The sequence below is a fragment of the Scyliorhinus torazame genome, chromosome 30 (assembly GCF_047496885.1).
Source record: "Scyliorhinus torazame isolate Kashiwa2021f chromosome 30, sScyTor2.1, whole genome shotgun sequence".
Taxonomy (NCBI): domain Eukaryota; kingdom Metazoa; phylum Chordata; class Chondrichthyes; order Carcharhiniformes; family Scyliorhinidae; genus Scyliorhinus; species Scyliorhinus torazame.
The window spans coordinates 24,115,948-24,188,036 of record NC_092736.1 but is presented as its reverse complement, the minus strand read 5'-3'; the positions used below and the strand labels follow the sequence as shown (position 1 = coordinate 24,188,036).

Here is a 72,089-nt window from a genome sequence, read left to right as displayed (position 1 = left end):
CTCCTGTTAAAGTCAAATTACATCTACGTGCAATTAAAATCTCAATTACTCACCATTATGTTCTCAGTTTAGATCAAAAGTCTGGGAACAGAAAAAGGAAATCAGTTAACGTGTGTGATACTCTGCTGAAACAAGACTGACCCAATATGTTCTTAATGTTGAGAACAGAGGAAACCTTTTTTGAAGCATTCAGACAAATAGCTCGGGACCAGGAGGTGAATGCCGATGATGGTGGCCATTTGGCCCATGTATTTGCTCATATCCATAAACGTAGAGCCAAGTATCAGAGTTCAAAGTAGAACCAGCATCAACATGTCCATCTCACTCAATGTGACCTTTAACTCAAAGCTGCTGGACTATTGCGAAACAATGAACCAACATTTTGATGCACGCTTATTTTTTTAAACTTTTAACTCATTCCTTTATCAGCCAAAATACAGTCACACACACACTGAAACATTGCTAATTTACAACTACCACACAAAGCCTCACCACGGCTCGCCAACTAAAACCCAGTCACGCTGTCAACTGACTGCCTAGGAAAGAAAATGGAAGCGTTTCCCCAACAATTATTTATCTATGCGGAGATAGAATTGACACACAGAATTTCTACAGGGCAGGAGGCCATTCGGCCCATCGGGTCTGCACCAGCCTACCTAGTACCACTTCCTTACCCTATCCCCGTAACCCCACTTAACCTGCACACCTGGGCAGCACGGTAGCACAAGTGATTAGCACTGTGGCTTCACAGCGCAAGGGTCCCAGGTTCGTGTCCCTGCTGGGTCACTGTCTGTGCAGAGTCTGCAAGCTCTCCCCGTGTCTGCATGTGTTTCCTCCGGGTGCTCCGGTTTCTTCCCACAGTCCAAAGACGTGCAGGTTAGGTGGATTGGCCATGATAAAAGTGCCCTTAGTGACCAAAAAAGGTTAGGAGGGGTTATTGGGTTACGGGGATAGGGGGGAAGTGGGTCGGTGCAGACTCAATGGGCCGAATGGCCTCCTTCTGTACTGTATGTTCTATGCACCTTTGGACTGTGGGAGGAAACCGGATCACCCGGAGGAAACCCACACAGGCACAGCGAGAAATGCAAACCCCACATAGACAGACACCCAAGACCGGAATTGAAACCGGGTCCCTGAGGCAGCAGTGCTAACCACTGTGCCATCCGTGCTGCCCAGCAATTAAATTTCTCCAAAATGAAGACAGATGTAATTGCCCAACTTTAACCCGTTCAAAACTACTCACTTAAGAAATAAAATTGGGCCCCATAAATTGGACGTGTTTTTCATCAACTGATCTGTCACTGATATGGAGAAAGGATATCTTGTTCCATGAGTTTATCAAATTTAAAAATACGTGAAAATATTCAAATGTATCTTTATATTCCAATGCAAGAGGTTGCTGCCAACATATATAGTCTAAAAGAAAAATTTTCACAGAAAATCTAAAACTCGACAAAAAGATGTTGATTAATCGTAATTGGAATGAAGTTTCAAATAATGACAGATCTGTTTCGCTTGAGGCACAAGTTTCACTTCATTGAGCAAAAAGGTCCGCTTTTTGTGTCCTCACAGAATAGTTTTAACGCAGGCTCTTGTGGCTGGAGGGTTACGTCTGGGTATGCAGATTGTATGGAGGGCCATAGAATTCCCAACACATTTTAACCACAAAGCCTGAAAACCACAAAATCTATTCATCAAGAATATCAATGGCAGGGGAAAATCAACAAATGTAAACTGTATGAGAAGAGAATGCTGATTGGTTGGCACGTGGACTCTGGTTGGTAGAGACGTCCCCATGAAGAATGCACCAGTTGATGGTGCTCGTCAGTTAACTGCCAAGAATAGTTTTGAAATTTAAACCAGGCAGCTTGACTCCGATTGATCAAGGCATTTCGCTGAGGAATGTCACTTAGTTTGTCCTATCTGACTGCAAAGAAAAGGCCCTGTGTATTAATACATGTAACTTCCAATACACAAAAATGCACCACAGTGCAGACCCAACTAACAATCTTAAATTGGTTGTTAGCTAAGGATTATTTAGCAAATGTTGTCCAATCACGGAATCACATCTAATGTTCGACGCACTATTTTCAGTATTGCAAACGGGTTGGTTGAGTAGTCTGTACCTTGCCAGTGGCAAACAGTGGAAGGGACGTACTATTGGATACCATCCACCAGTCTCTGAGCTGTGAGGATTTACTGGAGATTCTGAACAAAGATAGGGTCTTACACTCGAGGAATGCCGCCTACTTCTGGTGGCAATTCAACCTCCTGGAGTGACTGCAAGCGGTTTACAAGTTCTGCCCGGCTATATTTTGCCCAATCCAGTCCTAAAAAAATTCTACGATGGAGACAGAGTTAACATTGAGTCCAGTATGACTGCTTTAGAACCAGACCTGAAGAGTCGGGTTAGACTCGAAACGTTAACTGTTTGCCTTTACATAGATTTGTGTTTTTATTTCAAGTCTCCAGCAGCATCTGTAGTATTTTGCTTTTATTAAAGACTTATGATGCCACTGAACCCCTCTGTAAAGACCACAATGAATTGTAGGACAGCAGTGGATAGTCTCGCCTCCTCATCCTTACTAACTGTGGTACACATCCTGGATAGAATGATTTGATGACATTCCACACAGCTTCCCCATGAGAGCTAGTTGCCTGGTTTCAGAAGTGCCATACAAACTGTTGAAAGATAATGCAAGCATCAGACAAGCTCCTTCCAGTCTCGCTGAACTGTCCTACACATTCCTCACAATGTTTATCTATCTTGGACCATTTTGATTGCACTAATGGATCTAATGTTCACAATGCAACGACCAGAAGAACTACTACCATCAGTGAGATAAATCAGGCTTGTTTTGAGTGAATTGAGACCACAGCTGCACTGTCTCAAAGCCAGATTCTTATTCCCACAACGCGGAAGCACTCTCTCGAAACATTCGTCACTGCTCTCTCGAGCTTTTATTGATCAACCACCATTTCCTTCTCCCCATACCTGCTGGGAAATCTTTTTTTTAATTTATTAACGGGCTGTGGATGTCACTGGCTGGGCCAGCATTTACTACCCATCCCTAATCGCCCTCGAGAAGGTGGTGGTGAGCCGCGGCCTTGAACCGCTGCAGTCCATGTGGTGTAGGTGCACCCACAGTGCTACTAGGGAGGGAGTTCCAGGATGTTGCCCCAGCGACAGTGAAGGAACAGCCGATGTATTTCCAAGTCAGGGTGGTGTGTAGCTTGGAGGGGAACCTCCAGGTGGTGATGTTCTCCGGTGTCTGCTGCCCATACCTTCGAGATAGTGGCGGCTGTGGGTTTTTAAGTTGCTGCCTAACGGGCCTCGGCGAGTTTCTGCAGTGTATCTTGTAGATGAAACACACGGCTGCTACTGTGCGTAAGTGATGTAGGGAGTGAATGTTTGTGAAAGGGCGGCACGGTAGCATAGTGGTTAGCACTATGGCTTCACAGCACCAGGGTCCCAGGTTCAATTCCCGGCTTGGGTTACTGTCTGTGCGGATTTCCTCCCACAAGTCCCGAAAGACGTGTTATCAGGTGAATTGGACATTCTGAACTCTCCCTCAGTGTACCCAAACAGGTGCTGGAATGTGGCAACTAAGGGATTTTCACAGTAACTTCATTGCAGTGTTAATGGAAGCCTACTTGTGACAATAAAGATTACTATTACTAATCAAGCCGGCTACTTTGTCCTGATAGTGTCGAGCTTCTTGAGTGTTGTTGGAGCTGCACTCATCCAGGCAGGTGGAGCTTTGGGGAGTCAGGAGGAGAGTTACTTGCTGCAGGATTCTTTGGCTTTAATCTGTTCTTGTAACCACATATTTAAATAGCTCATCCAACTCAATTTGTGGTCAATGGTAAATCCGAGGATGTTAATAGTAGGAGTTTCAACAATGGTAATGCCATTGTGTGTCTGCAGAAATGATTAGGTCCTCTTGTTGGAGATGGTCATTGTTTGGCACTTGTGTGGCACGAATGTCACTTGCAATACCATGTAGGTAATACAGGTGTGGTATCCACTTCCTCCTGAGCTAGTTCCGAAGTACCAAGTTGGCATAACACCCTCTCAACACCAAAAGGATATAATCACTGATTTGTTGGAGGCGACTGGATTTAGCATCCCGTGGGACAAGTCTAGGCAAACCCACCTCCCGGTGAATGGCTTTACCCTCTGGGAAAATTTAAGATCATGTGTGTGCTAACTATGAGACACTGGTCAGCTCTGATCTAACTGAGCCTATTATGAAAATCGTTTATTGTCACAAGTAGGCTTCAAATGAAGTTACTGTGAAAAGCCCCTAGTCGCCACATTCCGGCGCCTGTTCGGAGAGGCTGTTACGGGAATTGAACCGTGCTGCTGGCCTGCCTTGGTCTGCTTTCAAAGCCAGCGATTTAGCCCTGTGCTAAACAGACCCTCATAATATTAGCCTCAATGTTGCATCAATGACACGATGGAGACAGAAACTGAGCTCAAGCAGGTTAGGCGATGCTCAAAATTGCCCTTAGTGTCCAAAAAGGTGAAGTGGGATGACTGGGATAGGTGCGGGCTTCAGTAGGGTGCTCTTTCCACGGGCTGGTGTAGACTCTATGGGCCGAATGGCCTCCTTCTGCACTGTCATTCTGATTGGAAGAGACACCCAGGCGCTGGGCCTCCCCCCCGGGCTCTGGAGCCGAGGCCGCGCCGGCACAAACCGAAAGCGAAACCGCCCGGCAGACTCACGGTGACTCGGGGATTTCCTCCCTCCCCCAGGCCGGGAGGCCGGCTCAGACCCCCGGGGAGCCCGGCTCTCACAGACACCCCCACCCCCCCGGGGTGGGGATCCTGCTGGTCTCGGGCTGCCCGGGGAGGGGGGAGACACTCACCTCCCGCCCGAGGCTGAAGCAGCAACTTTGAGGCGGCCGGGGCCCCAGGCCCGGCTCCCGGGTGAATGGGGTCCCTCCCGGGGCTCTGCCGCCCCGCTTCCCCCGGCCCCGCTTCACCCCCCCACCCTCCTCGCGGTCTCTCACCTCCCGCTCCGCCGCTGCCGACCGACCCCAACCAGCCGATGAGACGCTGACTGAGGCCAAGAGCGGCGATTCTCCGGGAACCTGTGCGCCAGCGACAGCGCCACCCGGCGCCTGGGAGGACGCAGCACTTCCAGCGCACAAAACCCCAGAGGATGTGAGAAATCAGAAATAAACACAAACATTCTGAAATAAAATCAAAAATCAGTAATGAAATAAAAATATCTGAAATAAAACAGAAAACTCAGAAATAAAAATTTTGAAATACACACAAAAATCTGAAATAAAAATTCTGAAATCAATCAAAAATTCTGAAATCAACCCACAATGAAACCCCATTGCCCGGCCGGGGTAACGGAGAATCCCGCCGGCGGGTTGAGGCTGAAAAGTGGCGAGGCGGGGCAGAGAATCCAGCCCAGGGACTCTAGGGCTGTGACAGCGGGACGGAGGAGTGTGAGCATACACTGGTGACCAGAACACGAGGGGGAAGATGTGATTTGAAGGAGCAGAAAAATCCGATTTAGAATAATTTAAAATCACTTCATAAGGTTTGTGATTTAATGTGACACAGAACTTTTTGTGAGGGCCACGAAGAATCCAGCACGAGTTTTAAGGATACAAAGTAATAACATTTATTTACAATAACATATATATATATAATATATATATATATATATATATATGGCCAGCTTTATTTATACTAGGAGTTTACTAATTGGGAAAGCTCATACTCCCACAGGATTGTGGGATTGTCATTAGGCCCCAGCCAATGGTAAGCAGGCAGGTTATAACATCCCTCCCCCCCAAAGTCCAAGGAATCCACTGAAGACCCTGGCGAAGGAGGGCGTCGGACTCGTTTTGCCGCAGGCCGGACACCATTTGCACGCGGCGCTGGATCAGGCGGCGTGTAACGAGACGGAGACCAGCGCTTCCGTGATGAACGGCGCAACGGTAGTACATCCACCGCCCATGGACCCGAGGATTCCCCCTCTGATGCATCCTGTGTCTCCATCTCGGAGTCAGAGTCTGCTGCCTCCGTCATGTCAGCGTCTCTATCTCCATTCGGTTCTGTAACGACCTGCGCAGGCTTCGAGTGAGGCACCAGTGGAAGATTGTGAGGACTACCTTCCCTTGTCTCTGGTCTCTACGGCTGTAGAAATGAGCTCCGGGGGCGGGGTATCTTTTGAGGGGATAGTCTTCTCGACCGAACGTGGTCTACATGTTTGCGCTGGAGATGACCCTGGGCTTGCACCTGGTAAGATATAGGGCCCGTTTGGCGAAAGATTACACCAGGAACCCACTGGGCACCACCAGCAAAATTCCGAACGAACACTGGGTCACCGGGCGCAAACTGCCGAATCGGCCGATGCCGAGAAAATCCCTTTCCCTGCCGTTCTTGTGTGCGGCGTACTTTTGCGCCAATGTCCGGGAAAACCATACTAAGGCGGGTGCGAAGTCTCCGGCCCATTAGGAGTTCTGCGGGAGCTACCCCAGTCACCGCATGGGGGGTGGTCCTATACGTAAACAAAAAGCGAGCCAGTCTCGTGTCCATTGATCCGGAAGACTGCTTCTTTAGTCCTCTTTTGAATGTCTGCACTGCGCGCTCTGCCAATCCATTTGAAGCCGGGTGGTAAGGGGCAGTGCGGATATGGCGTATGCCGTTCATCTTCGTGAACCTCGCAAACTCCTCACTCGTGAATGGAGTACCGTCATTCGTGACTAGCACCTCGGGGAGGCCATGCACACTAAACGACAAACGCATCTTTTCAATTGTTGCGCAGGATGTTGTCCCCTGCATCTTATGCACCTCTAGCCATTTAGACTGGGCGTCAATTAATAGAAGGAACATGGATCCTTGAAAAGGGCCTGCGAAATCTGCATGCAAGCGTGCCCAAGGCCGCCCTGGCCATTCCCAGTGATGTAGGGGCGCGGCCGGCGGAAGCTTCTGATGCTCCTGGCAAATGGAGCAGTTTTGGGCCATCTTCTCAATGTCGGTGTCGAGGCCTGGCCACCAGACATAACTCCGGGCCAACATTTTCATTTTGGTCACGCCTGGATGCCCATTGTGCAAGTCTGTTAGTATCAGCTCCTGGCCTTTTTCCAGGACAATCACACGCGTCCCCCACAAGAGGATGCCGTCTTCCACGCTGAATTCTGACAGCTTGGAGGAAAATGCCCGCAACTCGCCTGGGAGCTGTCTATGCTGCCCACCATACAGGACTATGTGCCGAACCTTTGACAGGACTGGCTCCGTCTGGGTCCACTCACGGATCTGTGATGCCGTGACAGGCAAGGTGTCCATAAAATTTAGAGTTGCAACCACCTCACCGGTCGTGGGGGTTGACATGGGGCCGGTCAATAAAGGCAATCGGCTCAGTGCGTCGGCATTTGCTATCTGCGTACCTGGTTTGTGCTCCAGAGAATACTCGTATGCAGAGAGCAACAATGCCCAGCGCTGGATCCGTGCGGAAGCAATGGGCAGTATTGGCTTATCCTCTCTGAAAAGTCCCAGCAGAGGCTTATGATCAGTCACGATAGTGAAATGGCGGCCATACACGTACTGGTGGAAGCGTTTCACCGCAAAAACCACTGCAAGGCCCTCCTTCTCGATCTGCGCGTACTTTTTCTCCGCTGCAGTCAATGTGCGGGAGGCGAAAGCTATCGGTCGCTCGGCCCCGTTCTCCATCTTGTGGGACAGGACGGCCCCAATACCATACGGGGATGCATCACATGCGACGAGCAAAGGCTTTCCAGGATCATAGTGGGTTAGTAACCCAGACGACGACAATTGTTGCTTTACCCGCCGGAAAGCGGTTTCTTGCGGCTGACCCCAAACCCAGGTGTGATTTTCTTTAGCAGAAGGTGCAAAGGGGCCAGCGTAGTTGCCAGATTGGGGAGGAACTTCCCGTAATAGTTTACGAGACCGAGAAAAGAACGAAGATGCGAAGTGTCAGTCGGGGTGGGGGCCTGTTGAATTGCACGTACCTTCTCTGCGACGGGGTGCAAACCTTCGCGGCCCACCCGATAACCTAGGTAGACTACTTCCTTTGCCTGAAATATGCACTTTGTGCGACGTAAACGGACTCCAGCCTCCGAAAGGCGTCTAAGGACAGCCTCCAGATTTTCCAAATGTTCCTGCTCCGACGTCCCTGTAATCAAAACGTCATCTAAGTAGACAGCGACACGTGGTAAACCTCTCAAAATGCCCTCCATAACACGTTGAAAAATTGCGCAGGCAGAGGATACTCCAAAGGGCAACCGTGTATGTTCATACAGGCCCCGGTGTGTATTAATCGTTACATATGGTCGGGAGGCAGGGTCCAGCTCCAACTGCAGGTAGGCGTGACTCATATCTAATTTTGTGAACGAGAGTCCACCTGCAAGCTTCGCGTAGAGATCCTCTATGCGAGGCATTGGATATCGGTCGAGTCGGGAAACCGTATTCACTGTAAGTTTATAGTCGCCACACAAGCGAACTGTGGCATCTGGCTTCATTACAGGTACAATTGGTGCTGCCCAGTCAGCAAAAAGGGCGGGCCTGATAATACCCAAAATCTCCAAACGAGTGAGCTCCCCTTCTACCTTCTCGAGCAAGGCGTAAGGCACCGGGCGCGCCCGGAAATAGCGCGGCGTGGCTCCTGGTTCAACTTGGATACGGGCTACGGCCCCTTTTATTTTCCCCAAACCAGGCTGGAATACATCTGGGTATCGTCCCAGCACCTCAGTCAACACTTCAGAAACTGTTTGGAGGATGTGCTGCTATTGCAACCGCAAATGGCGCAACCAGTCCCGACCCAACAGGCTGGGCCCATGGCCGCGCACCATGATAAGTGGGAAACGCCCCTACTAGCGTCCGTAAACAACAGGGGTCATTGTAGTTCCTGCAATGTCCAGTGGTTCCCCCATGTAGGTGGCCAACCTGGCCTGTGAGTCGGTTAATGTAAGGGTCTGTATACCCTGCTTGATGCGGTCGAATGTCCTCTGGGCGATCACGGAGACCGCTGCGCCAGTGTCCAACTCCATCTCAAGCGGGTGGCCATTGACCCGTACTGCCACCTTAATGGGGGCCACACGGGGAGCTGCCACACAATGCAGCTACAGGCAGTCGTCCTCCGTCTCCTCGTCCTCAGGAGTAGTCGCCGCAGGTTCATCCACATGGAAGGTACGGCCCCTGGGCTTGTCCCAGTTTCAGTTGGAACGACGGCGCCTCTGGCACCCCCAGGACCGCCGTCCGCGACGGGGTCGGCGCCTACAAGTCTGACACGGACATGGCTACTCATCCATTGGTTCTGGAGAAGGCTCCCTTCGGGGAGGAATGTCCGACGGCCACTGGCGTCGGTCCGGACATTGCCTCGCTCAAGGTACCGCAGGAGTGCGGGGGGACGTTTTTGGATGGAAGGGGTTGCGCCCCAAGGCATGCACTTCCATTCCCTGTAGCTCATGCACTCGCCGTTCTGCGCTCTCTCGGGACAATACTATTTGAATGGCCTGTTGAAAAGTCAACGTTGGCTCAGCTAACAACTTTCTCTGGGTGGCCGCATTGTTAATACTGCAAACCAAACGGTCGCGTAACATTTCTGACAAGGTCTCACCATAGTCACAGTACTCCGCATCCTGCGTAGCCTGGATAGAAAATCGGCAAGGGATTCTCCAGGGGTCCTCTCAGCGGTATTAAACCGGTAACGCTGGACTATCGTGGACGGGGTTGGGTTAAAAATGTTGCCCCACTATATTCACAAGTTCATCAAACGTTTTGGTGTCCGGCGCAGCTGGGTATGTAAGGCTCCTAATCACCCCAAACGTATGCGGGCTGCAGGCGGTGAGCAATATGACCACCTGGCGCTCGTTTTCGGTGATATTGTTTACCCGGAAATAGTAACGCATCCGTTGTGTGTACTGGTTCCAGCTTTCCAGCGCAGCATCAAAAACATCCAAACGTCCGTACAGAGGCATGGTATAATAGAAAACAACTTCCAATCTGTATCCAACAAAAATCCAGGGAGGTGGCTTCAGCAGTGTAGACAGCTATTCACTTTAACCTTCGTCACCAGTTTTGTGAGGGCCACGAAGAATCCAGCACGAGTTTTAAGGATACAAAGTAATAACATTTATTTACAATAACATATATATATATAACACCAGCAGCAACTTCCCTTGCTGCACACTCCTTCCTGCCGGTTCCTAAACTGACCAGCTTTATTTATACTAGGAGTTTACTAATGGTTTCTCCGCCCCCCCTCATTGGGGAAGCTCATACTCCCACAGGATTGGGGGATTGTCATTAGCCCCAGCCAATGGTAAGTAGGCAGGTTATAACAGAACTGTAGTCGAAAGGACTGGTAGCTAAAGGGTTAATATGAGACTGAATACTGTACCGCCCACACAGTGGTGTAAAGAAGGCACATGACCCATGATGCTCGATCAATAACTCCAGAAGCGAGATTGGAAGGCAATTGAAGGCTTTATTGTACTAGATGTTTCCCCCAGCAGCGCAGGTACAGAATGCAACTGCTGGGAAGACACAGGCTCTTATACTCCGCCGAACCAGCAGGCAGGCTCCACCAATGATATAGAAGTCTCAGGTACCTCCCACACCAATGGTCTTACAACATTATCCAGGGTACCGTAATACCCTGATACCGACTACCACATTCACCCCCTGTTAAAAAAAAGAGTCCGGCGGGGGTGGTGGTCTCGCGTTATACAGTGGTAGAGGTTGAGGTTATGGTGGTATCCGGTATACATTAACACAGTGTTTTGCCTCGTTACATGTCGCAACTGTTACAGTAATTATTTGCAGTCAGAATGAAGCAATTAGTCGATCGGGGGCCCTGGTCGTCCTCTGCGATCGTCGTAGCTTCGGCGGTGATGCAGGCGCTGGCTCGGGCACCCGTGGCTCCGGGAGCGTGGCTTCGGCTTCTTCAGCAGCTTCATCACCCCTAGATGGGACCAGTGGAAGGACCGATCCACCTGGGAAGGGGGCGGCTGTGGGGTGCGCCGGTGGGAGGGAGGGTGGGGGTGTGGGTGGGGATCCCGTAGGGAGACCGTATCTTGTCAGCCGTTGTGGTATGCCACGTAGGCGTACTGAGGGTTAGCGTGAAGGAGGTGGACCCTCTCGACCAATGGGACCGATTTGTGCGCCCGCACGTGTTTGCGGAGCAGGATGGATCCAGGAGTTGCCAGTCAGGTTGGGAGCGAGGTCCCGGAGGAGGACTTCCTAGGGAAGACCAGGAGACGTTCATGGGGTGTTTGGTTGGTCGTGGTTCATAGCAGTGACCGGATGGAGTGGAGAGCATCCGGGAGGACCTCCTGCCAGCGGGAGACTGGGAGATTCCTGGATCGTAGGGCCAGTAGGACGGTCTTCCAGGCCGTTCCGTTCTCCCTCTCCACCTGCCCGTTTCCCGGGGGTTGTAACTGGTCGTCCTGCTCGAGGCAATGCCCTTGCTGAGCAGGAATTGACGCAGTTCGTCGCTCATGAAGGAGGATCCCCTATCGCTGTGTATGCGGGGAAACCAAACAGCGTGCAGATACTGTGGAGGGCTTTTATGACGGTGGCTACAGTCATGTCGGGGCAGGGGATGGCGAATGGGAGTATGTTGTGTTGGGTGCTCTGGATCCGTGGAATACATACAGGCCACCAACATTTAAAATAGTACAACACTGTTTTATTAAGTTAGAAACTGTTGAACATACTTTCACTGTGGGTTAACACGATGTTAGATTAAACTAAAGACCTATGCCTGTCCTAACCAGTCTATGCACTCAGCACATGGTGAAGATCTGTGCTGTAAGCTGTAAGCTCTGTCCTTCTGAGAGGCTGCATCCCGAATGAATGGGAACTCTGGTGCCCTCCGTCTTTATAGTGCGTGTGCTCTAACTGGTGATTGGCTGCAGTGTTGTGTGTGTTGATTGGTCTTGCTGTGTGTCTATCAGTGTGTGTCTGCACCATGATATACTGGTGTATATTATGACAATGTCGGGGCAGGGGATGGCGAATGGGAACCGGGAGTACTCGTCAGTCACGTTCAGGAAGTACGTGTTGTGGTCGGGGGAGGAGAGGGCCCTTTGAAGTCTATACTGAGGCGTTCAAAGGGATGGGAAGCCTTTATAAGGTGCGCTTTCTCTGGCCTGTAGAAGTGAGGCTTGCACTCCGCGCAGATTTGGCAATTCCTGGTGGCGGTCCTGACCTGCTCGATGAAGTAGGGCAGGTTGCGGGTCTTAATGAAATGGAAGAATCGCGTGACCCCCGGGTGGCAGAGGTCCTCGTGGAGGGCCCGGAGGCGGTCCACTTGTGCATTGGCACATGTGCCGCAGGATAGGGCATCAGGAAGCTCGTTTAGCTTCCCGGGACGATACAAGATCTCATAGTTGTAGGTGGAGAGATCGATCCTCCATCGTAAGATCTTATCGTTCTTTATCTTGCCCCGCTGTGCATTATCGAACATGAAAGCAACGACGGTTGGTCAGTGAGGAGAGTGAATCTCCTGCCAGCCAGGTAATGCCTCCAGTGCCGCACAGCTTCTACTATGGCCTGGGCCTCCTTTTCAACTGAGGAATGGCTGATTTCTGAAGCATGGAGGGTGCGTGAGAAGAAGGCCACGGGTCTGCCCGCTTGGTTGAGGGTGGCCGCCAGAGCTACGTCAGACACGTCGCTCTCGACCTGGAAGGGGAGGAACTCGTCGATGGTGTGCATCGTGGCCGTTGCAATGTCCGCTTTGATGCGGCTGAAGGCCTGGCGAGCCTCTGCCGACAGAGGAAACACTGTGGATTGAATTAGTGGGTGGGCCTTGTCCGCATAGTTGGAGACCCACTGGGCATAATACGAAAAAAATCCTCGGCAACGTTTCAGGGCCTTGGAGCAGTGGGGGAGGGGGAACTCCATGAGGGGGCGCATGGGTTCGGGATCTGGGCCTATAACTCCATCATGCACTACGTAGCCGAGGATGGCTAGACGGTCGGTGCTGAACACACATTTATCCTTGTTATATGTGAGGTTAAGGATTTTTGCGTTTTGGAGGAATTTTCGGAGGTTGGTGTCATGGTCCTGCTGGTCGTGGCCGCAGATGGTGACATTATCGAGGTACAGAAACGTGGCCCGCAAACCGTACCGGTCAACCATTCGGCCCATCTCTCGTTGGAAGACCGAGACTCCATTTGTGACACCAAAGGGAACCCTTAGGAAGTGGTAGAGCCGCCCATCTGCTTCGAATGCAGTGTATTTGCGGTCGCTAGGGCGAATGGGGAGCTGGTGGTAGACGGATTTGAGATCCACTGTGGAAAAGACCTTGTATTGTGCGATCCTGTTGACCAGATCGGATATGTAGGGGAGAGGGTACGCGTTGAGCTGCGTATACCTGTTGATGGTCTGACTATAATCGATGACCATCCTATGCTTCTCCCCGGTCTTTACAACCACTACTTGAGCTCTCCAGGGACTGTTGCTAGCCTCAATGATACCTTCCCTCAGTAATCTCTGGACTTCCGACCTAATGAAGGTCCGGTCCTGGGCACTGTACCGTCTGCTCCTGGTGGCGGCGGGTTTGCAATCCGGGGTGAGGTTCGCAAACAGGGAAGGCGGATCGACCTTGAGGATCGCGAGGCTGCAGACAGTGAGGGGGGGTATAGGGCCTCCGAATTTAAAAGTTAAGCTCTGGAGGTTACATTGGGCGTCTAACCCTAGGAGCCTGGCAGCGCAGATGTGAGGGAGGACGTAGAGTCGAATATTTTTTAATTCCCTTCACTGGACCGTGAGGTTCGCTATGCAGAACCCTTTGATCTCTACCGAGTGAGACCCGGAGGCCAGGGAGATTTTCTGGCTAACTGGGTGGATGGGAAGAGAACAGCGCCTTACCGTATTGGGGTGTATGAAGCTCTCTGTGCTCCCGGAGTCGATCAAGCAGGATGTTTTATGCCCGTTGATGAGCACAATCGTCGTCGCAGTCGAGAATGTTCGGGCCCGAGACTGGTCCGGGGTCACCGAGGCAAGTCGTGGCAAACGTTGGATGATTTCCTCGGGCGGTGTGTGGTCATCCAAGTCGGGGTCCTGATACTCCAGCCAAGGTGGTGGCGCCCACTGGTCGCACATGGCTGGGGGTGTACAAGATGGCGGCGCCCATCCGTCGCACGTGCTTCTGGAGAAGGAGGATGCCGGGTCAGCTGGCCACATATGGCTCGTGGAGAGAGTTGTGGTGGCGATCTCGGTTCGCCCCCGGAGACCGCTGCGACCGCCCGGGCCTGACATACCGCCACAAAATGGCCCTTTTTGCCGCACCCTTTGCAGATGGATGAGTGGGCCGGGCAGCATTGCCGGGGGATCTTGGCTTGCCCGCAAAAATAGCAGCGAGGCCCCCCGGGGTTGCCTAGCAGTCTTGCAGCACAAGCTTGTGGGGGGATGGGGGATGCACCGGAGTCGGCCGTGGGGGGGTTCCACGCTGCCCAAGGGGCTGCCGCGCGGTCGGGGACGTAAGCGTGGGCGTTTTGGGAGGCCACATCCAGGGAGCTGGCAAGGGCCCGTGCCTCCTCGAGGCCTTGTGTTTCTTTCTCCAGCAACCGCTGGTGGATGTGGGAGGACAGCATACCTGCAATGAATGCGTCCCGGGTCAAAAGTTCTGTGTGGTCGGTGGCTGAAACTTGCGGGCAGTTACAGTTCCTACCCAACACCAGGAGCCCACGGTAGAACTCGAGCGATTCCCCAGGGATTTGTCGCCTCGTCGCTAGCAGATGTCGGGCGTAGACCTGGTTTACAGGGCGAATATAGTGTCCTTTCAGCAGGGTCATTGCAGCCTCGAAATCGTCCGCATCGTCGATGAGGGTGTAGATCTCTGGTCTCACCCTCGAGTGAAGAACTTGCATCTTCTGGTCCTCCGTGGATGTCCGTTGTGTCCGGCCTGAGGTACCCGTTGAAGCACACCAGCCAGTGCTTGAAGGTTGCTGCTGAGTTTGCCGTGTGGGGGCTGAGTTGCAGACACTTGATTCGGAGCTCCATTCTTTAAAATCTAGTACAGTAAATTGATGCTCGATCAATAACTCCAGAAGCGAGATTGGAAGACAATTGAAGGCTTTATTGTACTAGATGTTTCCCCCAGCAGCGCAGGTACTGAATGCAGCTGCTGGGGAGACACAGACTCTTATACTCCGCCTTACTGGGCGGAACCAGCAGGCAGGCTCCACCAATGATATCGCAGTCTCAGGTACCTCCCACACCAATGGTCTTACAGCATTATCCAGGATACCATAATACTCCTAATACCGACTACCACAACCCAGAACTAGGGTCAGTCTAGAGGTAGGTTGTTTTCCATTTCAACTCAGTATCTTGCTCTAATGCCCACATGTCCTTCCTGGGCCTGCTGCAATGCTCCAGTGATACCCAACACAAGCTGGAAGAACAACTCATCTTCCAATTCGGCACGTTACAGCCTCCTGGATTCAACGTTGAGTTCAACAACTTGAGACTGTGGACATTCTCCTCCATCTTGACCCCTCCCACCCCCGTTTTAATTTTTTGTTTTTCCCTTGACTAGCCCCAACACAACCGCACCCCACATGGCCACCTGCCCCTTGTTGTTCAGCTTTGCGCCCGCTGAACAAACACCTTTGTTCTCCTAGTCACACTTCATTTTGCCACTATTAGCACTCTTCAGCCCTTAATGGCACCATTAACCCTTTGTCGATCTCTCCTTTGCTCCAACCTATCTATCCCTGTCCTTCCATTCTGCTCCACCTTCTCCACCCACCTCCCCAACTCTATGGACATTTTTACCCCTCTTCGGTTCTGTGGAAGGGTCACATGGATTGGGAATGTTAACTCTGCTTCTCTCCCCACAGCTGCTGCCAGACAGGCTGAGTATTTCCATTTTATTTGACCCCACAGACTGACCGGGAGTAGGCACCGGCCATTCTGCCCATCCGGTTTATTCCAGTGTTTCCTCTGCCTCGTTGAGCCTTTTCATCCCCCATTCCTTCATTTCCCGTAGAGTTTAGACAGTTTCGAAAGGTGCAGAGAAACAAAGGAGAAGCCAGGTCAGTTCTTCGGAGGGGAAGTTCGGGAGATTTGACAGAGGATTTAAAAATCATGCGGAGCCTGGACTCAGTGAAACAGGGAGAAGCTATTCAACATCATGGAAGGGTCAAGAACCAGAGGCCCCCAATTTAAAGTGATTGGCAAATGGAGTAAAGGTGGGGTGAGGAAAATCTTCTACACAGTGAGTGTCTGGGATCGGGAAGTAATGCCTGGTTCTGTGGTGGGAGGGGCAGCATCAATGGTGGCTCTCAAAAGGGTATTGGATGTGTACTTAAGGAAAAACACTTCCCGAAGGCCACTGGGAAAGGGTAGGGCGAGACTTGTTGAAATGGTCGTCCTCAGAGCCAGCACAAAGAACAAAGAACAAAGAAAAGTACAGCACAGGAACAGGCCCTTCGGCCCTCCAAGCCCGTGCCGACCATGCTGCCCGACTAAACTACAATCTTCTACACTTCCTGGGTCCGTATCCCTCTATTCCCATCCTATTCATGTATTTGTCAAGATGCCCCTTAAATGTCACTATCGTCCCTGCTTCCACCACCTCCTCCGGTAGCGAGTTCCAGGCACCCACTACCCTCTGTGTAAAAAAACTTGCCTCGTACATCTACTCTAAACCTTGCCCCTCGCACCTTAAAACCTATGCCCCCTAGTAATTGACCCCTCTACCCTGGGGAAAAGCCTCTGACTATCCACTCTGTCTATGCCCCTCATAATTTTGCAGACCTCTATCAGGTCACCCCTCAACCTCCATCATTCCAGTGAGAACAAACCGAGTTTATTCAACCGCTCCTCATAGCTAATGCCCTCCATACCAGGCAAGATCCTGGTAAATCTCTTCTGCACCCTCTCTAAAGCCTCCACATCCTTCTGGTAGTGTGGCAAACAGAATTGAACACTATACTCCAAGTATGGCCTAACTAAGGTTCTATACAGCTGCAACATGACTTGCCAATTCTTATACTCAATGCCCCGGCCAATGAAGGCAAGCATGCCGTATGCCTTCTTGACTACCTACTCCACCTGTGTTGCCCCTTTCAGTGACCTGTGGACCTGTACACCTAGATCTCTGTGACTTTCAATACTCTTGAGGGTTCTACCATTCACTGTATATTCCCTACTTGCATTAGACCTTCCAAAATGCATTACCTCACATTTGTCCGGATTAAACTCCATCTGCCATCTCTCCGCCCAAGTCTCCAAACAATCTAAATCCTGCTGTATCCTCTGACAGTCCTCATCGCGATCCACAATTTCACCAACCTTTGTGTCGTCTGCAAACTTACTAATCAGACCAGTTACATTTTCCTCCAAATCATTTATATATACTATGAACAACAAAGGTCCCAGCACTGATCCCTGCGGAACACCACTAGTCACAGCCTTCCAATTAGAAAAGCACCCTTCCATTGCTACTCTCTGCCTTCTATGATCTAGCCAGTTCTGTATCCACCTTGCCAGCTCACCCCTGATCCCGTGTAACTTCACCTTTTGTACCAGTCTACCATGAGGGACCTTGTCAAAGGCCTTACTGAAGTCCATATAGACAACATCCACTGCCCTACCTGCATCAATCATCTTTGTGACCTCTTCAAAAAACTCTATCAAGTTAGAGAGACACGACCTCCCCTTCACAAAACCATGCTGCGTCTCACTAATACGTCCATTTGCTTCCAAATGGGAGTAGATCCTGTTTCGAAGAATTCTCTCCGATAATTTCCCTACCACTGACGTAAGGCTCACCGGCCTGTAGTTCCCTGGATTATCCTTGCTACCCTTCTTAAACAAACGGAAATCACCTGAAGACAGTGAGGATCCAAAGATTTCTGTCAAGGCCTCAGCAATTTCCTCTCTAGCCTCCTTCAGTATTCTGGGGTTGATCCCATCAGGCCCTGGGGACTTATCTTCCTTAATATTTTTCAAGACGCCCAACCCCTCGTCTTTTTGGATCTCAATGTGACCCAGGCTATCTACACACACTTCTCCAGACTCAACATCCACCAATTCCTTCTCTTTGGTGAATACTGATGCAAAGTATTCATTTAGTATCTCGCCCATTTCCTCTGGCTCCACACATAGATTCCCTTGACTATCCTTCAGTGGGCCAACCCTTTCCCTGGCTACCCTCTTGCTTTTTATGTACGTGTAAAAAGCCTTGGGATTTTCCTTAACCCTATTTACCAATGACTTTTCGTGACCCCTTCTAGCCCTCCTGACTCCTTGCTTAAGTTCCTTCCTACTTTCCTGATATTCTTCACAGGCTTCGGCTGTTCCCAGAATTCTAGCCCTGACAAATGCCTCCTTTTTCTTTTTGACGAGGCCTACAATATCTCTTGTTATCCAAGGTTCCCAAAATTTGCCGTATTTATCCTTCTTCTTCACAGGAACATGCTGGTCCTGAATTTCTTTCAACTGACACTTGAAAGCCTCCCACATGTCAGATGTTGATTTACCCTCAAACATCCGCCCCCAATCTAGGTTCTTCCGTTCCCGCCTAATATTGTTATAATTAGCCTTCCCCCAATTTAGCACATTCACCTAGGACCACTCTTATCCTTGTCCACCAGCACTTTAAAACTTACTGAATTGTGGTCACTGTTCCCAAAATGCTCCCCTACTGAAACTTCTACCACCTGGCCGGGCTCATTCCCCAATACCAGGTCCAGTACAGCCCCTTCCCTAGTTGGACTGTCTTCATATTGTTTTAAGAAGCCCTCCTGGATGCTCTTTACAAACTCTGCCCCGTCTAAGCCCCTGGCACTAAGTGAGTCCCAGTCAAAACCCTGTTGTTTTTACTCTTTTCCAAAATCTGTCTACCTATCTGCTCCTCTATCTCCCGTTGGCTGTTGGGAGGCCTGTAGTAAACCCCCAACATTGTGACTACACCCTTCTTATTCCTGATCTCTACCCATATAGCCTCACTGCCCGATAATGTGCCCTCCCGTAGTACAGCTGTGATAGTCTCCCTAACCCGTAGCGGAACTCCGCCACCCCTTTTACATCCCCCTCTATCCCACCAGAAACATCTAAATCCTGGAACATTTAGCTGCCAATCCTGTCCTTCCCTCAACCAGGTCTCTGTAATGGCAACAACATCATAGTTCCAAGTACTAATCCAAGCTCTAAATTCATCTGCCTTACCCGTAATACTTCTTGCATTAAAACATATGCACTGCAGGCCACCAGACCCGCTGTGTTTAGCAACTTCTCCCTGTCTGCTCTGCCTCAGAGCCTTACTGGTCCTATTCCCTAGTTCTCCCTCAATGCTTTCACCTTCTGACCTATTGCTCCGGTGCCCACCCCCCTGCCATACTAGTTTAAACCCTCCCATGTGACACTAGCAAACCTCCCGGCCAGGATATTTATGCCTCTCCAGTTTAGATGCAACCCGTCCTTCTTTCCAGGTCCCAGTGGTCCAGTAACGGAAACCCTCCCTCCTACACCAGCTGTTTAGCCACATGTTTAGCTGCTCTATTTTCCTATTTCTAGCCTCACTGGCACGTGGCACAGGAAGTAATCCCGAGATTACAACCCTCGAGGTCCTGTCTTTTAACTTTCTGCCTAGCTCCCTGAACTCCTGCTGCAGGACCTCATGCCCCTTCCTGCCTAAGTCGTTCGTACCAATATGTACAACGACCTCAGCCTGTTTGCCCTCTCCCTTCAGGATGCCCGCTACCCGTTCGGAGACATCCTGGACCCTGGCACCAGGGAGGCAACATACCATCCTGGAGTCTCTTTCATGTCCACAGAAGTGCCTATCTCGGCCCCTGACTATAGAATCCCTATGACTATTGCTCTTCTGCACTTTGATCCTCCCTTCTGAACATCAGAGCCAGCCATGGTGCCACTGCTCTGGCTACTGCTGTTGTCCCCTGATAGGCTATCACCCCCCGACAGTATCCAAAGGGGTATACCTGTTCGAGAGGGGAACAACCACAGGGGATTCCTGCACTGACTGACTGCTCTTTCTGGTGGTCACCCATTTCTCTGCCTGCACCTTGGGTGTGACCACATTTATATAACTGCTATCTATGACGCTTTCCACCACCTGCATGCTCCTAAGTGCATCCAACTGCTGCTCCAACCGAACCATGCGGTCTGTGAGGAGCTCCAGTTGGGTGCACTTTCTGCAGATGAAGCCATTCAGGACGCTGGAAGCCTCCCGGACCTGCCACATCTCACAGTCAGAGCACTGCACCCCTCTAACTGACACTGCGTCAATTAATTAGTAAATTAAATTTAAAAGTAAATAAAAAGTTACTGTTAACTATATGTTTCCTAGCACTAGATTTCTACTATAAATGTGAACGCTAAATACAGTACTCTCCGGTCTCTGGCTTAGATACCCCTCTCAATTATAATTAAGTAATTATGTTTAATTAATTTAACAATGCTTAATTTTTTTAATTTAGTGTTGCTTCCCAACTAGCCAATCAGGCTACGGCTTTACTGTGATGTAACTTCAGTTCCCCCCCCCCCCAACACAATTTGAAAAGGTAATAAAAGTAAAAATGAATAAAAATCACTTACTTACCTTCCGAGGGTCTCAGATGCTCTCTGGTTCTCTCCCTGCAGATTAAAAGTTACAGGCCAGAAGAAAGAGAGAGAACAAAACAGTAGAGGAAAAGCACCTTCTCCCACTCTGCACCGAATTACCTCACCGCACCAAATTACCAAGTTCCAAATTCCCACTCTGGCTGTGTCTCCTTGACTTGCGCAAAGCACACTTCAGTGGGTCAAATGACCTCCCTCGCTATTGTAACCATTCAACAGTTGCAACAGAGAATTAGTCTCTCGCCATATTTTTTTCTGTTCTGCCCATTCATCCTTGTTCATAAATCTGTGCTTCTCTTTTCACATTCTCACTGACTTCATAGCCCGCTCATAGAAAGGTTACAGCACAGAAGGAGGCCATTCAGCCCGTCGCATCTTTGCCAGCTCTGTGAAGGAGCAATCCACCTAGCATCACTCCCTGCCATCCCCCCCATAACCTTTCCAAATTCTTCCTTTTCAGCTAACTATCCAGTTCCTCCCTATCTACTCTGTTTGGTCTCCTTGTGGTTTTGAACACCTCTACCAAATCTCCTCTCAGCCTCTTCTCCAAGGAGAACAGTCACAATCTCCCCAGTCTATCCGCATAACTGAAGCTCCCCATCTCTGGGCCCTGCCCAAGAATCGTCGATTGCTGTAAAAACCCATCTGGTTCACTAAGGCCCTTTAGGGAAGGAAATCTGCCGTCCTTACCCGGACCCTGGACATACCTGATCTCCTGGACGCGGTGGCATTGCCTGCAGTACCAGCAGTGACCACTGCTCCTGTCTGGAGCTGCTGGGACTACAGAGCTGCCTGTCATCCAATTGGCTGGCAACTCTCTAAGGCAGAACCTCCTATCCAGATAGGCTTGCCTTAAATCAATCAATGCTGCTCCCAGCATTAAATTGTTGTACGGCAGCTGTTGGGAACATGGGCGGGTTTTCCCCATTCCTGACATTTTAGCAGTGGGGAATTGGGGATCATGACACCCTGTCAAATCTAGCCCAGAGAGACTGGTGAAGTGGGCAGACACATGGCAGATGCAGTTTAACAAAGATTGAAGTGATATATTGTGGAAGGAAGAATGAAAAGATATAAATGGTACAATTTAACGGTCTGTAGGTACAGACCTGGGGAAACCTGGGGGACACGTGTATACAAACCTTTTGAAGTTGACTGGATAAGTTGAAAAAGCTGTTCAAAAAGCACAACAGAATCTTGACTTTATTAGCCAAAGTAATAAAACAAGAATGATAAGTGAAACGTTTATCTTATATCTTATAAAACGTTGGCTAAGGCCCTGCTGGGGTATTGAGTCTAATTCACTTTAGGAACATTTTAGGATGGAAGAATGTCAGGGCCTTGGAAAGCACAGAGGAGATTCACCAGCATGGAACGAGGGAGTTCCATTAGTTCCACCTGACTTGGTAAGGTCCTCCACCTAGTTGCATTTCCTGGCTGTGTGAGCTTGCACAGATTTTATATGCTTAAAGTTTGTATGAACTTTAATAATTAAATAGTGAGGGTTACTATTCTGCTGTTTTGTTTTATTTTTGCGCCCCCTGTTCAACAACTGAAGACCACACCTCTCTGCTCAACAACTCTTGTATTCCCCCCAAATTTTCACTTTGGGGCTGACACCAAATCTGTGGTATTAAAATGGGCCATGTTGGTGTGGGGCTGGAGTCACAGACAGGCCAGCATGCGGACAACTGCCATTGCAGATTTCCTTTCCTCAAGGACATTTGTGAATCTGTCGAGCTTTTCTGATGATCCAACGTCTTCATGGTCATTTTATTGATACCATCGGTTTATTCCCAGATTTTTCTCGAATTCAAATTCACAACTCACCAAGGTTGGGATATGATCTCTGTATTATTAGTCAATGACTCAGGGTGACTAGTCCAGTAAATTATAATCATAATGCTATCAAACCACTTCCCATATCAGAAAACCTGGGAGGGACATATATCACTGTTCTACGATAGTTGGTTTTGTAGGCCACAAATGAGTCCAGACCAAGTAGATTTAAGAACCTTGTTTTATTAACACTATTATTCGCAATATACACCAGATCACAACCGGGTCTGAACCGTCGGTACCATACCTGGCTGACTTTATACAGAACTGTGGTGGTATGCATCACTGAAGGTACACAAGGGGTTAATGTAGATACACTAGGACTGAGTAAACACTAGAGGGAGCACCAGAGACATCATGACACACAGACATTCAACCAATAGGTCAGTAAGATAGGACACGACCAATGGGCAGTCAAGACGCCCAGAGTTGACACTACCACAAGGGGCTACCCATATAAAAGGACAGGGCATACATGCTCTTTCTCTTTCCATCGGCGACACTCAGAGAGACAGGGGCAGATCAGGAAGCATCACACCCATCGCATGGATTAGAGCAGACTGGTTAGTTAGATTGCGTTACTATAGTTCGATTAGCAGGAGAGTCGAACCCAAGTAGGAGAATTGTTAACTGTTCAATAAATGTGTTAAACCTATCTCCAAGTCTGAACCTTCCTTTGTCAGAGCATACATCAAGGAAGCAGCTTATGCTACATGAAGAAGCATAACACAACACTAACTATGGATGATTAAGGGTTATCTGCCCCTTTAGCAGGGGAGCTCATATTCGATGAGACTCACGGGGAGGTTGACTGCTCCAACCCCTTAGGTCTCGTACGGGTGACTCTGGGTCTGGTCGTCAGTCTTATTTGCATTTGCAGAGTGACATATTCCAAGCATGCCTTTCTGAACACGACCAGCCCACAACATTAATAAATTTCTCTTTATACGTGCTCGGGTGAAATCCTTCAACCGGCATTTAATTATACACAATTGATATACAATCAAAAATCACCAAAACATTTCAATACACAATCCTGGATACCCCACAGATCAAATTGATAGTTCTTCCAAAGTCAGGACAGAAAATTCATATTGGCTGCCCATTTTTGTGGGGAAAGGAGGTATAACCAAGTTTAATTAGCAACAGCAATTTATATTCACGTGGCTCCTTGAGTTTAGTAAAATAGCCCCATGGCACTTCGAACGAAGGAAGCAAAATTAGACAAAGACCCACATAAATTGATACTAGGATGGTGTTATAACCTGCCTGCTTACCATTGGCTGGGGACTAATAACAATCCCACAATCCTGTGGGAGTATGAGCTTCCCCAATGAGGGGGGCGGAGAAACCATTAGTAAACTCCAAGTATAAATAAAGCTGGCCAGTTTGGAACCAGCAGGAAGGAGTGTGCAGCAAGGGAAGTTATATATATATGTTATTGTAAATAAATGTTATTACTTTGTATCCTTAAAACTCGTGCTGGATTCTTCGTGGCCCTCACAAAAGATGGATAATCAACGGCTTGACCTAGTTTTGAGGAATGTATTAAGTGAGGAAACTAAGATGGAGAAGCAGAGCTGTTTAGGAAAGGAATCCGGAATTAAAGGACCCAGGCAGTTGAAGTCATGGCAACCAAAGATGTGCAGGTCAGGTGGATTGGCTTTGCTAAATTGCCCCTAAGTGTCCAAAAGGTTAGGTGGGGTTACAGGAAAAGGGTGGGGGAGTGGGTTTAGGTAGGGCAGTCTTTCGCAGGGTCGGTGCAGACTTGATGGGTCGAAAGGCCGCCTTCTGCACTGTAGGGATTCTATGATTTTGTAAATGATTATACTCAGAAATATGCAAGAGGTTCAAATGTTTTGCATCACAAACCAACTGTCTACCCCACTGAGCGAAACCAACCCTGAATAGCTCCTTAATGTCAAAAAATGTGTAGGTTAGAGTACGGCATTGTGGGGATAGGTAGAGTGCTCTTTCAGAGGGCCGAATGGCCTCGTTCAGCACTGTAGGTAAGGTAACATTGCCATGGTCCCTGATGACCAGAGGCTGCTTTCCCCTGTGAGGAGGGAGAGCTGACTGGTGGTGATTTAACCTGAGGATCACCATACCTCAGGTGAGGAGCAAGGTTGAGAAGGCAATAGCCACTGCCGGTACGGGGATTGAACCCACACTACTGGCTGTGCTCTACATTGTGAACCAGCTGTCTAGCCAAGTGAGCTAAACCTGCCCTCAGGGATTCTGTGGATTAGCTCATGAGCTTTCAATATGTAACCTGGATGACCTGGAATGTGTTCTGTATTGGTCTTTGGAGTTGGTCCTAGAATCTGGACACATCGGACTTTATCCAGTTCTTCAAAATTAAAATGTTCACTGTCCGTCCTGTAATTATCAACACCAGCAACCATTTCATGGCCAATTTAATAGAACGAAAAGCCCCAAACTTTTGACATCAGTTTTGGCTGGATTGGTGTGGGGACATCAGCCATTCAAAGTGCATGAAACTGGGACTAGCGTATGAGGTGGAAGATCCGAACAAGTTAGTCGGGCAATGGCTCAGAAGATGGAGACCAGCAAGGTGTGTGACACACCTGGGGAACTGTCATGTCACTCAGGGAGATGAGTGTCCCGAGACCTCGCACAGTAAAATCCCCATAGTTAACCATGGCAGCACTCCTGGTAGGAGTAGCTAGAATTTGACAGCTATGAATAGTTTAATAGACACTGAGTCCACGAATACTACAGCAGGACATACTAACGTATAGAATTAAATGGCTACAGCACAGAAAGAGGCTGGCAGCATGGTGGCACAGTGGTTAGCACTGCTGCCTCACAGCGCCAGGGACCCAGGTTCAATTCCGGCCTTGGGTGACCTATTCTCCACTTTCTCAAAGAACCTGCTCATCCGGGCCACAGTCATATGAGCCTTATGAACCACCTTGAACTGGATCAGGCTAAGCCCGGCACACGACAAGGATGAATTAACCTTCCTCAAGGCCTTTTGCCGCAGTCCGACTTCAAACTCCCCGCCCACTTCCTCTTCACCTCCCCGATTGGGACCACTTCCCACTCCATCAATTCCTTCTATATCTCCGAGACCCTCCCCTCCCCACCTCCCATTTTTGACAACACCTTATCCTGTAGTCCCCTCAGGGGGAGGCGAGGAAAGCTTGGAACCTGCCTCCGAACAAAATCCCGTACCTGTACGTACCGAAACCCGGCAACTCAAACTCCTCCCCCAATGCCGCCAGGCTCGGGAAACCTACTGGATGAAGAGATCCCCAAATCTCTCAATCCCTGCCCGCTGCCACCTCCTAAAGCCCCCATCCAGACCCCCGGAACAAAACGGTAATTGTCACAGATCGGTGACCACACTGACGCCCCCTCCAATCCCATGTGCTGTCTCCATGGTCCCCACACCCTCAGGGCTGCCACCACCACCGGGCTTGTGGAGTACCGTGCCGGCGACCACGGCAGGGGCACCGTCAATAAAGCCTCCAACATTGTACCCTTACAGGATGCCGCCTCTACTGGCTCCCAAACCGACCCCTCCCCCACTACCCACTTCCTGACCATCAATATGTTGGCCGCCCAGTAATAGTTAATAAAACGCGGGAGGGCCAAACCCCTCTCCCCGCGGCCCCGTTCCAGGAGTGCCTTCTTCACCACATCCATTTTCCTAAAAAAAGGCTTTTGGGACAAAAACCGTGAGACAGTGAAAAAAGAGCAGCAGTCACGGGAGGACTGTTATCTTCACCGTCTGCCCCCTCCCCGCCAGTGTCAGTGGGAGCATGTCCCACCTGCGGAAATCCCTTTTTACCTGCTCGACCGCTCTACCCAGATTTAACTTGTGGAGCTGCCCCCAATCCTTAGCCACCTGGATCCCCAGGTCCATGGCTACTACCACCTCAACCTCACGCCCCTCCGTTGGCATCATATGTTGCCAATCAGCACCGGAGACGCCAATAATGTTGCTCTTTTAAACAGTGGAATACTATCCCACTAGCGCCACCAATAATGTTGTCAAATTAACTAGATATGGCAGTTATTAATGATAATATTGCTTTACTGAGTCTCCAGGTATCAAATGATACCACCACAAGGCTTTCCCGGATATCGATCAAAGGACCAAACAACCAGTTAGTCAGTTCAAGTTCAAAGATGGTTTATTTACACACAAGGATTACTTCGACATGCAACACCAAACACTACAAGTTAAACTACACCTAACACCTACATATACTTAACTTCAGGGCAACCGGTTCTATGCAGATGGACAAGGCCTTTGTCCGGATCTTGCGTGGCTGGGTGGAAGAAGTGGCTCTGTTTCTGCTGGGCTCATCCGTCTGGTAGTGATCGTTGGTCTTGAACTTGTCTGTCTGGTCGTTATGCTGCACTTGGGTTGGCACAGGCCGGATCCAAGAGAGCCCGAGCACAGGGCTGCGTCTCTTCTTATCCCTCTGGGATTTCGCGCTCTTTGGGGCGGTCCTTAACTTGGACCCAATAATTCGACAGGCTTCGATTACTGCCTTCGATTTTGGCCAATAAAGGGGCGGGTGCCTTGATGGCTGGGCGTGTCCTGAGTGGTCATTGACCTTGGCTGTTTGGGCTCCCTGAGTAAAGGGAGTGGTGCCGATTAGTCTGTATCTGTATTGGTTACCTGAGTACAGTCCTTTTGTTCTGGGGAAATGGGCCATTAGAATGCAAACGAGCGGGGGTTTCGATCGCGTCTCGCTATCTGGGTTGGAAATGCACACACAAGCCCTGAGTGTGTCTGAGCCCGGGTTGGCCATAATTCCCATGGTCCTTTGCAGGTGGCCATCTGCGATGGCTACAATTATAACATTTAAGAGCCGTCTAATCTTGGACGTCAGGTGCCTCCCCTTCACGAATCCCGTCAGATCCTCCCCGATAACCTCTGGGACACAGTCCTCTATACGTGTGGCCAAGATCTTTGCCAACAACTTAGCATCTACGTTCAAAAGGGAGATCGACCTGTACGATCCACAGCTCTCTGGGTCCTTATCCCACTTCAAAATGAGAGAGATCGATGTTTGTGATAATGGTGGGGGGAGCACTCCCAGCTCCTTAGACTCATTAAAAGCCTTAACCAGGAGCGGCCCTAGTAACTCAGAAAACTTTGTGTAGAACTCCACTAGGTATCCATCAGGTCCCGGGGCCTCACCCGATTGCTTCGCCCCCAATCCGTCTATCACCTCCCCGAGCCCAATCGGGCCTCCCAGACCTTCCACCAGCTGCTCATCTACCTTCGGGAACTTTAGCCCCCCCAGAAATTGCTTCATACCCTCCTCCCCGGCTTGGGGTGCCAATTTATAAAGTCGACTATAGAATTCCCGAAACAAATCATTTATCGCCCCCGGGTCCACCACCACCTTCCCCTCATATCCTTTACCTTCCCAATTTCCCTCGCCGCCTCCTGTTTCCTCAGCTGATGTGCTAACATCCTTCTAGCTTTCTCCCCATATTCGTACACCGCCGTTTTTACCCTCCTCAGCTGCCCCAATGCCTTACCTGTGGACAGGAGCCCAAATTCCATTTGGAGTCTCTGATGCTCCTTCAGGAGCTCCTCATCTGGAGACTCTGCATATTTCCTGTCCACCTGTAAGATTTCACCGACCAGCCTGTCCAACTCCGCCCGTTCAGTCTTCTCCCTGTGGGCCCGAATCGAGATGAATTTCCCTCTGATAACCGCCTTCCATGCTTCCCAAACCACCTCCGCTGTGGTCTCACCCATGTCGTTGCTCTTCATGTACCCCGAACGGCCGCCCTCACCCGCTCACAGATCTCATCCTCCGGTAGCAGCCCCACATCTAACCTCCATTGCAGATGCTGGGTCTTTCCTGTGCTCACTCGTAGGTCTATCCAGTGTGGGGCGTGGTCCAACACCACGATTGCTGAATATTCAGTGCCCGCCACCCCGGCTAACAGTGTTTTGTCCAGTATGAAAAAGTCTATCTTGGAATACACCTTGTGCACATGGGAGTAAAATGAATACTCCTTGGCCTCCCAAATCTCCACGGATCCACCCCTCCCATGCGCTCCATGAACCCCCGCAGCTCTTTCGCCATGACTGACACCTTTCCCGACCTGGAACTCAACCGGCCTAGTCTGGGTCTAGAACCGTGTTAAAATCTGCCCCCATAATCAGCCGGTGCGAGTCCAGGTCTGGAATCATCCCCAGCACCCTCCTGACAAACGCAACATCGTCCCAACATCACATCCATTCCCTCCAGCTTCCCGTTAACCATAATAAATCTACCCCCCGGCCTGCCTCTATCTATCCCACCTCGAATGCCACCTTTTTGTTAACCAGAATTGCCCCCCCCCCCCTTGTTTTAAAGTCCAATCCCGAATGGAACACCTGTCCGACCCACCACTTCTTCAGCCTAACTTGGCCTCCCAGCTTCAAGTGCGTCTCTTGCAACATGTCCGCCTACAGCTGCCTCAAGTGTGCGAATACACGGGCCCTTTTGACCGGCCCATTCAGCCCACGCACGTTTCACGTGACCAACGTGGTCAGGGGGCACTCTACCCCCCTGCCCTGTCGATCAGCCATGACCTTTCTTGTCCAGCCCTTGGCCCATACCCCGCACTTCACCTGGCCCGCTCCACTTTCCTCGTCCAACACCGTGAAAGTCCCCCCCTTTGTCAGCAGTCTACTCCCAGACCCCCCCCTCCCCCCCGCTACATTGATCTTCAGCTCACCCCCCACTTTGCTTTATTAACTGCGCTCCCAGCCTGTCTTACCGACTTAATAATAATAATCTTTATTGTCACAAGTATGCTTCCATTAGCACTGCAATGAAGTTTCTGTGAAAAGCCCCTAGTCACCACACTCCGGCGCCTGGTTGGCTACATGGAGGGAGAATTCAGAATGTCCAATTTACCTAACAGCACGTCTTTCGAGACTTGTGGGAGGAAACCGGAGCACCCGGAGGAAACCCACGCAGGCACGGGGAGAATGTGCAGACTCCGCACAGACAGTGACCTAAGTGGGAATCGAGCCCGGGTCGCTGGCGCTGTGAAGCAACAGTGCTAACCACTGTGCTATCGTGCTGCCCATTCAATGATTCGTGCAAATACACCCTATTCTTCTTTTTAATAAAATTAGAGTACCCAATTATTTTTTTCCAATTTAGCATGGTCAATCCACCTACCCTGCACATCTTTGGGTTGCGGGGGTGAAACCCACGCAGGCATGGGGAGAATGTGCAACTCTACGCAGACAGTGACCTGGGGCCGGGATCAAACCCTGGTCCTCAGCGCCTAAGGCAGCAGTGCTAACCACTGTGCCACCCCATAAATGTACCGCATTGTTATATTTGAATATTTTGCCCTGGTAACATTTCCGAGCTTTTTTGAAACTTTAACCACATTCTGTTATAGCAAGTCTGATTCCAGTGCTATTTCATTAAGACTTGATTGCCTCCCAACTAGCTGAGCCTGTGGACTGTCTGCTTCTCTATGTCACTAACTGGTCTCAATACAGGATTCTCTTGGTTTTCAGTGGCAGTGTTAAGTATTACTCACTGTAAATTTGTGGATACTTGATTCAGCGATTGAACGGTACAAATGTAAATAATCCAATCAGATCAGTCACAGAGAGAGCAACAACAAATCAGGATGTGGTTTGGCAGAATTTTATTCCTTCCCGCATTGTAGTGTTCTCATTCTCGCCCCCCCAAAAACATGGTCAGTGGTTGCTTACGGCTCAGAGCAGATTAATTCCCTGCTTTGGTCATCACAGTCCACGGTCAAGCGGATTCAGAGGACAATGAGGTTGATGCACGATCAATTAAACTCAAAGACGAGGTTGTAACATAACTGAAGGCTTTAATAGACTAGATCTGTTCCCCAGCAGCCTCGGTACAGAATGAGGGCTGCTGGGATGGCACCGGTTCTTATACCCCACCTGTCAGGGCGGAGCTACATACCAAACAGCCAATGGTAAACTCCTAGGTTTACCCAATGGTCTACAGCCTCTAGGGTACTGCAATACCTGATAATACCACAGATGTCAACTGCCAAAGGTTACTCCTCACAATGATTGGATGCACCATTTTGGGATTGGACAAAGGAAATTCTGATGCGAGTTTAAATGGTTGTAGAGAGGTTGGGCTTTACAGCTGAATTGGTGAAAAGTAACAGAAAGCGAGGCATAAAGGGAGTGAAAAATGATTTGAAAATGTATCTTAATAATGACAAACTTAACCATCTATATCATTCCAGCTGCCAGATTATCAGTTAACATTGTTTTATTGGTGGTTAGCACTGCTGCCTCACGGCGCTGAGGTCCCAGGTTTGATCCCGGCTCTGGGTCACTGTCCGTATGGAGTTTGCACATTCTCCCCGTGTTTGCGTGGGTTTTGCCCCCACAACCCAAAGATGTGCAGGGTAGGTGGATTGACCACACTAAATTGCCCCTTAATTGGAAAAAATAATTGGGTACTCTAAATTTATTTTTAAAAACATTGTTTTATGATTCTCCTCTTAGAAGTGCTCTTGCTGTCCTGGGAGAGAATGTACCTGTGTACCTGGGCAACACAGAACCAACTGGATTTGCATCAAGTGCAGTGGGGTTTGGCTGCCTCGTACCAAATCTTTTCCACTGCCTCTTTACCCAGTGACCACAATTGGTGCAAACACTTCCAGCCACTTCTTGCTGTGGTCAGGAGGTATTCTGCATTTCCAGGGTACAGCAGAATATTGTACCTCGCCAGAACCAGCGACTGGGAAAAGCGGCAGAGAACCAGCAGAAACACAGCGTCTCGCTCCTCGGGGACCAACGGGGTCACACTCTCGAACCCTGAAAGAACGTGGCCCCCGGTGCTGAGGGGATCGCTGCTCTCCAGCATCAGGTACATTATGGATATGGCCACGTCACATACAGAACAACCATAGTTCATGTCCGTGAAATCCAGGATCCCAGAGATGTCCAACGCCTGCTGGGGGTGGGTGGGGTCGGAATGGTCAGCTGAAGACTGAACAGGCTGTACTAGAATGTTGGTGTGACTGAAATCTCCGTGATTTAGGCCTGGTAAAGAAAGAAACATTGCAATTTTTTATCAACTATAAATATCTCGTTACATAACACACACTTGTTGGAGTCACTCGTTCCACATGGAAGCTCCGTACTGGAGGGCGAGGAGGAAGTTTGGGCAAAATCTAAATCTTTCTGGATTCTTCTACCCTGTTTAAAATGATGCAGAGTCCAGTGGATGGAACAACAACAACTTGCACTTCATCGGGGCATTATTAAACTAGAATTGACGCCATTGTACAAAGAAACATTTTAGAACAGGTGGCAAAATATTTGGTGAAACAGGTTGGTTTTAAAGAGTGTTGTAAAGGAGAAGAGAGAGGTGGTGGAGGAGAGGTTTAGGGAGGGAGTGACTGTGCTTTGGACCATGATGGTTGAAGGCATGGCCATCAATGGTACAGTCAAGACAACTGGGAATGTTCAAGGCAGCAGAATTGGTGCACTGGAGGAGGTAACAGAGATAAGGGAGGGTTGTACCGGCTGGAGGAGGTTACAGAGATAAGGGAGGATTGTACCGGCTGGAGGAGGTTACAGAGATAAGGGAGGGTTGTACCGGCTGGAGGAGGTTACAGAGATAAGGGAGGATTGTACCGGCTGGAGGAGGTTACAGAGATAAGGGAGGATTGTACCGGCTGGAGGAGGTTACAGAGATAAGGGAGGGTTGTACCGGCTGGAGGAGGTTACAGAGATAAGGGAGGATTGTACCGGCTGGAGGAGGTTACAGAGATAAGGGAGGATTGTACCGGCTGGAGGAGGTTACAGAGATAAGGGAGGGTTGTACCGGCTGGAGGAGGTTACAGAGATAAGGGAGGATTGTACCGGCTGGAGGAGGTTACAGAGATAAGGGAGGATTGTACCGGCTGGAGGAGGTTACAGAGAAAAGGGAGGGATGTACCAGCTGGAGGAGGTTACAGAGATAAGGGAGGATTGTAGTGGCTGGATGAGGTTACAGAGATAAGGGAGGGTTGGACCGGCTGGAGGAGGTTACAGAGACAAGGGAGGATTGTACCGGCTGGAGGAGGTTACAGAGATAAGGGAGGATTGTACCGGCTGGAGGAGGTTACAGAGAAAAGGGAGGGACGTACCAACTGGAGGAGGTTACAGAGATAAGGGAGGATTGTAGTGGCTGGAGGAGGTTATAGAGATAAGGGAGGGTTGTACCGGCTGGAGGAGGTATCGGAGATAAGGGAGGATTGTAGTGGCTGGTGGAGGTTACAGAGATAGGGAGAGTTGTACCGGCTGGAGGAGGTTACAAAGATAGGGGGAGTTGGGAGCAGGTTACAGAGATAAGAGAGGATTGTAGTGGCTTTAGAAGGTTCAGAGACAAAAAGTGTTGAATTGGCTGGAGGAGGTTACCGAGATAAGGGAGGATTGTAGTGGCTGGAGGAGGTTATAGAGATAAGGGAGGGTTGTACCGGCTGGAGGAGGTTACGGAGATAAGGGAGGATTGTAGTGGCTGGAGGAGGTTATAGAGATAAGGGAGGGTTGTAGTGGCTGGTGGAGGTTTTTTGTAAGGGCCACGAAGAATCCAGCACGAGTTTTAAGGATACAAAGTAATAACATTTATTTACTATAACATATATACATAACAGTAGCAGTAACTTCCCTTGCTACATACTCCTTCCTGCTGGTTCCTGAACTGGCCAGCTTATTTATACTAGGAGTTTACTAGTGGTTTCTCCGCCCCCCTCATTGGGGAAGCTCATACTCCCACAGGATTGTGGGATAGTCATTAGTCCCCAGCCAATGGTAAGTAGGCAGGTTATAACATCCCTCCCCCCCAAAGTCCAAGGAATCCACCGAAGACCCTGGCAAAGGAAGGCGTCGGACTCGTTTGGCCGCAGGCTGGACGCCATTTGCACGCGGCGCTGGATCAGGCGGCGTGTAACGAGACGGAGACCGGCGCTTCCGTGATGAACGGCGCGGTTGTACATCCACGGCCCGTGGACCCGAGGATTCCCCCTCTGATGCATCCTGTGTCTCCATCTCGGAGTCAGAGTCTGCTGCCTCTGTCATGTCAGCGTCTCTATCTCCATTCGGTCCCGTAACGACCTGCGCAGGCTTCGAGTGAGGCACCAGTGGAAGATTGTGAGGACTACCTTCCCTTGTCTCTGCGGCTGTTGAAATGAGCTCCGGGGGCGGGGAATCTTTTGAGGGGATGATCTTCTGGACCGAACGTGGTCTACATGTTTTCGCTGGAGACGACCCTGGGGTTGCACTTGGTCAGATATAGGGCCCGTTTGGCGAAAGATTACACCAGGAACCCATTGGGCACCACCAGCAAAATTCTGAACGAATACTGGGTCACCGGGCGCAAACTGCCGAATCGGACGATACCGAGAAAATCCCTGTCCCTGCCGTTCTTGTGTGCGGCGTACTTTTGCGCCAATGTCCGGGAAAACCATACTAAGGCGGGTGCGAAGTCTCCGGCCCATTAGGAGTTCTGCGGGAGCTACCCCAGTCACTGCATGGGGGGTGGTCCTGTACGTAAACAAAAAGCGAGCCAGTCTCGTGTCCATTGATCCGGAAGACTGCTTCTTTAGGCCTCTTTTGAATGTCTGCACTGCGCGCCCTGCCAACCCATTTGAAGCCAGGTGGTAAGGGGCAGTGCGGATATGGCGGATGACGTTCATCTTTGTGAACCTAGCAAACTCCTCACTCGTGAATGGAGTCCCATTATCCGTGACCAGCACCTCGGGGAGGCCATGCGTACTAAACGATAAACGCATCTTTTCAATTGTTGCGCAGGACGTTGTCCCCTGCATCTTATGCACCTCTAGCCATTTGGACCGGGTGTCAATTAGTAGAAGGAACATGGATCCTTGAAAAGGGCCTGCGAAATCTGCATGTAAGCGTGCCCAAGGCCGCCCTGGCCATTCCCAGTGATGTAGGGGCGCGGCCGGCGGAAGCTTCTGATGCTCCTGGCAAATGGAGCAGTTTTGGGCCACCTTCTCAATGTCGGTGTCGAGGCCTGGCCACCAGACATAACTCCGGGCCAACATTTTCATTTTGGTCACGCCTGGATGCCCATTGTGCAAGTCTGTTAGTATCAGCTCCTGGCCTTTTTCCGGGACAATCACACGCGTCCCCCACAAGAGGATGCCGTCTTCCACGCTGAATTCTGACAGCTTGGAGGAAAATGCCCGCATCTCGCCTGGGAGCTGTCTATGCTGCCCACCATACAGGACTATGTGCCGAACCTTTGACAGGACTGGCTCCGTCTGGGTCCACTCACGGATCTGTGATGCCGTGACAGGCAAGGTGTCCATAAAATTTAGGGTTGCAACCACCTCACCGGCCGTGGGGGTCGACATGGGGCCGGTCGATAAAGTCAATCGGTTCAGTGCATCGGCATTTGCTATCTGCGTACCTGGTTTGTGCTCCAGAGAATACTCGTATGCAGCAAGCAACAAAGCCCAGCGCTGGATCCGTGCAGAAGCAATGGGCGGTATTGGCTTATCCTCTCTGAAAAGTCCCAGCAGGGGCTTATGATCAGTCACAATAGTGAAATGGCGGCCGTACACGTACTGGTGGAAACGTTTCACCGCAAAAACCACTGCCAGGCCCTCCTTCTCAATCTGCGCGTACTTTTTCTCCGCTGCAGTCAATGTGCGGGAGGCGAAAGCTATCGGTCGCTCGGCCCCGTTCTCCATCTTGTGGGACAGGACGGCCCCAATACCATACGGGGATGCATCACATGTGACGAGCAAAGGCTTTCCAGGATCATAGTGGGTTAGTAACCCAGACGACGACAATTGTTGCTTTACCCGCCGGAAAGCGGTTTCTTGCAGCTGACCCCAAACCCAGGTGTGATTTTTCTTTAGCAGAAGGTGCAAAGGGGCCAGCGTAGTTGCCAGATTGGGGAGGAACTTCCCGTAATAGTTTACGAGACCGAGAAAAGAACGAAGATGCGAAGTGTCAGTCGGGGCGGGGGCATGTTGAATTGCACGCACCTTCCCTGCGACGGGGTGCAGACCTTCGCGGTCCACTCGATAACCTAGGTAGACTACTTCCTTTGCCTGAAATACGCACTTTGTGCGACGTAAACGGACTCCAGCCTCCGAAAGGCGTCTAAGGACAGCCTCCAGATTTTCCAAATGTTCTTGCTCCGACGTCCCTGTAATCAAAACGTCATCTAGGTAGACAGCCACACGTGGTAAACCTCTCAAAATGCCCCCCATAACACGTTGAAAAATTGCGCAGGCAGAGGATACTCCAAAGGGCAACCGTGTATATTCATACAGGCCCCGGTGTGTATTAATCGTTACATATGGTCGGGAGGCAGGGTCCAGCTCCAACTGCAGGTAGGCGTGACTCATATCTAATTTTGTGAACGAGAGTCCACCTGCAAGTTTCGCGTAGAGATCCTCTATGCGAGGCATTGGACATCGGTCGAGTCGGGAAACTGTATTCACTGTAAGTTTATAGTCGCCACACAAGCGAACTGTGGCATCTGGCTTCATTACAGGTACAATTGGTGCTGCCCAGTCAGCAAAACGGACGGGCCTGATAATACCCAAACTCTCCAAACGAGTGAGCTCCCCTTCTACCTTCTCGAGCAAGGCGCAAGGCACTGGGCGCGCCCGGAAATAGCGCGGCGTGGCTCCTGGTTCAACTTGGATACGGGCTACGGCCCCTTTTATTTTCCCCAAACCAGGCTGGAATACATCTGGGCATCGTCCCAGCACCTCAGTCAACCCTCCAGAAACTGTTTGGAGGATGTGCTGCCATTGCAACCGCAAATGGCGCAACCAGTCCCGACCCAACAGGCTGGGCCCATGGCCGCGCACCACGATAAGTGGGAAACGCCCCTCCTGGCGTCCATAGACAACAGGGGTCATTGTAGTTCCTGCAATGTCCAGTGGTTCCCCCGTGTAGGTGGCCAACCTGGCCTGTGAGTCGGTTAATGTAAAGGTCTGTATACCCTGCTTGATGCGGTCGAATGTCCTCTGGGCGATCACAGAGACCGCTGCGCCAGTATCCAACTCCATCTCAAGCGGGTGGCCATTGACCCGTACTGTCACCTTAATGGGGGCCACACGGGGAGCTGCCACACAATGCAGCTGCAGGCAGTCGTCCTCCGTCTCCACGTCCTCAGGAGTAGTCGCCGCAGGTTCATCCACATGGAAGGTACGGCCTCTGGGCTGGTCCCAGTTACGGCCCCTGGGCTGGTCCCAGTTTCGGTCGGAACGACGGCGCCTCTGGCGTCCCCAGGACCGCTGTCCGCGACGGGGTCGGCGCCTACAAGTCTGACACGGACATGGCTCCTCATCCATTGGCTCTGGAGAAGGCTCCCTTCGGGGAGGAATGTCCGATGGCCACTGGTGTCGGTCTGGACGTTGCCTCGCCCAAGGTACCGCAGGGGTGCGGGGGGACGTTTTTGGACGGAAAGGGTTGCGCCCCAAGGCATGCACTTCCATTCCCTGTAGCTCCTGTACTCCTCGTTCTGCGCTCTCGGGACAAGACTATTTGAATGGCCTGTTGAAAAGTCAACGTTGGCTCCACTAACAACTTTCTCTGGGTGGCTGCATTGTTAATACCGCAAACCAAACGGTCGCGTAACATTTCTTACAAGGTCTCACCATAGTCACAGTACTCCGCATCCTGCGTAGCCTGGATAGAAAATCGGCAAGGAATTCTCCAGGGGTCCTCTCAGCGGTATTAAACCGGTAACGCTGGACTATCGTGGACGGGGTTGGGTTAAAGTGTTGCCCCACTATATTCACACGTTCATCAAACGTTTTGGTGTCCGCGCAGCTGGGTACGTAAGGCTCCTAATCACCCCAAACGTATGCGGGCCGCAGGCGGTGAGCAATATGACCATCTGGCGCTCGTTTTCGGTGATATTGTTTGCCCGGAAATAGTAACGCATCTGTTGTGTGTACTGGTTGCAGCTTTCCAGCGCAGCATCAAAAACATCCAAACATCCGTACAGAGGCATGGTATAATAGAAAACAACTTCCAACCTGTATCCAACAAAATCCAGGGAGGTGGCTTCAGCAGTGTAGACAGCTATTCACTTTTACCTTCTTCGCCAGTTTTGTAAGGGCCACGAAGAATCCAGCACGAGTTTTAAGGATACAAAGTAATAACATTTATTTACTATAACATATATACATAACAGTAGCAGTAACTTCCTTTGCTACATACTCCTTCCTCCTGGCTCCTGAACTGGCCAGCTTATTTATACTAGGAGTTTCTCCGCCCCCCTCATTGGGGAAGCTCATACCCCCACAGGATTGTGGGATAGTCATTAGTCCCCAGCCAATGGTAAGTAGGCAGGTTATAACAAGGTTACAGAGATAGGGAGAGTTGTACCGGCTGGAGGAGGTTACAAAGATAGGGAGAGTTGGGAGCAGGTTACAGAGTTAAGGGAGGATTGTAGTGGCTGTAGGAGGTTCAGAGACACAGTGTTGTACTGGCTGGAGAAGGTTACAGAGATAAGGGAGGGTTGTGGTGGCTGAAGGAGGTTACAGAGATAGGGAGGGTTTTATGGGCTGGAGGAGGTTACAGAGATAGGGAGGGTTGTAGTGGCTGGAGGAGGTTACGGAGATAGGGAGAGTTGTAGTGGCTGGAGGAGGTTACGGAGATAGGGAGAGTTGTAGTGGTTGGAGGAGGTTACGGAGATAGGGAGAGTTGTAGTGGTTGGAGCAGGTTACAGAGATAGGGAGTGTTTTCTGGGCTGGAGGAGGTTACAGATATAGGGAGGGCTTTATGAGCTGGAGGAGGTTACAGAGGTAGGGAGAGTTTTATGGGCTGGAGCAGATTACAGAGATAGGGAAAATGAAGCTGTAATCTGTATAATTCAAATGAGCAAATAGAAAGACACCAGTTTCTTGTTCTCTCTCGGCCTCACAGGGAAGCATTAGGATTGGCAGGGGTGGAACTGCATTCTGGGTGGTGGCCCTGGGACAGCCTGTTATAGGCCCAGCCCAATATTCGCTTCCATTGGCTATAGGACCTGAATATCAAGAGAACCGTACAACTGGCAGAATATTAATCCCACCAGTTCCAGAAATTTCCACCCAGTAGCTTTCAGGCACAACAAAGGTGGACACTTACTTTTCCGAAACTTGCTGAGATTTGGAAGTATCTTTTCCTTGAATTGCTGAATAATTTGCTCCACCATTTGGCGATCGCTTCCCTCCTCCATCACGTGAAGGTACTTGTCCAGCTTGTGAGTGTTTGAGAGCTTCCAGAGGAAATCCTCTCGCTGCAGACTCTCCCGGGTAGGATGCTGGAATTCCTGACAAAGAGACCAATCCATTAGCAGCTCCCAAACAATACATGGATCGTGCTGGGCGATTAATCCCCAGGGATCTGTTCTGGAATTCTGTCTCCCTGCACAATTTAGCATCAACAGGCACAGGCTCAGGTATTTACAATGTTCATTTCTAGGAGACAAGTAGCTCAGGTTGGACCAAGATGGACTGAGCAATTAATCAATTTGCACAAGATGCAAATTATATTCAATTGGCGGCATGACAATTGTGGGAATTGGTACATTTACTGTATTATTCGTGTTTGGTGCTGAAATGGTTAAAAGCCCGAGTTAGGGTGTGTGCGTGACTGCTGCAGTATTTTTTAACTCCTTGTTTTTAAAAAAAATAATTTTTATTAAGGTTTTCACAGAATATCAATAACAAAATGAAAAAGGAACCCAACAGGGTTAAATACAAAACACTGTCAAAAAACAACCCTCCCTACCCCCCTCCCCCCTGTGCATAAATATTAAATTAACACCCCAACTTAACACAAAGCCAATATCGCAAATATATACACCCCCTCAGATCCCCCAGTGTAAATAAACATAAATAAAGTAACCCCCCCGCCACCCCCGAGTTGCTGCTGCCATTGACCAATGTCTACCGTTCTGCCAGGAAGTCTAGGAACGGTTGCCACCGCCTAAAGAATCCTTGTACTGACCCTCTCAAGGCGAATTTCACCCTCTCCAATTTAATAAACCCCGCCATATCGTTGATCCAGGATTCCACGCTTGGGGGCCTCGCAGCCTTCCACTGAAGGAGAATCCTTCGCCGGGATACCAGGGACGCAAAGGCCAGAATTCCGGCCTCTTTCGCCTCCTGCACTCCTGGCTCCTCTGCCACCCCAAATATTGCGAGCCCCCAGCCCGGTTTGACCCTGGATCCTACCACCCTCGACACCGTCCTCGCTACACCCTTCCAAAATTCCTCCAGCGCTGGGCATGCCCAGAACATATGGGTGTGGTTTGCTGGGCTCCCTGAGCACCTAACATACCTGTCCTCACACCCAAAAAACCTGTTCATCCTTGTCCCGGTCATGTGTGCCCTGTGCAGCACCTTAACCTGTATGAGGCTGAGCCTCCCGCACGAAGATGAAGAGTTCACCCTCCCTAGGGCATCTGCCCACGTCCCTTCCTCGATCTCCTCTCCCAACTCCTCCTCTCACTTACCTTTCACCTCCACCACCGAGGCCTCCTCCTCCTCCTGCATCACCTGGTAAGTTTCCAAGATCTTCCCCACTCCCGCCCACCCCCCGAGAGCACCCTGTCCTGTGCGTGGCAGCAGCCGTGGGACTTCCACCACCTGCCGCCTGGCAAATGCCCTTACCTGTAAGTATCTGAAGGTGTTCCCCGGGGGAGCCCATACTTCTCCTCCAACTCACCCAGGCTTGCGACTAGCCATGACCCCTCCTCGGCAAGCCACGCACCCGCACCCCACGCCCGGCCCGTTCCCCACGGCGGCAGATCCCCGTCTTGAACCCCCCCCCCCCCACTCGCTCCAGCTCCCCCTTGACCATAGCAGCAGCAACTCGATTTTCCTCGCTTCCCCACCCCGGCCCCGCCCCCTCCAGTCTTCAGCGCGGGAAAAAGCCCGCGCTTTCCACCTGCCCGGCCCCGCCACCTCTGACGCAGCTCCTTTTACAGGCCAAGTCCCCTCACCCCCGACTCGGGCCTCCCCCTCCCCCGCGGGGCCCCATCACACTGCCGGCCATCCAATCCTGTACCATTTGCTTACCCCTCTCCAAGAGCCCCCCCACCAACCCAACCAAAACAGTGCCCAACCCGCCCTAACCACCCTCACCAAACCAGAAAGAACAAAACAAGAGCAAAGGACCCCCCCTCAAAAAGTAACATATCAACCGCAATCCCCAAACGCCCATCCCGACCCTCAATCTGTGTCCAACTTCTCGGCCTGAACAAAGGCCCACGCCTCCTCCGAAGACTCAAAATAATGGTGCTGGTCCTTGTAGGTGACCCACAGTCGCGCCGGCTGCAACATGCCAAACTTCACCCCCTTCCTGTGCAGCACCGCCTTCGCTCGATTGTACCCGGCCCTCCTCTTCACCACCTCCGCACTCCAGTCCTGGTATATTCGAACCTCCGCGTTCTCCCACCTGCTGCTCCTCTCCTTCTTGGCCCACCTGAGCACACACTCCCGATCGACGAACCGATGGAACCGCACCAGCACCGCCCGCGGAGGCTCGTTAGCCTTGGGCCTCCTCGCCAACACTCTAAGCGCCCCTTCCAGCTCGAGGGGCCCCTGGAAGGACCCTCCTCCCATCAGCGAGTTCAACATGGTGACCACATGGGCCCCCATGTCCGGCCCCTCCAGCCCCACCGGGAGGCCCAGAATCCGCAGATTCTTCCGTCTCGACCGATTCTCCATCTCCTCGAACCGCTCCTGCCATTTCTTGTTGAGCGCCTCGTGCGCCTCCACCTTTACCGCCAGGCCTAAGATCTCGGTCCTCGTTGTCGGAGATCTTTTGTTGAGCCTCCCGGATCGCCACCCCCTGGGCCGCCTGTGTCTCCAGCAGCTTATCAATAGAAGCCTTCAGCGTCTCAAACAGGTCCGCTTTAATCTCCCTGAAGCAGCGCTGGATACCCTCCTGTTGCTCCTCCGCCCACTGCATCCACGCTGCCTGGTCCCCGCCCGCCGCCATTTTGTTCTTCTTCCCTCGCACCTTCTTCGGGTCCACCACCACTTTTTTAGTCGCCCCGCTCCTGGTAAAAGCCATATACTGTCGGGGAACTATTGTACTCTCCTTCCCACAGCGGGAAACAACGTACAAATGCCGTTGGGGGCCCTGAAAAGAGCCCAAACGTCCGTTTTTTGCGGGAGCTGCCGAATGTGCGACTTAGCTCCGCATAGCCGCAACCGGAAGTCAACTCCTTGTTTAAAAGACAGGCAGACACTGAGGCTGCAGAACGGGTAATTAAAGCATCATAAAAATGAGATCATCTTTCATTCCAACCATGTAAAGTATTTACCTAAATAGAGATAATGGAATTTTGTTTATCGAAAGAAGTTTCCCTGTGGTTTATCTATTCGAGGGGTTGTGGATAGCCTTAGTGCGATGGCCATAGCCCAGTTAGTGGGAAAGAGATGATGTAGTTAATGGGAGGAGCTGAAGCAGTCAGGTGGTGAGTTTCAGTTTAGATTTTGCTCCGTTTGCCAAATGTTGTTAAGCTAAACAGTAGTGTGCCAAAGGCAAGAATCTGCACGGTGTTTCCTGAAGGATATCTCTCTCAAAGCACTTTCGCACTTTCTCCAAGACATAATTATACAGCAAACATTCCTGGATTTACGAAATGTATTTAAAAGGGGATTTTGACCTGAGATGGGTTTTGCTTGATTGGAGATTTAAAAGATAGCAGTTAGGAGTTAAAGTGTTTCATTTTATTTTCACGCATTGCTTAACTAGTAATGGTAAGCTATGATGTTAAAGGGAGTTTAATACTACTTTAATAATAAAGTTTGTTTTAATATACCATATCCCTATTTGTGCGTAGAATTACTCCTGGAGTGAAAGTTCCTTTCTCAGTCTTACAAATTAAATTAAATATTGGGGATTCAGTCCGGCATCCTCGAAAATGTTGGGATTTGGTCTGGGATCGTAACAGGGGTCACAGGGAGAGCTGAATTCAGACTTTACGAAATAACCCTGTTGTTTTATTTTTATCTGTTTTAAGTGATTTTATTGTCACTTTTTATGGCTGAACACTCTGCAACTGACAGGTGAGGGGCAGGGGTGTGCTCTATGGCATCACACACCCTCACCCCACCCTCTAAACCGAGAAACTACTTTTTCTGTCAGTTTTAGTTTGGTGCTTTCTGCTTTGAGTTGAGGTGGTGTTGAGCGGAACGCGCGAGGCTGCCAACAGTGTCAGGCAGTGGCCCCTGGGGCAGGGTAGGGTGGGGGGGGGGGGGTGAGGTGGTGGGTGTAGGTGATAGAGAAAAACAATCCTAGCTGGAACGATTGGGGTGAAGTCTCAGGGTGGGGAGATGGCATGGGAAGTGGGTGAAGGAATGGGTGAGAGTATGGCAATGGGAAGGGCAGTGGCATGGGCTGGATATGGACAGGGAGGGTGGGTAGCCTGGGAGTGCGACGACATGGGGGGGCACATAAGGGGGATGGCACGATGGGGGATGAGGGCGATATGAGACAGATGAAAAGAATGAGATAGATTTAGCATGAGGGGATCGGATGGCTTGGGGTGTGGATTTAAAGAAGTATTGTGGCAATAAAGGTACTAATCTCACCGCAAATGTTTGGTGAGTCTCTGCTGGTTGATGCTCAATAAACCAAAGGAATCAGATTCCATTCCTAACATCTCCCAGAGGCTCGTCACAATTCGTCACAATGGACGTCTCGGCACTCTACACCAGCATCCCCCATGACGACGGCATTGCTGCAACAGCCTCAGTACTCAACACCGACAACTGCCAATCTCCAGGCGCAATTCTGCAACTCATCCGCTTCATTCTGGATCACAACGTCTTCACCTTCGACAACAAGTTCTTCATCCAGACGCACGGAACAGCCATGGGGACCAAATTCGCACCCCAATACGCCAACATCTTCATGCACAAGTTTGAACAGGACCTACTCACCGCACAGGACCTTCAACCAACGTTATACACCAGATATATCGATGACATTTTTTTCCTTTGGACCCACGGCGAAGAATCACTGAAACGACTACACGATGACATTAATAAGTTCCATCCAACCATCAGACTCACCATGGACTACTCTCCAAAATCAGTTGCATTCTTGGACACACTCGTCTCCATCAAGGACTGTCACCTCAGCACTTTGCTTTACCGCAAACCCACGGATAACCTCATGATGCTCCACTTCTCCAGCTTCCACCCTAAACACATTAAAGAAGCCATCCCCTATGGACAAGCGCTCCATATACACAGGATCTGCTCAGACGAGGAGGAGCGTAACAGACATCTACAGACATTGAAAGATGCCCTCGTACGAACGGGATATGGCACTCGACTCATCGATCGACAGTTCCAACGCGCCACAGCGAAAAACCGGACCGACCTCCTCAGAAGACAAACATGGGACACAACCGACAGAATACCCTTCGTCGTCCAGTACTTCCCCGGAGCGGAGAAACTACGTCATCTTCTTCACAGCCTTCAACACGTCATTGATGACGATGAACATCTTGCCAAGGTCATCCCCACACCCCCACTACTTGCCTTCAAATAACCGCACAACCTCAAACGAACCATTGTTTGCAGCAAACTACCCAGTCTTCAGAACAGTGACCACGACACCACACAACCCTGTCATGGCAATCTCTGCAAGACGTGCCAGATCATCGACATAGATACCACTATTACACGTGAGAACACCACCCACCAGATACGCGGTACATACCCGTGCGACTCGGCCAATGTTGTCTACCTCATACGCTGCAGGAAAGGATGTCCCGAAGCGTGGTACATTGGCGAGACCATGCAGACGCTGCGACAACGAATGAACGGACATCGCGCAACAATTACCAGGCAGGAATGTTCCCTTCCAGTCGGGGAACACTTCAGCAGTCAAGGGCATTCAGCCTCTGATCTCCGGGTAAGCGTTCTCCAAGGCGGCATTCAGGACCCGCGACAACGCAGAATCGCCGAGCAGAAACTTATAGCCAAGTTCCGCACACATGAGTGCGGCCTCAACCGGGACCTGGGATTCATGTCACATTACATTCATCCCCCACCATCTGGCCTGCGAAATCCTACCAACTGTCCTGGCTTGATACAATTCACACCTCTTTAACCTGGGGTTACCCCATCTCTGGATCTGTAAAGATTTAATCACCTGCTAATGCTCGCATTCCTAGCATTGTTTGGCATCTTTGAATTTGTCTATATATGTGTTTCTGGAACAGACCTCTTCATTCACCTGAGGAAGGAGCAGCGCTCCGAAAGCTAGTGACATCGAAACAAACCTGTTGGACTTTAACCTGGTGTTGTAAGACTTCGTACTGTGCTCACCCCAGTCCAACGCTGGCATCTCCACATCAAGATCTCCCAGAGGAGCATTGATATTGGGTGATCCCTTCTCCCATTGCGACTCTTGGCATTAGAGGAAATCCAGCATCTGGCGAGACCAGACCTTCTGAGGTACAGAATCACCTCAATGCTGCCTACAGACCACAAACAGTGAGGAAAACTTTTAAAAGAAACCTTTCACAATGTGTCTCGTACCATCAGTGATCTGTTACAATAGGTGGCAAAATTGATCAGGCCACAAGAACATATGGACTGCATCACAGTTTCCGGGGGAGGGGGTGGCGGACATGGTCCTTTTTCGAGATAATTCTACAGGTAAAATGCACTTCTACAGGTAAAATGCACTTCTACAGGTAAAATGCACTTCTACAGGTAAAATGCACTTCTACGGGTAAAATGCACTTCTACAGGTAAAATGCACTTCTACAGGTAAAATGCACTTCTACGGGTAAAATGCACTTCTACAGGTAAAATGCGCTGACTTACTGCGAGGACCCGGTTCATTTCAGCTAGTGTTCGGCCAGCTTTGTACAGGATCTGAGGTCCTGTAGGCATTTGGGCCAATGGTATTCCAGGAAGGTAGGTCAGCAACCGGACCATATGGGTCTTAGATTCTTTGCCATAATCTGTAAAAGATAATGCACAATGTTCTTGTTCAATTAGGTTATTCTATTGGAAGCTGGAAGATATCAATGGATACTGATTTCTAATTAATTGTAGAGTTTGCAATCATTTATGTAAATGTGGACATTTGTAAAAAGGTGAATTTAAACATTTGGTGTGTTGTCTGTTCAACTTTTACCGTAAGAAGTCTTACAACACCAGGTTAAAGTCCAACAAGTTTGTTTCGATGTCACTCGCTTTCGGAGCGCTGCTCCTTCCTCAGATTCACCTGAGGAAGGAGCAGCGCTCCGAAAGCTAGTGACATCAAAACAAACCTGTTGGACTTTAACCTGGTGTTGTAAGACTTCTTGCTGTGCTCACCCCAGTCCAACACCGGCATTTCCACATCATAACTTTTACCTGACCACAGTAACCAAGAACTGATACTTACCAATACTTTCCAATGACATAATCTTGCCATCAGTGGTTGGGATAGGAATGGGTGAAGGAAACCCTTTCTCGTTCAAAAACATCATGGCTCGTGTTTGTGCTTCAATCAAATCAGCATCTTGGCTATCGACGCTGTTCATCACTTTGAGGACATAGCTCTTACTGAGATCTCCAGTCTCCTGGCTCTCAGGCGCCAGGACGTGGAAGTTCTGATCATCGTAACTGGGCATTGATTGGACACCGGAGACCCTCAGACCGTACAACCGCTCGACCAACTCAACAACCTGCGCTTCATTCAGCGAGGGTTTGATTAGAACAGGTTCCTCCATGGTGGACATCTGAGAAATACCAAAATAATGAAGCTGATTAAGTAAGGGATTGAAAGTAAGGGGCTGTTTAGCACAGGGCTAAATCGCTGGCTTTGAAAGCAGACCGAGGCAGGCCAGCAGCACGGTTCGATTCCTGTAACAGGCGCCGGAATGTGGTGACTAGGGGCTTTTCACAGTAACTTCATTTGAAGCCTACTTGTGACAATAAGTGATTTTCATTTCATTTCAAATGCAATAATGAAGGTAACTTATACTTAACTTAAACTTGCTCAAACAGTCATTGTGATCCCAAATGCTGGAGGCGTCCATCATTGTAGAGTGCATCAGCAAGTGTTTTTAAGTATTGGTTATAGTTTTTGCTCTTCTTCCCCCCCGAAAAAAAACTATAATTGTGTAACAGTCCATGCAAGCATGGAAATGTATGTTAATGTATAACATACGGCACAGTGGTTAGCACTGCTGCCTCACAGCTCCAGGGACCTGGGTTGAATTCCAGCCTCAGGTGACTAGCTGTGTGCTGTTTGCACTTTCTTCCTGTCTCTGCATGGGTTTCCTCCGGGTGCCCCGGTTTCCTCCCACAGTCCAAAGATGCGCAGGTTGGGTGGATGGCCATGCTAAATTGCCCCTTAAGTGTCCAAAAGGTGAGGTGGGGTTACTGGGTTATGGGGATAGGGTGGAGGTGTCGGCTTAAGTAGGGTACTCTTTCCAAGGGTCGGTGCAGATGCAATGGACCAAATGGCCTCCTTCTGCACGGTAAAAAGGCAGGTTTAGCTCAGTGGGCTAGACAGCTGGTTTGTGATGCCGAACAAGGCCAGCAGCACGGGTTCAATTCCCATGCCGGCCTCCCCGAACAGGTGCTGGAATGTGGCAACTAGGGGCTTTTCACAGTAACTTCATACTTGTGACATACTTGGGGGCAGCACGGTAGCATTGTGGGTAGCACAATTGCTTCACAGCTTCAGGGTCCCAGGTTCGATTCCCGGCTTGGGTCACTGTCTGTGCGGAGTCTGCACGTTCTCCCAGTGTGTGCGTGGGTTTCCTCCGGATGCTCCAATTTCCTCCCACAGTCCAAAGATGCGCAGGTTGGGTGGATGGCCATGCTAAATTGCCCCTTAAGTGTCCAAAAGGTGAGGTGGGGTTACTGGGTTATGGGGATAGGGTGGAGGTGTCGGCTTAAGTAGGGTACTCTTTCCAAGGGCCGGTGCAGAGGCAATGGACCAAATGGCCTCCTTCTGCACGGTAAAAAGGCAGGTTTAGCTCAGTGGGCTAGACAGCTGGTTTGTGATGCCGAACAAGGCCAGCAGCACGGGTTCAATTCCCATGCCGGCCTCCCCGAACAGGCGCTGGAATGTGGCAACTAGGGGCTTTTCACAGTAACTTCATACTTGTGACATACTTGGGGGCAGCACGGTAGCATTGTGGGTAGCACAATTGCTTCACAGCTCCAGGGTCCCAGGTTCGATTCCCGGCTTGGGTCACTGTCTGTGCGGAGTCTGCACGTTCTCCCCGTGTGTGCGTGGGTTTCCTCCGGGTGCTCCGGTTTCCTCCCACAGTCCAAAGATGCGCAGGTTGGGTGGATGGCCATGCTAAATTGCCTCTTAAGTGTCCAAAAGGTGAGGTGGGGTTACTGGGTTATGGGGATAGGGTGGAGGTGTCGGCTTAAGTAGGGTACTCTTTCCAAGGGCCGGTGCAGAGGCAATGGACCAAATGGCCTCCTTCTGCACGGTAAAAAGGCAGGTTTAGCTCAGTGGGCTAGACAGCTGGTTTGTGATGCCGAACAAGGCCAGCAGCACGGGTTCAATTCCCATGCCGGCCTCCCCGAACAGGCGCTGGAATGTGGCAACTAGGGGCTTTTCACAGTAACTTCATACTTGTGACATACTTGGGGGCAGCACGGTAGCATTGTGGGTAGCACAATTGCTTCACAGCTCCAGGGTCCCAGGTTCGATTCCCGGCTTGGGTCACTGTCTGTGCGGAGTCTGCACGTTCTCCCCGTGTGTGCGTGGGTTTCCTCCGGGTGCTCCGGTTTCCTCCCACAGTCCAAAGATGTGCAGGTTAGGTGGATTGGCCATGATAAATTGCCCTTAGTGTCCAAAATTGCCCTTAGTGTTGGGTGAGTTACTGGGTTATGGGGATAGGGTGGAGGTGTTGACCTTGGGTAGGGTGCTCTTTCCAAGGGCCGGTGCAGACTCGATGGGCCAAATGGCCTCCTTCTGCACTGTAAATTCTATGATTCTATGATAAAATATTATTATTTTTATTAAATTCTATGGTTCCGGAAGAGCTCCCTGGGATGTGAATTGTAATCTTATAATTTGGTTTTATGTCTGATTTACACTGCAAGGTAAGGTTTGTGTTTCATATCTGATTTGCTTGATTCATTAAAGATCATTAAACAGAGTTACACTGTTCCACAGTCCTTAAATGTGCATAAGAGGGAAATGATGTGTGGCAATATTCTTTTTTTAAAAAATTTTTATTCTCCCCGTTTTCCACATTTTCACCAAATACACAACAAAAGATAATCAACAATAACAAACACAGTGTCAATCCCCCAAACAACATCCCCTTCAACATTCAAACCCAAACATCACCCGTACATTCCAAAGACAACAAAACAAAATAGACCAAATGAGAATCAACGGTCATCCCACAAACAATGAGCTTAACCTCCCCCCTCCCCCCCCCCCCCACATCCAATTCTTGAAAGTGCATGATAAACAATGCCCATGAATTGCAAAATAATAATAATAATAAAACCCTTCCATCCTCCTGTCGCCATGTAAAATGGCTACCTGCAAAGGACCATGGGAATTATGGTCAATTTGGGACACAGACAGGTACACAGCCTCTGTGTATTGCGCAAAGAAACCAGACTTGGCTGAAACTCGTATCCATTAAGAGTCGATCACCATTTCCCCCAGGACAATAGAGTTTGAATCAAGGAGTTACAACAGTAGCAGACTAACCGGTGCCACCCCCCCTTATTTGGAAAGGCCTACATGCCTGGGGCAATGATAGCTAGGACCCGCCCAGCTAGCGAGGTATCCACCCCCTAATTGGCTGAGATCGATGAGGGTGATCGAGAACCCTATCGATCCATTGGGCCTGGAGTAAGGACGAGCCCAGTTGAGCCGAACCCAACCACTTCCAAACCGACCACGTGGACCCGGATAAAGGCCTTATCTCGCACAGTGTCAGTCTCTCGAAGTTAAGTAAAGGTCATCTTAGTCATTAGGTGTAGTTTAGTACGGAGCCGCGTGCTTATTGCATAGAGATACAAGTCTTGTGTTATTGATAAACTGTGTTTTTGAGGTAACATATTGGTTCTTTGGTCATTTGGTTGATATAAGAAACAGCTTGTGGTTGAAATTGGGAAAGAGAACAAACCACAAGAGTAAGTTTCATATCGGCCAAATAACTGATTTTCGGAAATGTGCACTAACCGCAAGCGTGACTAACAGGGAAGGGTAAGGTAAACTCGTCAGACTTGCATGCAAATCTAGAGGGATTGTGAACTGGAATAGAGCCGTAAGCCGTACCCGTTGTTCAATCGACTCCTTATTCCCCCCTGTTCCAAATTTTAAGTAGAGAAGAGATGGCAGCGCAGATGATAGGGAAGTTGATGAACCCACAGCAGCAATCCGAGGTTACAGTAGTTAATAAATCAGAGCAGTGCCTCATATGGGAGGATGTATTGAGAAAGTATTTAAAGGGGAAAGGATGGCCCCTTTGGTCCAATTTTTGTGCAAACGCCAAGATAGGTCCAGGAAAGATAGGACAGACTTGGTGGGAGAATCTTTGTGAGATATATAAGAAAAACGCAGCAAAGTTTAGAAAGCCAATGGCTATAGTGTGCGGCTTGGCACAGTTGCGAGGTACCGAGGAGGTCATCGAGACGCCCCGCAGACAGGTAGTAGAGAAGGAAGAAGAGAATGAGGGAAACAGTAAAGAAAGTGAGAACATTTTTGAGGAACTCCGGGAGAAGTCAGCCGCTAAAGACAGGGAAATCGCCGATGTTAATTGCGCCCACCAGTCTTGCATAGTACATCTTAGCAGCTTCCAGACCCAGTACGACAAGGCCTACCAAGACACACAGCACACAGTCTCGATAAGAGAGGAGACTGAACGCCAGGTTCCAGTTAACAAAGAAATGCGCTGATTTACAGGCAGCTTTAAGAGCGCTCCACCAGTCCACTAAAAAACTAAGGCAGAGCACTGTTGGCCACGTAAAATGCCAGCGGAAGATAGATAAGCTCCAGTCGTTACTGTCAGTTCAGAATGGTTTGATGTGTACCTTCGGGATCAGGCAGGTCCAGATATCACCTACATCACCCCACTTTCGGTAACTCATTTGAGGGACGCTGGCAGTAAAATGACTCCATCTCAGCCCACCGCAGACCCGCATAGCTTCTTTGCGGACGTGCGCCAACAAAAGGTTATGTACGGATTAGATGAGAGGGAGGAAGTTAAATTGATAGTAATGAACCTCAGCCAGTCGGTAAGGTCAGCTTTGCCAGACCCCCAAAACGTAGGAGGAGGAACCCTAGAGGAAATGAAGGCCGCAATATTAGATGCTATCGGATACAACAAAGGGGACCCGGTAGAGGGTCTAAACAGATGTAGGTAAAAGAAAGGGGAACATCCGACTGCCTTTGCCGGTCGCCTCTGGATATATTTCAAGGCTGTATACGGAAACTTAGACCCCGCTCACCTCGATGAGGAAGACACCACTAAATGGTCCCGTACATTAGTTTCACATGCCACTGAAGCGGGTAAAAAGGCTTGCACGAATTATGACCCGGCAGATACCATGCATAATGAGATTTGGGTACTTTGATGCCTATCCAGGGCATGGGAACAGTCACTTCAGGATCAGATGGACCAGAACGCAGTAGAAGCCGCAATGTCAGAACTAGCCAGGAACCCGCATGGATAAATGAGGGCAGAAGAGAGGAACCTCGAGAACAGTACCCCAGAGCACAAGCCCCAGCCCACACACCACGACGTCCATGTTACACTTGTGGACAAGTAGGACATTTTGCCCGCGATTGCAGACAAAATCCCCCACACCACCAACGACCCCAACAGCCCAACCCCCCACCCAGAAACAATAGGCCAGACCACGATCGCCAGCCGCGACAGCTCGAACGCAATGCTCGCCCCATGCATAACGTAAATGCCCGTTCAGGCAACCTCGCTTATAACTCCTCAGATTGATGGTGTCCGGAGTCTCCAACATGGGTCTGTGACACGCGCTGGGATGACGTTGGAAGACCGGTAGTCACAGGCACAGTCCGGGGACAAGCAGTTGATTTTCTTTGGGACACAGGAGGATCCCAAACCACACTAAACTCCGCAAACCTATTCCAAAACACACCCTGGCCCACCACAGGTACCATCACACTCAGTAGATTCACAGGCCACATGCAAGAGGGATAGATCACAGCCCCTATACCTGTCCAGATAGGAAATGTAGCCACTACCCACCCCTTTGTTCTAGTAGACCTACCCCCAGCTGCAGAACACATCCTAGGCATAGACTTTATGAACTCACATAACCTCTCCTTCGACCCCGTAAACAAGTGTGTCTGGCGTATGTCCAAGACAGCTAGAGACCCCGTCACGCTCTCAGTGGGAGATTCCGAAAACAGGATTTGCCCAGGTGGGGGCTATTAGTTTAACCCTTCGGCAATTAGCACAGACGACACCATTAGACGGGTATTAGCCACACACAAAGGTGCGTTTGCCCAACACAAGCACATTCCAGGTACGATTGTGATCTCAGGTCCCGACCCCAAACCACAGAAACAGTATGGATTTCCACAGCAGGCTGAGGGAGACATTTCAAAGGTAATTAACAGTCTGTTAAAACAAGGAGTGATTCGACCCATAGCTTCCACTAATAATGCCCCGATTTGGCCCGTAAAGAAACCAGACAGTTTGTGGCAACTCACCATTGACTACCGCGAACTAAACAAAGTTACCCCTTTAACAGCACCCACCGTTACCACGAGTCCCACGACCATGCTTAAGCAGGTAGTGCAAGCAAAGTATTTCACCGTGCTGGATAACAGCAATGGTTTTTGGTCCATTCCCCTAGATCGGGCTTGCCAGTACAAATTGGCATTCACTTTTCAAGGACAACAGTACACGTGGACGTGTCTCCACCAAGGCTTCCATAATTCCCCCTCCATTTTCCACAGACAGCTAGCTGCTGGTCTTTCCAAATTCTCCCGCCCTGAATGCCTAATTCAGTATGTAGACGACCTGCTCCTGCAAACCGACACCAGGGAAGAGCACGTGGCTCTATTGGCCGAATTACTAACCCTGCCCCAGTCCATCGGGTGTAAGGTAAACCCCAAAAAGGCACAGATATTGAGGGAAAAGGTACTTTATTTAGGCATCACTATTACAAGAACAAAGAACAAAGAAGTGTACAGCACAGGAACAGGCCCTTCGGCCCTCCAAGCCCGTGCCGACCATGCTGCCCGACTAAACTACAATCTTCTACACTTCCTGGGTCCGTATCTCTCTATTCCCATCCTCTTCATGTAGACACGGTAAACGTAAAATTGAACACAAACGCATTGCCTCCGTTGTGAACTTGCCCCTGCCCCATAATGTAAGTGCACTCCGTTCATTTTCAGGTTTACTCGGATACTGCAGAAATTATATAGATGGTTTTGCCATCAAGGCCGCCCCACTCTCAGAGCTTCTGAAAAAGAACATCCCATGGAATTGGCTTCCCCAGCACACAGACGCCATAGACGATTTAAAACTCGCCCTAGGTACAGCTCCCGCTTTACAAATTCCCGACCCCGCCTTGCCCTACGCCATAGAAGTAGCAATCACCGACTGAACCCTCGCAGCAGTGCTCCTACAGAAACGCCACGACTGATTAGGACTGGTAGCCTATGCCTCTAGAGTTTTAGACCCCGTAGAACAAGGATTTTCTGCCTGTGAGCGACACTTGCTTGCAGTTTTTTGGGCAGTTCAGTACTGAACTGGAAATAACTTATTCACACCAAAGAGTTGAGTCAAGTCAATTTATTGGCAAAAGCTTTTGGGAGAAAGCCAGGCAGTCCATAGTGCTCCTGGTCACCTTCTCAATTGTACAATGGCAGTTAGCCTCTTTTATACATGTACACTTTGTTAGTTCCTAATTAGCTTGGGGCCAATTAGGCCCCCCCAGGACCAATTAGCTTCCAATCACATTCCTCTGAAACCATTCGTTATCTAATGCTCGCAATCCTTGTTCACAATTGCAAGGATAAGTGGTGTCTCAATAGTTAATGGCCAGTTTGTCAGCTACAGAATGACTCAGCAATTAATCGGGGCATTGCAGAATTAGATTGCCGTGGTTGTCAGTTGTACTATTGCAAGCATAAGCTAGTATCAAATGACTCATCAGTCCACACTATTGCAGGCATAAGCTAATAATTAAACATAAAAAAATAAAGTGATTAAATGAATAACCTCGAATGTAAATTTCCCTTAACAATTCCTCCTTTTGGTCCAGAATCGTGTTAACAATTCCTCAGACCAACAATATTCCGGTTGCTGTCTTGTTTGCATTTCTTATATAAACACTTCATCATATTTGTCACCCTCTTTTTCCACGTCGTCCTCTTCTCCGTCCTGGTCGGTGGTGTACATTAACGAGATGTCTTCTTGGTGATGAGCCGAGTCTACTGGCATCATCCGAACCATAGCCATCGTACAACATAGATTAAAGCATCCAATGATTATACAGCATACAATTATAATAATGACAAGTATTATCAATCCATGCATCAGGTAGGACCGCCCATGATCCTCCAAATAGCCAATCAAACCATCCCTCGCCCGAGGTTTCTTAATTTCTTTCCAAATATGGTCAGCGAGGTTAGTGACATTCTCTGAGCTATCGGGGATGTAAGTACAACATTCGGAGCCAGTCACAGCACACGCCCCTCCTTCGCTTGCCAAGAGGTAATCTAAGGCTGCCCTATCTTGTAGTTCTTATGGCAACCATCTCGTTGCTCATTTCGAGCAATGCCTCCGTGGTATCATTGGCTACCTCTTCTAAGATCGTTGCCACTTTACGTATTTCCTTGATAGCTCACGCCACTCCAATAGGGGGAATCAAGATTCCGAAGAAACATTGAGTCTCCGTTATAGCTCTCTTGTGTCTAGTTCCCACCTGATGGTGGTCCCTCAAATCCTTAAGGTGGTGGATATATGGGACCACCTTGCCAGATTGGCCTTCACCCTCCCACCAAGTTAGTGAGAATGTACCACGGAGCCACCCCCCTCCCCCCGCAATCCCGTGCCACCTGCACCCCCAGATATCTAAAGTGGGTTACTGCCCTGCAGAATAGCAGCCCCCCACCCCCACCGACGTCCGGGACACCACAAAGTTTCACTGTCTTTCCAGCTTGAATTTATAGCCCCCCCCCTCCCCCCCCCCCCCCGTGCACAGTGCCATGGCCAAGGACTCAACCACCAGCATAAACAACAGAGATAAATAACAGAGCGGACATAGGACACGCCTGTCTGGTACCCCGGTGCAGAGCAAAGTGCCCCGAACTCCTATTGTTTGTGCGGATGCTCGCCCTCGGTTCCTTATATAATAACCGTACCCAGGCAGCACGGTGGCGCAGTGGTTAGCACTGCAGTCTCACGGCACCGAGGACCCGGGTTCGATCCCGGCTCTGGGTCACTGTCTGTGTGGAGTTTGCACATTCTCCCCGTGTTTGTGTGGGTTTCGCCCCCACAACCCAAAGATGTGCAGGCTAGGTGGATTGGCCACGCTAAATTGCCCCTCAACTGGAAAAATGAATTGGGTACTCTAAATTAAAAATAAATAAATAATAATAACCGTACCCACTCCACAAATCTCTGCCCGATCCCAAACCTCTCCAGCACAGCAATCAAATACCCCCACTCCACCCGATCAAATGCCTTTTCTGCGTCCAGCGCAACCACTCTGTCTCCTTTCCCTCAGCAGGCGCATTTAGCCACATTTAGCACGCTCCTAATAATCTGCCTCCTAATAAAGCTGCCTCCCTTTCACGAACCCCACCTGGTCCCCCCCATCACCTTCGGGAGATACTCCTCCAACCTAGCCACCAACACCTTCGCCAATATCTTCGCATCCACATTCAGGAGCGATATAGGTCTGTACGACCCACACTGTCGGGTCCTTATTCTTCTTCAGCAGCAAGGAAATTGAGGCCTTCCCCAAACTCTGTGGCTACACCCCCTTCCTCATCACCTCCTCAACCATCTCACCATCAGCGACGCCAACTTGTCCTTAAATTTCTTGTAATACTCTGGGGGGAACCCCTCTGGTCCTGCCACCTTCCTTGATTCATCCTCCCAATTGCCTCCTTTATCTCCTGTTCCCCTACCAACCCCTCTAATGTGGCCCCATCTTCCTCCCCCAAACTCTCGTACCCCAGACTGTCCAGGAATTCCCACATCCCCAGGTGGCTCCGACCGATACAAATTTTCATAGAACGCCTCAAACACCCTGTTCAACTGTTCCGGGGTCATCACCAATTTGCCCGTCCAGTCCCGCACCTGGAGAATTTCCCTTGCCTGCCAGCCTTCTCCCCATTCTCCCACTGCTCCTCTTGCCCGCCTCAATTGGCGCCCTGCCTTCCCTGTGAATAACCAATTAAAATTAGCCTCCTTCTATCTAAAAGTGCTGGATCTGCATCCCCCGTCTCCTGCCCACCTCCAACATCTCGTCTATCAACCTTCGCTGCTCCACCCTCTCCTCCTTATCCACCATAGCCTTAAACAATATCACCTCCCCCCTCACCACCGCCTTCAAAGCCTCCCATACCATCACCTGCGATACCTCCCCCCTGCAGTTAATACCCAAGTACTCCTCAATTACCCTCACGATCGTTTCACAAAAACGTTTTGTTCCCAGCAACCCCACATCCAATCTCCACCCCGGCCTCTGCACTGTCCCCTTCTCCAACACCATGTCCACCCAATACAGCGCATGATCTGAAATCGCTATCGCCGAATACTCTTTGACCCCAGCCAACAGTACCTACCGTACTACGCAAAAAAAAAAATCTATCCTCGAATAGACCTTCTGGACCGAGGAGAAAAACGAATACTCCCGCTCCCTCGGGTGTGAGAACCTCCATCGGTCCGCTCCTCCCAATTCCTCCAAAAGCCCAGTCAACACCCCCCCACCCCCGAATGGGCAAGCGAGCACAGCTGCGCCCTGTCCAGCTTTGGCTCCTGCACCAAGTTCCAGTCCCCACCCACTACCAGCTCATGCAAATCCAAGTCCGGAATGGCCCGACACGAACCCTACATCACCCCAGTTAGGGCCGTACACACTTGCCAACGCTACCAACCTCCCCACCAATGCCCCTGTTACTACCACAAATCTACCCCCCTAGTCCGCCACCACCTTCTCCATCTGGAATCGCACTCTCTTACTGACCAAAACCGCTAGCCCCCACATCCTGTGATCAAACCTCGAATGAAATACCTGGCTTACCCAGCCCTTCCTGAGCCTCACCTGACCGTTCGTCCTGAAATGAGTCTCCTGAAACATACCACATCGGCCTTTTTAGGTGCGCGAACACCCCCGGCCTCTTCACTGGCCCTGGCAACCCTCTCACGTTCCACGTAACTAACCTAACCGGGGATCCCTCTCCCTATCCACCATCATCATAACTCCAGGCCCTGCCCACGGGGCCTGACCTGCCCCTATCCATTGTTAACATCGAAACCCCCCTCCCAGAATCCCCTCCCTCTGGAACACACCTCACCCAGTATCAATCCCCTCCCCCCCCCGTTTCACACCTCCGAGACCCATTGAAACCTGCTCACTGGCTCCAATGTCCGCAGCCCCTCCCCCTATACACCTCCATTCATTCGCTGACTTCAGTTTGCTCTTGCGGAGGACCTCTGCCCAGTCGCCCCTCCCCTGCCCCAGGAAGACAACAAGAAAATACACCCCCCCCCCCTCAAACAAACTGTTATAAAGCGAGGGGAGTCCAACGAGTTCTTAAAAGTCCTTTATTCCAGCAACAACATTTATACATCACCGGGTCCTCACTCCTGTTTGGCTGGCTCTACAACAGCCTGCCTTTTGTACTGGTGCAGGATTAACTCAGTCCAATGAGCAGGGGAACCCGTACCCCCAAACCCCTCTCCAGGGTGACCATGGCGGAGGTGACCATGGAGGAGGAGACCATGGAGGAGGAGACCATGGAGGAGGAGACCATGGAGAAGGAGACCTTGAAGAGGTGACCATGGAGGAGGAGACCATGGAGGAGGTGACCATGGAGGAGGTGACCATGGAGGAGGAGACCATGGCAGAGGAGACAATGCGGAGGAGACCATGACGGAGGAGACCATGGAGGAGGAGACCATGGCGGAGGAGACCATGGCGGAGGAGACCATGGCGGAGGAGACCATGGCGGAGGAGACCATGGTGGAGGAGACAATGGAGGAGGAGACCATGGCGGAGGAGACAATGCGGAGGAGACCATGGCGGAGGAGACCATGGAGGAGGAGACCATGGTGGAGGAGACCATGGAGGAGGAGACCATGGCGGAGGAGACCATGGAGGAGGAGACCATGGCGGAGGAGACCATGGAGGAGGAGACCATGGAAGAGGAGACCATGGAGGAGGTGACCATGGCGGAGGTGACCATGGAGGAGGAGACCATGGTGGAGGAGACCATGGAGGAGGAGACCATGGTGGAGGTGACCATGGCGGAGGGGACCATGGTGGAGGTGACCATGGAGGAGGTGACCATGGTGGAGGTGACCATGGAGGAGGTGACCATGGAGGAGGTGACCATGGCGGAGGTGACCATGGCGGAGGTGACCATGGAGGAGGTGACCATGGCGGAGGTGACCATGGCAGAGGAGACCATGGAGGAGGTGACCATGGAGGAGGAGAGGATGAAATGGGTGCAAAACCCATCAGCAACCAGACGACAAACCGAAACATCAGATCGGTGGCACCTTATCCAAACCAAACCAAACGGGGAAGCAGGACAGGCCGGTGCATACCCCACCAATCATTACGTCCAGCCTAACACCCTCGCCAGTCACACAGGGGCCAAAGTTGCCAACAGCTAAACCCAGGGACAGCGCGCACCACATCATCCGACACATCAACCCAAGGCCCAATCGGCATGGCATGCCAGGGGTTGGGGGGAGAAAACATCGGACAACGTCCAGCTCTCCAACCCGTAACTCCCAACGCCCCATAATTTGGGACAATTTGGTCATGAAGCGCATCACCTCCATACTCCCAGAACGCCTTGATCCACTGCAATTCGCAAACTGCCGCAACCGGTCCACAGCAAACGCCATCTCCCTGGTCCTACATGCATCCCTAGAGCATCCCAACAACAAGGACTCCTACATCTATAAAAAAAATCCAGGGAGGTAACTCAGCCAAACAGGTGTGGTGATTGTATTGCATTAACCATTCACCATGTATGTAACTGTACCACGCTGTTGCCCATGAGGGCTCCACCTATGGACCATTGTAAGGTATTACCTGTAATGTATCATGTTGGTGCCTTTGTGGGCTCCGCCCCTGGCTCCACCCCTTGAGGGGAGATATAAAGAGCAGTAGCCCTGAAGGCGGCTCTCAGTAGCAGAGCAGTCGCAGGCAGGCACTGTTCTCGTCTATTAAAGCCACAGTTTACTTCTACTCCTTGTTTCGCGTGAATTGATGGTCTCATCAACAGGCAGCACGCCAACAGTGCCAATTCATCATCATCAGCAATGTTATCAAGCGAGGGGAGTCCAACAAGCTTCTTAAAAGTCCTATATTCCAGCAACAGCACTATCCATGCACAGAGCCCAGTTACCATTCACCGGGTCCTCACTCCTGTTTGGCTGGCTCTACAACAGCCTGCCTTTTGTACAAGTGCAGGATTAACTCAGTCCAGTGAGCAGGGGAACGATCATCCCTGGATGAGTCCTGTGCAGGTTATTACATAAACGTATCCAGTGACAGACCCCAGAAAAAAACATCGCTACAAAAAACAAAGACAGCCCCCCCCCCCCTCTTACCTTATCAAAAATCGCAACTCTACCCCATTTAACCCAGATAACAACACAAAGTAAAAAATAGAATGATATACACTCTTCCAACTCCCCTCCCCTCGATTCAGGACCAGTCCTCAGTCCCATTCCAATCCTTCCGCCTTCACGAAAGCCTCCGCCACCTCCACCGTCTCGAAATAAAAGTCTCTGGAGTTTAGGTCACTCTCAACTTCGCTGGGTACACTACGCCGAATCGCACCCCACTGTTATACAGAGATGTCTTCACTCAGCCGAAAGCTGCCCGCCTCCTCGCCAGCTCCACAGTTAAGTCCTGGTAAATACGTACACCAGCTCCAGCTCACTGCGCATCTGCTTGGCCCAACTCAGGACCTTCTCCTTCACTTGGTCCCTGTGGAAGCGAACAATCCCTGCTCTTGGTGGCTCATTCGCCTTTGGTTTAGGCCTCAACGACCGATGAGCCAGGTGCAGTTTGTACCGGGAGGCCTCCTCCCCCTCCCCCACCAACTCCGCCAACATCTTGGCAAAGTACTCAGTCGGCCTCAGGGCCCTCCACCCCCTCGGGCAGGCCCACGATCCTCGAATTTTGTCGCCTCGGTCTTTTTTCCAGATCCTCCAATTTAGCTCGCAGGCCTTTGTTGGCCTTGATCACCCTCTGCAGCTCCTCCCCCATCAAGGTGAGCTGATCGCTGTGTTGCGACATGGCCTCCTCTAATCCCTTCACCTCCTCGCTCTGCTTCCTCACCTCGGCCGATGCCTTCGATACAGCCACCTTCACCGGGGCAATCGCCTCCTCCGCCAATACCTTCACCGCCACCATCATCTCCTTCCTCATCACCTCCATGTGCTTTGCGAACTGCTTTTCCAGTTCTGAAGCCATCACCTCAGTCATCTTTTATGCCTTAAGTCACAGACTAGCGTTACAGATTCTCGGTGGTTGTGGCAAGGCCTAAACAACATAACGGGCAACAAAGCGAAGCCGAGCAGAATTTCCGGCAGCTGCGCACCCCTCCCCGATGAACTCAATGCATTCTATGCTCGGTTCGAGCAGGAAACTATCAAACCGCTGTCGATTTTGTAGCAGCCCCGGACACACGCATTCCGACCGTCGCAGCTTCCGAAGTCAGATCAACCTTCCTGAAAGTGAACCCTCGGAAGGCGACGGGTCCAGACGGAGTCCCTGGTCGTGCACTCAGCGCCTGCGCGGACCAGCTGCCAGATGTGTTCATCTTCAACCTCTCCCTACTCACCTCCGATCCCCACCTGCTTCAAGATCATCATCATAGTGGTGCCAAAGAAGAACCAGGCAACGTGCCTCAATGACTACCGTTCGGTGGCCCTGACATCAATGGTAATGAAGTGCTTCGAGAGGTTGATCATGAGGCACATCAACTCCATACACCCAGAATGCCTAGATCCACTGCAATTCGCATACCGCCACAACCGGTCCACAGCAGGCGCCATCTCCCTGGCCCTACACTCATCCCTGGAGCATCTCGACTCCTACATCAGACTCCTATTTATTGACTACAGCTCCGCCTTCAACACCATAATCCCAGCCAAACTCATATTAAAGCTCCAAAACCTAGGACTTGGCTCCTCCCTCGACTTTCTGACCCATAGACCACAATCAATAAGAATAATCAACAACACCTCCTCCATGATAGTCCTCAATACCGGGGCCCCGCAAGGCTGCGTACTTAGTCCCCTACTACACTCCCTGTACACACATGATTGCGTGGCAAAATTTGGCTCTAACTCCATCTACAAGTTTGCTGACGATACGACCATAGTGGGTCGGATCTCGAATAACGACGAGTCAGAATACAGGCGGGAGATAGAGAACCTAGTGGAGTGGTGTAACAACAACAATCTCTCCCTCAATGCCAGCAAAACTGAAGAGCTAGTCATTGACTTCAGGAAGCAAAGTACTGTACACACCCCTGTCAGCATCAAGGGGCCGAGGTGGAGATGGTTAGCAGTTTCAAATTCCTAGGGGTGCACATCTCCAAAAATCTGTCCTGGTCCACCCACGTCGCGCTACCACCAAGAAAGCACAACAGCACCTATACTTACTCAGGATGGGTGTAAATACAGCAACACTGAAGAAAGTTTGGCACCCAATAAGAATGATATGTAAGTTGGCAGGTGAACTTGTCGGCGATGGTGTTCTCATGCCCTTCTCGGTAGATATTGTGGATTTGAAAGGTGCTCTCGCGGTTTCTTAGTGATTCTGTATAAGGAAGAGTAAACTTATAGTTGGGGCAGCACTGTAGCACAGTGAGGTTAACACTGTGGCTTCACAGCGCCAGGGTCCCAGGTTCAATTCCCGGCTTGGGTCACCGTCTGTGCGGAGTCTGCACGTTCTCCCCGTGTCTGCGTGGGTTTCCTCCGGGTGCTCCGGTTTCCTCCCATAAGTCCCGAAAGATGTGCTGTTCGGTGAATTGGACATTCTGAATTCTCCCTCCGTGTACCCGAACAGGCGCCGGAATGTGGCGACTAGGGGACTTTCACAGTAACTTCATTGCAGTGTTAATGTAAGTTTATTTGTGATAATAATAAAGATTATTATTATTTTAGATTCATGTTAGATAAAGGTGTTTGTATGTGTGGGGCTTTTGGTTTCAGTTCAAACTGTGTTTTGATTGTGCCATTAGAGTTTACAGCATGTAAAATAAATGGAGAAGGGGTGAGTGGTTGCTTAGCAACCAGGGACACCTTTGGGGTAGGAAAGCTGAATTCATAGCAGTTGGTGACAGGAAGCTACAGGGTGAGCAGCTCTCAGCTCTGCTAAAAGAAGCTCTAACTCACAGCGCCAGGGACCTAGGTTCAATTCCGGCCTCGGGCCATTGTCTGTGCGGAGTCTGCACGTTCTCCCCGTGTCTGCGTGGGTTTCCTCCGGGTGCTCCGGTTTCCTCCCACAGTCCAAAGATGTGCAGGTGAGGTGGATTGGCCGTGTTATATTTCTCCTTAGTGGGATTACTGTGTTATGGGGATGGTGGCATAGGCCTAGGTAGAGTGCTCTTTCAGAGGGTCAGTGCAGACTCGATGGGCCGAATGGCCTCCTTCTGTACTGTAGGGATTCTGTGAAAGGCCACACCTTGGAATAAGTGGCAAAGAAGGCTAGTGCCAGAAACGTAAAGAACAGCTAGCTAAGGAAACTGGAGAAATAAAGAGAAGTTTCCAAGAAGTCTGTAGTTAAGGGAACAAAGAAGAACTGGAACTAAAACAGTGTACTGTTCAGTGAAGACAGACAGAGCTCAGAAAGAGTTGGCAAGTGAGAAGCTAGAAAGATATCTGAAGTGGCTCTAAGGTTTGTGATATCTTACTACAGCTTGTGAGACATGAGTTGAAATAATTGTGGACCAATTGGTGGCTGAATCTCAGAGTTTGTGTAAAAGCATTAAAGGCAAGGGTCAGGATGTTGCGGTTCCCCAGCTGCCTGTTTCTTGGCAGTATGTGGATGCAAATAACAGATTATAGATTTCAAGCATTCAGTTGGCCCGAGACTGGGCAGGACTTCGGAAATTGAATTTTTCGAGCTTGGTGGGGAGGTTGAAAGCGGGCATGTTGAGTTGGGACAGGCTTCTCCTGTTTCTGGGTGGGCGGTTTGTCAGCTTGGAAGAGTTGAATGAGAAGTTTGTGTCATAATATACACATCAGTATATGATGGTGCAGAGACACACACTGACTGACACACTGCAAGACCAATCAACACACACAACACAGCAGCCAATCACCAGTTAGGGCACGGTCACTATAAAGACAGAGGGCACTAGTTTTCCCGCTCGTTCGGGATGCAGCCTCTGAGACAGACAGAGCCCGCAGTCAGTAGCACAAACATCCACCATGTGCTAGCAGTATAGGCTGCTCAGGTTAGGCACAGGTCTTCAGTCAATCTAACAGAATGTCGATCCACAGTGCAAGTATGTTTAACAGCTCTTAGTTAAATAAAATAGAGTTGTACTATTACAAGTGTTGGTAGCCTGTCTATGTTACTGTTAAGGTAAACGCAGTCTCCACAGATCCAGAGTACCCAATACATCAGTTTGGACTGGTGCGGGAGGGGAAGTTTCGGTACATGCAGGTGCGGGACTTTGCGATGAAGGCGTTTCCGGCCTTTCCGATACCACCCGCCTCCTTGTTGTTGAGGAGGTGCTGTCAGTGGGACGGGGGGGGGGGGGGGCCTGGAACGGGGGGTCATCTCGGCAATTTATGGGAGGATTGTGGAGGAGGATAAGGTGTCCATGGAGGGGATTAAGGCCAAGTGGGAAGAGGAGTTGGGGACGGCGCGAAAGGAGGGATTGTGGTGTGAGGTGCTGCGAAGGGTGAATGCCTCAACCTCGTGCGCGAGGGGTTGACGCAGCTGAAGGTCGTACATAGGGCTCATTTGACGAACTCAAGGGTGAGCCGACTGTTTGAGGGGGTGGAGGGCATCGATGAGTGGTGTGGAAGGGGCCCTGCTAACCATGTACATTATGTTCTGGCCCTGCCTGAAGCTGGAACGCTTTTGGAGGTTATTTGTTCAACACCATGACAACGGTCCTACATGTAGACATGGAGCCCGGTCCCCTGGAGACCATATTCGGGTGTCAGACCTGCTGCAGCTACAGGAACATTAGGGGATATAAGCAGTTAGGTTCATCTTTTTAAAATAAATTTAAGAGTATCCAATTCATTTTTTTTCCAATTAAGGGGTAATTTAGCGCGGCCAATCCACCTACCCTGCAAATCTATGGGTTGTGGGGGTGAGACCCACGCAGACACGGGGAGAATGTGCAAACTCCACACGGACAGTGACCCAGAGCCGGGATCAAACCTGGGTCCTTGGCACCGTGAGGCAGCAGTGCTACAGTGGTTAGCACTGTTGATTCACAGCTCCAGGGACTCGGGTTCGATTCCCGGTTTGGGTCACTGTCTGTGTGGAGTCTGCACGTTCTCCCCGTGTCTGCGTGGGTTTCCTCCGGGTGCTCCGGTTTCCTCCCACAAGTCCCGAAAGACGTGCTGTTAGGTGAATTGGACATTCGGAATTCTCCCTCTGTTTACCCGAACAGGCGTCGGAATGTGGCGACTAGGGGATTCCCACAGTAACTTCTTTGCAGTGTTAATGTAAGCCTACTTGAGACACTAATAAAGATTATTATTATTATTATGTGCCTCCGCGCTGTGAGGTGCGTTGTGACTGACTGCCCATCGCTGAACTGTAGTCCAACAGCATCGAGTTCACTCAGGCTCCAGACATGTGGAAAACGACTGGTTAAGACTTGGGAGAGGAGCTGAACTCAAACTTCCCCTCCCAGAATACCCCCTACCCTCACCCCCCTGACCACTCCCTACCCCCACTCCCTGTACACCCCCTACCCTCACACCCTGTACACCACCTACCCCCACCCCCAGAATACCCCTTACCCCCACTCCCTGTACACCCCCTCCCCTCCCCCTGTACACCCCCTACCCCCACCCCCAGAATACCCCCTACCCTAACCCCCTGTACACCCCCTACCCCCACCCCCAGAATACCCCCTACCCCCACTCCCTGTACACTCCCTACCCTCACCCCCTGAACATCCCCTACCCCCACTCCCTGTACACCCCCTACCCTCACATCCTGTACACCCCCTACCCCCACCCCCTGTACACCCCCTCCCCTCCCCCTGAACACCCCCTACCCCCACCCCCTGTACACCCCCTGTACACCCCCTACCCTCACACCCTGTACACCCCCTACCCCCACCCCCTGTACACCCCCTCCCCTCCCCCTGAACACCCCCTACCCCCACCCCCTGTACACCCCCTGTACACCCCCTACCCCCACCCCCTGTACACCCCCTACCCCCAACCCCCTGGACACCCCCTACCCACAACCCCCAGAATACCCCCTACCCCCACCCCCTGACAACCCCTACCCCCACCCCCTGAACACCCCCTATCCCCAACCCCCTGTACACCCCCTACCCCAGCCCCAGAATACCCCCTACCCTCACCCCCTGAACACCCCCTACCCTCAACCCCTGAACACCCCCTTCCCTCACCGCCCTGAACACCCCCTACCATCACCCCCAGAACGCCCCCTACCCCACCCACCTGAACACCCCCTCCCCCCTCCCCCTGAACACACCCAACCCCCACCCCCTGAACACCATCTAACCCCACCCCCTGAACAACCCCTCTCCCCTCCCCCTGAACACCCCTACCCTCACCCCCTGAACACCCCCTATCCTCACCACTGAACACCCCCTACCCCCACACCCCTGAACACCCCCTATCCCCACCCCCCAGAATACCCCCTATCCCCACCCCCCTGAACACCCCATACCCTCACCCCCTGAACACCCCCTACCCTCACCCCCTGAACACCCCTTACCCCACCCCCCTGAACACCCCATACCACCACCCCCTGAACACCCCCTACCTTCACCCCTGAACACCCCCTATCCCCACCCCCTGTACACCCTCTACCCTCACCCCCTGAACACCCCCTACCCTCACCCCCCTGAACACCCCCTACCCTCACCCCCCTGACCACTCCCTACCCCCACAACCTGTACACCCCTACCCTCACACCCTCTACACCCCCTACCCCCACCCCCAGAATACCCCTTTCCCCCACTCCCTGTACACCCCCTCCCCTCCCCCCTGTACACCCCCTACCCCCACCCCAGAATACCCCCTACCCTCACCCCCTGTACACCCCCTACCCCCACCCCCAGAATACCCCCTACCCCCACCCCCTGTACACCCCCTCCCCTCCCCCTGAACACCCCCTACCCTCACCCCCTGAACACCCCCTACCCCCACTCGCTGTACACCCCCTCCCCTCTCCCTGAACACCCCCTACCCTCACCCCTGAACACCCCCTACACCCAACCCCCTGTACACCCCCTTCCCTCACCCCCTGAACACCCCCTACCCCCACCCTTACACCCCCTACCCTCACCCCCTGAACACCCCCTACCCCCACCCCCCTGAACAGCCCCTACCCTCACCCCCCAGAATACCCCCTACCCCCACCCCCTGTTCATCCCTACCCCCAACCCCTGTAAACCTCCTACCCCCAACCCCCAGAATACCCCCTACACCCACCCCCTGTACACCCCCTACCCCCACCCCCTGTACACCCCCTACCCCCAACCCCCTGGACACCCTCTTCCCACAACCCCCAGAATACCCCCTACCCCCACCCCCTGAACACCCCCTACCCCCACCCCCTGAACACCCCCTACCCCCTGTACACCCCCTACCCCCAGCCCCAGAATACCCCCTACCCTCACCCCCCGAACACCCCCTAACCCCAACCCCCTGAACACCCCCTACCCTCACCCCCCTGAACACCCCTACCCTCACCCCCTGAACACCCCCTACCCCCACCCACCTGAACACCCCCTCCCCCCTCCCCCTGAACACACCCAACCCCCACCCCCTGAACACCCCCTCCCCCCCTCCCCCTGAACACCCCCTACCCTCACCCCCTGAACACCCCCTATCCTCACCACTGAACACCCCCTACCCTCACCCCCTGAACACCCCCTATCCTCACCACTGAACACCCCCTACCCTCACCCCCTAAACACCCCCTACCCCCACACCCCTGAACACCACCTATCCCCACCCCCCAGAATCCCCCCTATCCCCACCCCCCTGAACACCATCTACCCTCACCCCCTGTACACCCCCTACCCTCACCCCCTGAACACCCCCTACCCTCAACCCCTGAACACCACCTACCCTCACCCCCTGAACACCCCCTACCCCCACCCTCCTGAACACCACCTACCCTCACCCCCTGAACACCCCCTACCCCCACCCTCCTGAACACCCGCTACCCCCACCCCCTGAACACCCCCTACCCCCACCCCCCTGAACACCCCCTATCCCCACCCAATGTACACCCCCTACCCTCACCCCTGAACACCCCCTACCCTCACCCCCTGAACACCCCCTACCCTCACCCCCCTGAACACCATCTACCCCCACCCCCCTGAACACCCCCTATCCCCACCCCCTGTACACCCCCTACCCTCACCCCCTGAACACCCCCTACCCTCACCCCCTGAACACCCCCTACCCTCACCCCCCCTGAACACCCCCTACCCTCACCCCCTGAACACCCCTACCCCCACCCCCTGAACACCCCCTACCCTCACCCCCTGAACACCCCCTACCCCCACCCCCCCTGAACACCCCCTACCCCCACCCCCCCTGAACACCCCCTATCCCCACCCCCTGTACACCCCCTACCCTCACCCCCTGAACACCCCCTACCCTCACCCCCCTGAACACCCCCTATCCCCACCCCCCTGAACACCCCCTACCCCCACCCCCCTGAACACCCCCTATCCCCACCCCCTGTACACCCCCTACCCTCACCCCCTGAACACCCCCTATCCCCACCCCCCTGAACACCCCCTACCCCCACCCCCCTGAACACCACCTATCCCCACCCCCTGTACACCCCCTACCCTCACCCCTGAACACCCCCTACCCTCACCCCCCCTGAACACCCCCTACCCTCACCCCCCTGAACACCCCCTACCCTCACCCCCCTGAACACCCCCTACCCTCACTCTCCTGTGAACATCATCTGGTGTTAAGGTGAGTTTGGAATCAGATGGGTGGTGGGGAATTGTTAAAAATTCATTGACGGGTTGTGGGTGTCGCTGGTTAGGCCGGCATTTCTCGCCCAGCCCTAGTTTCCCTTCAGAAGGTGGTGGTGAGCGGCCTTCTTGAACCGCTGCAGTCCCTGAGGTGTAGGTAGACCACTGTGCTGTTAGGGAGGGAATTCCAGGATGTTGTCCCAGAGACAGCGAAGGTACGGTGATATATTTCCAAGTCAGGGTGGTGAGTGACTCGGAGGGGAACTTCCAAGTGGTGATCCTAGGATTTTTTTGGGAGGCAAGGGATGAGATTGCAGAGCCTTTGGCTTTGATCTTTGGGTCCTCGCTGTCCACGGGGATAGTGCCAGAGGACTGGAGAGTGGCGAATGTTGTTCCTCTGTTCAAGAAAGGGAATAGGAATGGCACTGATAATTATAGGCCGGTTAGTCTTACTTCGGTGGTCGGGAAGTTAATAGAAAGGGTCCTGAAGGATAGGATTAATGACCTTTTGGAAAGATGCAGCTTAACCCGGGATAGTCAACATGGATTCGTGAAGGGTAAGTCTTACCTCACAAAGTTGATTGAATTCTTTGAGGAGGTAACTAAGTGTGTAGAGCAGTTGATGTCGTACACATGGATTTTAGTGAGGCGTTTGATAAGGTTCCCCATGGTCGGCTCATGAAGAAAGTAACGAGGTGTGGAATAGAGGGAAATTTGGCCAATTGGATAAGTAACTGGCTATCACATAGAAGACAGAGAGTGGTGGTGGATGGAAAATGTTCAGACTGGAGACCAGTTACCAGCGGTGTACCACAGGGATCAGTGCTGGGTCCTCTGCTATTTGTGATTTTTATCAATGACTTGGAGGAGGGGGCTGAAGGGTCGGTCAATAAATTTGCTGATGACACCAGGATTGGTGGAGTAGTGGATGAGGTGGAGGGCTGTTGTAGGCAAAGAGACATTGATAGGATGCAGAGCTGGGCCGAAAAATGGCAGATGGAGTTTAACTGATAAGTGCGAGGTGATTCATTTTTGTTGGACAAATTTGAATGCGGATTACAGGGTCAACGGCAGGGTTCTGAGGAATGTGGAGGAACAGAGAGATCTTGGGGTGTGGAATGGACTGCCTGCTGTGATAGTGGAGTCGGACACTTTAGGGACTTTCAAGCGGTTATTGGATAGGCACATGGAGCACACCAGAATGACAGGGAGTGGGATAGCTTGATCTTGGTTTCGGACAAAGCTCGGCACAACATCGAGGGCCGAAGGGCCTGTTCTGTGCTGTACTGTTCTATGTTCTATGTTCATTGTGATTTTCCCAGGTGTCTGCTGGTTAAAGGAGTGGGAGAAGGAGGGGATGGGGAGTGAGAGAACAGGAGGAATACTTTTTAAAGCTCCATTTAGATTTCTTTAATGGATAACATCATGACTGCGAGCGCACTCAGACTCGAACACTAAAGAAATTAATTGGTGGAAATCTTCAATAACGCAGAACTCTGGCAATTTGAGAATTAGAAGCTCGACAAGCTTTCAAATCATAATAGGGTTTCTGCAGAGTTCCTGAATTTAAATTTGGTAACCAGGGGAGACCTCCTGCTTTAACAATCATTCAAAAGCAGCAAATGCTTCGACCCAGATCTATCCGGCACGCACACACAGCCTTGTTTCAATGCATACTGCTTATCTCAACTCACAGCCTTCTCCTCTGCTGATTCCCTGATCCTCTCGCAAGGTTAGAAAACCTACGAAGAACATTCGTGCTAACCTTTCCCACGGCTGACGAAAGTTCACTCCCACTTCTCCGATTGGATCTACAACACAAATACCTCCCTGTGCATTCATCTCTTTTAAACGCCCTGGGGTTCCGAAGAATGATGGTGGTCTGATTGAAACATATAAGACTCTTAGGTCCCTGCTGCTCACTGTGAAATGCTACGGGACCTTTTACACCTACATGCGAAGGCAGACAAGGCCTCAGTGCAACATCTCATCCACAAAACAGCTTCATCAACCGTGCAGCACACCCCTGTCAGCGTCAGCGGGGTGCAGCAAAGGGTGAACCTTAATTTTTATGCTTCAATTTGAATCCGCAATGTTCGGACTCAGAAACAAGCACCTACCCACCAAGCCACAGCTGGTGCACAGGTTAGAGCTTCCACATTAATCCCCCCCCCATTCCCGACTGTCCCGTCCCCCTTCCCAATTTGGACACAACATCCGGGAAGCAGACCTCCTCACCCGCAGAGGAGCAGGAAACCACGAAAGCCGAATTTTTTCAAACGTAAAGCTAGGCACAGCTTTGTTCATTGGTTGAATTGGGCTCAGTCAGGATGTCCTTCTCCGAGGCCCACAAGATTTTTCCCTTGACATTTCTGTCTGTGCGCTTGGAGCTGGAATTTGAGAATGATGCCGTGATGATTCAGACAAGAAAGAATCCAGCATAGAACATAGAACATAGAACATTGCAGCGCAGTACAAGCCCTTCGGCCCTCGATGTTGCGCCGACCTGTGAAACCACTCTAAAGCCCATCTACACTATTCCCTTATTGTCTATCCAATGACCATTTGAATGACCTTAGTGTTGGCGAGTCCACTGCTGTTGCAGGCAGGGCATTCCACGCCCTTACTACTCTCTGAGTAAAGGACCTACCTCTGACATCTGTCCTATATCTATCGCCCCTCAATTTAAAGCTATGTCCCCTCGTGCTAGACATCACCATCCGAGAAAAAAGGCTCTCACTTTCCACCCTATCTAATCCTCTGATCATCTTGTATGCCTCAATTAAGTTACCTCTGAACCTTCTTCTCTCTAACGAAAACAGCCTCAAGTCCCTCAGCCTTCCCATGGATCCTTGACACTCAATGGCATTACCATCGCTGAATCCCCCACAATCAACATCCAGGGGGTTACCATTGATCAGAAACTGAACTGGACCCAGCCACATTAATACTGTGGCTACAAGGGCAGGCAAAGGCTAGGAATCCTACAGCGAGTAACTCACCTCCTGATCCCCCAAAGCCTGTCCACCATCTACAAGGCACAAGACAGTAATGGAATACTCTCCACTTGCCTGGATAAGTGCAACTCCAACAACTCTCAAGAAGCTCTGCTCCGAGCAGAGTTTAAGTGTAGAATCTCATGAGATTGCATATGATGTATTAATGCTTGTAAGATTCCATAGTGCAGCTCCTCGGTTAATGGTTAACAGAATTAACAGAAATGGAGAGAGATTAGAACCTCGCTTTACTGCTGAGTTTACTTTGATGATTCGAAAGAACAGTTCTCAATGCCATACGTGAGTTGACACTTGCTAAGTCAGCAGGTACAGGAACAGTGCTTAAGCAAAATGATTATGCAGCTTCTGTAGATATCAGCAGCCCGAGTTCTAACATTATAGAAATGTACAGTTTGTGAGGAGCTAATGTCATATTACAATAAGCCACTAGATGGAGCTAGGGACAGTAGTATAAAAGGCACTGACTCTTAGGCATCTGGGAGAGAGTGGAATAGAGGAGAGGAGACTGGAGTAGAGCTAGAGAGGGGATAATATAGTTATAGAATATAGAGATAGTGTTACTGTGTGTAGCTTAATATAATCTATTTGTTTACTATAGAAATAAGTGGTGAACTTTAATTTAAGTAGTGTAAAATAAATTTAGCTTTGTTGATGAATCTAGCTTCAAGTGCCTTTGTGAATATTATGCTTTCCATCCTGAAGTCAATCTCACAAAGATCACCACACGAGTGTCTGGATCCTACTCCTTAAAGATGCACATTTTTAATAATAATCTTTACTGTCACAAGTAGGCTTTACATTAACACTGCAATGAAGTTACTGTGAAAAGCCCCTCGTCGCCACATTCTGGCGCCTGTTCGGGAGAATTCAGAATGTCCAATTCACCGAACAAGCACGTCTTTCAGGACTTGTGGGAGGAAACCGGAGCACCCGGAGGAAACCCGCGCAGACACGGGGAGAATGTGCAGACTCCGCACAGACAGTGACACAAGACGGGAATCGAACCCGGGTCCCTGGCGCTGTGAAGACACTGTGCTAACCACTGTGCTACCATGGCGCTCACATTGCCCAAATGTCAAAGCTATTTTGCACCTGGAGTACCTGCAGATCTCAATCTGAGGATGAAAAGTTGAGTCATCTTTAGATTATGCCTTGAACTCACTGCTGGATACAGCATAATGCTTTGATTGGATTATGGAGAATATACATCACAGAAATAGGCCATTCAACCCAGGGGTCTGGATGGGGGATTCTCGGTGTGGCAGCGGGC

General features: G+C 50.8%; 2 protein-coding genes across 4 annotated transcripts in view; both read right to left on the bottom strand.

The window, feature by feature from the left end:
• Positions 1-5,094, bottom strand: part of psma4 (proteasome 20S subunit alpha 4) — a 24,011-nt gene extending 18,917 nt beyond the window's left edge. The window contains exons 1-2 of one of the 2 annotated variants that reach the window (XM_072493002.1): positions 5,017-5,094; positions 54-81 (exon numbers count right to left, since the gene is read on the bottom strand). In XM_072493002.1, coding sequence (XP_072349103.1) covers positions 54-56 — 3 coding nt within the window. In that variant the 5' untranslated portion in view covers positions 57-81; positions 5,017-5,094. Of the gene's footprint in view, positions 1-53; positions 82-4,872; positions 4,995-5,016 lie in introns of those variants that run through there. The other variant, XM_072493003.1, reaches the window with a different exon arrangement.
• A 25,163-nt stretch (positions 5,095-30,257) lies between these two features.
• LOC140404448 (hydroxylysine kinase-like) lies at positions 30,258-70,995 on the bottom strand. Of its 2 annotated transcripts, none has more exons than XM_072493001.1 (5): positions 70,874-70,995; positions 45,831-46,167; positions 45,263-45,402; positions 38,547-38,730; positions 30,258-31,478 (listed from the first exon to the last, which is right to left on the bottom strand). In XM_072493001.1, exons 2-5 carry the CDS (start codon positions 46,165-46,167, stop codon positions 31,009-31,011), a joined length of 1,131 nt encoding a protein of 376 aa, XP_072349102.1. In that variant the 5' UTR covers positions 70,874-70,995; the 3' UTR covers positions 30,258-31,008. The 2 variants fall into 2 exon arrangements, with proteins under 2 accessions (XP_072349102.1, XP_072349100.1); XM_072492999.1 differs by having other exon boundaries at positions 70,805-70,958.
• Positions 70,996-72,089: the final 1,094 nt, after the last annotated feature.

Coding starts and splice junctions, on each gene's coding strand:
- LOC140404448 (XM_072493001.1), bottom strand. CDS start 46,167: ATGTCCACCATGGAGGAACCTGTTCTAATCAAACCCTCGCTGAATGAA. Junction 45,403..45,830: donor TATGTCATTGGAAAGTATTG/GTAAGTATCAGT, acceptor TATCTTTTACAG/ATTATGGCAAAGAATCTAAG. Junction 38,731..45,262: donor AAATGAACCGGGTCCTCGCA/GTAAGTCAGCGC, acceptor TCTCTTTGTCAG/GAATTCCAGCATCCTACCCG.